Source organism: Telmatherina bonti (assembly GCF_933228915.1).
Source record: "Telmatherina bonti genome assembly, chromosome: 14".
Classification (NCBI taxonomy): domain Eukaryota; kingdom Metazoa; phylum Chordata; class Actinopteri; order Atheriniformes; family Telmatherinidae; genus Telmatherina; species Telmatherina bonti.
In genome coordinates, this window is record NC_136612.1 from 27,203,868 (window position 1) to 27,274,466 (window position 70,599).

Sequence of the window (70,599 nt, forward strand, 5' to 3'; positions counted from 1 at the left end):
ATGGAGAAACTGAAAAGTTAGGAAGAAACATGAGAGATGGACCTATTTATTCTAAATGTCTCTTCAGTTTATGTTCCGTCTCTTAGGCCTGCTACTTTGCAACAAGCTGTTCGTAACAAGCCAAAGGATACTATTTAAAATTGGTTCTTTGCCGGGTTGCCTGTTACCACACTGGTTAATCCTTTTTCATTCTTCAGTGACTCATACAGTAGGTTAGCGTTAAGTGGCATAAAAAAGAAGAAAAAAGAACTCAGAATCAGGTGCAAGAAAGGGACTGAAAATCCGTGAAAAAGAAGGCAATATATATAAAAAGAAAAACTTTAAAAGACATTTCGGGAAACCTGGAGAAGTACAGCAAAAGGCCGCTGACTATTTGTTCTTTTTTTTTTGCAGTGTTGCTTCAAAATCGCCGATTTTCCAGGTAATTCTGGGAGTTTATGCAGAGAAGCCTCTTCCATTGGCTTTGACTGCTTCCCGTCGGGCTGAACACAGGAGGTTTTCCTTTCTTTTTGTCTGTTCATGACTTAAAACACAACAGCACACAATGTTAACCACTTAGAAAAGGGATTTTTGTATGAAACGTCCCCTTTAAGAAAACTTTAAAATATTACAAGTTTGACAGCTTGGAAGCAAAAATGTAAAGAAATGAAGGATCCTTCAAGGCTTTTACTTAATATTGTTCATATGCTGACAAGGTTGGTCAAATGATTGACATGCATGACGTGATAAACAACGAAGGGTGAATGAGGAGGCGATGTATAACCAAGTATAAGCAGAACAAATGTGGACATGATGAGGTAGAAATTGTTCGTGCATGTCTTAACTGTGTCATAAAAGTTCTGATTTCTTCAGAAAATATGTCAATAAAACATCCTCTTATAATTCCAAGTTGCTCTAAAGATCATCGAGTCAAATCGATATGAAAAAACACTATTAAGAAGGGAGTGTGATCTGTCAACTCTAATTAAACACCGTCCAGTGTTCGACGCCTCCCAACACACACATTCTGGCATCATTCCACTGTCCATTAATCAAACTCTGTGCAACAATTGCATGTAAGTTTGTCTCTTCCCTCAGAGAATGGCTGCATATGCATGACTGGAAGTGCAAATTATTAGAATTGGCACCACGGGTAAATGACTTGCTGTAACAAAGCAAATATCAGACTAAGTGTGTAGAACAAACACTTGGGGCAAACTATAACTTCAGAGGGAGCACAGCGCTGGGTTGTTGAGGAATATCTCACAGATTCTTGCAAAGCTTTACGTTTTACTGATTCAATGCTGCTGCTGTTTGCAGAGAAAAGCAACGACATCACAGCCTCAAATGTGTCTGCAGCGGTGAAGCTCACCGACGCCTCAACACTGCCACCTTTTGATAACAGCGACGAGCCTCTTCCAGTTCAGACAAGTCCCTGATCAGAAACACACACACACACACACACACACACACACACACACACACACACACACACAGCGAGCCCTTCAGTAAGCATCACTTCTCAGGCTTCCTGTACATTCTGGCGAGGAAATATCGCTCAGCTGAATCCTTTCTGCTGGAATCTGGTTTTACGGTCCGAACACTGCTGAACACACTACACAGTTCCTTCTGGAGTTGATGAGCGAAGACCCCGTCCCAGTATTTACAAACAAGAGAGCCCTGAGGGAGTAAAATCTTCTCAGCCAGTTCTATCAAAGACAAACACATTGCGATGAGTCGCTCGTGGTCCATGTCTCTGAAGCCACTGGCGTTGGGCGCCATGTCACTCAGGATGACATGAGCCTGGCCGCAGGGGAGCAGCTCCTGCAGCTTGGCGTGCGTGGTGGGGTGGGTGACATCATGACTGCAGAGGAAGCGAGCGCCATCCAGAGGTGGTATGTTCAGGAGATCAATGCCAATAACCGTGCCACGTGCTAACTCTGGATCTAAGATGACAGGAAACAGAGAATCTTGTAAAAATCTCATCATTTCCCTCCTATAGATCAGCTGTATAAACAGCCTAAAACAGCATAAAAGGACACGGAGTGCAAACTATTACGTTAGATTAATGTAAGCTATCAATCTGAGTTGTTCCCTACAGATATAGCGTTTAGAGAATTGCGAAGAATTTGTAGATTTCATCATCTGCAGGCCGTAAGATGTAAAAGATGCAGAGAATCCATGCAGGGAAAAAACCCAATACTGAATGGCCTTCATTTTCAGCCCCTCAGGCTGCACAGTGGGGAAACTATACGATTCAGAGTTAAAAACTAAATGCCATGCAGTTCTGATTTTGCAATAAAGTTTTGTTGTGTTGCCCTAAAATATGATTCACAGCAACACACGCTGCTATGTAGGCGCCATTTCTAAACCATTTCCTGACTGTTTCTTAACAGTATGACTCCATAATTTCAGAATTTAGGTGATAACCTGACCTGTTACCTACTGAAAATATATCACAACAAACAAATACCACTTTCAGAAGGATTAGCACAGCATTTCACTGTCAAAACTACAGAGGTTTAAACTGAAAGACTTACTGTTGTTCACAGAAGATGCAAAACTAGGTAAACATAAGCATTTGTGGATGTGTAATTTTCATATGTAATGACATCCAAGTTATTACAAATAGTAAGGATATTTCTGTTTGGTTGATTTTTTTTATTTTTATAATACCAACTGGTGTTGCATTATATACTATTGGAAATCCCGATTAGTCACCATTACAATGAGGTAGAACTTGTTTCTGTGGAATGAGCAACACAGGTAAACGTGTGGGCAGCACCCCTGCAAATGACTTTAAACCTCCAGAGACCTTGGTAGAGTGTTGACTATCCACACACGCACATAAATACAACAACTTAGCACCTCCACACTTTATACCAGGGGTGGCATCCCGTCATTCAACCTGGAGTTGTTGAAGGTTACCATGTTTGGTTGTGTGCATCACTTTGTTAGTGGAGCTTTCAAACCACCAAACTTTTTGTTGTGTTGTGTTTCAGCTGTTTTAAGGTGGACGTGAACGCCTCTCCCCCCACCTGTCCCTGCGGAGTTGACCCTCTGAACGGCCACCTGGCTCCAGGCTCCAGGTGCAGCTCCGCAGTCCACCACGCTATAACCAGGCTGTAAGAGCTGAAACTTGTCATCCATCTCCAGCAGCTTGAAGGCGCTTCTGCACCGAAAGTTTTGGTCGTGAGAAGCTTTAACATACGGATCTCTGAGCTGCCGCATCACCCAGCGCTGCTCCGTGGGACTTCTCCCCTTCAGCTTCTTCATCAAACTTAGCGAGAAATGGAAACATCTCTTTAAGGAGGGACGCCACATTTGTTCGGGGTCATGTATGGCAAACTGCACATGCGTACATATGCGTTTACCCTCTGTGCAACACCCTTTTAAGTCCCCGTCTTCTGAAACGCAAATAGTGTTTTTACACGCTAATAGTTCCTATCAAGATTTTGCTCATTTTACATTTTACCTGCTTACCTTTTCTTTTTCTTCCTCATTATTATTATTATTATTATTATTATTATTATTATTGTTGTTGTTGTTGTTGTTGTTGTTGTTGTTGTTGTTGTTGTTATTAATAATAATACTAATAATATTAATAATAATAATGATATTTTTTAGGAATAAGAAGAATCTTAAAAGTGTAGAAACAAAAACATTTCCCTTTATTTACATTTTGTACAATTCAAAGGCTGATTTACACAATAACCTCCACCATATAGATACATAAACAGATACAGATTATTCAGATACATTAGCATGTAGATACGGCGTTAGGAATTGATACTACTGAACTGATAACTTTCTCTGTTGGAGAACCTTTGATTTAATAAATAAATAAATAAAGACTAGTTTGTAACAAAAGCTTTGGTAGCGAGACAGGAATATGTACATAATACATTTAGTTTAAGTCTTGCTTTTGCTAGATTAATGTTGCAAACCCCAACTGCTTGGGGTCAATTTATCTCCATTAAAAATATTGTTGGAAAAAACAGTGTACGACTCAATATTGCATCTATTTTTGTAAAATACGAAGCATTATTTAATCTGTTACAAAGATAAAATTTTAATTTAATAACTATCTGCGTTTTAAAGTGACATGTTTTGTTACAGTGAGTTAGGATACCAACGTGTCCACGCTGTTTTCTCCGACAGTTTCTAGTCGAACCTATATTAAGGTAACACGTGCAACACTAGATTTTTAACTGAGGGGTGGAACTCTTCGACCAACTCTGGCGTTAAACATACACATCCATGCTTTTACAAATCAGTGCATCATGTGACCACGACATTACGCTCCACGCGGGAGTATCATTTCAACCCAAAGTGTGTCTGTTTTTCTTCATCAGGTGCTGACATTACTCACTTTTTACTCTTGCGTGCCGACGCTTCGTGTGTTTATCTGAGCATGCATTAATGTTTGCACAGACACGACTCTCAGAACAATTGCAGCTAATGTTACTTACTCTGCTTTATTTACTTTTCTTTTCGTCTGATTTCCTTTCTTTCTTCCTTCTTCTCAGTCAGGTGAAATGTTGAGCTCCAAGCTGCTGACTCTGGTGCTGGTGGTCCAGCCAGGCAGGGTGCTGCTGGGCATGAAGAAGAGGGGATTTGGGGCTGGCAGGTGGAATGGGTTCGGGGGCAAAGTTCATCCTGGGGAAAAAATTGAGGACGCTGCTAGAAGGTCAGTGCAGCTGTTTTGGTTGTTTAAGGTTCTTTGAGAAACTTCAAGATTGGATTTTTTTTTTTCTCGTAAAGAGGAACAGAAGAGACCTCAGCCCTTGTAAATGAATCACATCACTGAATGTTACATTTATTAACAAGGCAGTAATGTGCTGAAATCTAATCCTCTACTAAATCTAACAACCCCTGAGTCAATATGGTAATTATAAGGATGTTTTAGTATTAAAACCATAGACTGTAAAAATATAGGGTCTGTGATTAAAACACATTAAAAGTACAAAGGGGGAGTAATTTTTATGAGCACTGGACAGATATGTTTAACAGGTCATTAGTATGATGACAATGATGACAGATGGACTGTGATCTGATTTCAGAGCTTGATCCTGCAGTTTGAGGGTAGAAACTTCATGCAGAAGTTAGATTTAATGCTGCAGGACAGATTGTTTTTGTTAGGTGCCTCCTAATGACCACTAATTCATCATCCATCTTGCATCCTACTTTTACACTCCCTCTAACTTCTAGCCTCTTGCTCTGTTCCTTTCTCTCCTTCTTTTCCTTGTTTCTTAGTTACCGTATGTTATCTTTCTTTTCTTTTGATAAATCAGCCACGGTGCAGGTCGATATCCAGATGTTTGCATGTGCCACAGTGCCAGAAAGGGAAAACCTGTTGTAAATTTTTGCATTACAATGGATTGTCCTAAAAAAAAAAAAGGGGGGGGGGAGAGAAAAGTGTAAAATGTGGTTTCTTGGCATCGGGACGTTGCTGGGCAACAACAGCTCCAGGATTGTACATAACTGTCACTGCGGCATCACAACAAGTCAGTAACGCATATTGTTAAGCTCAGGAAGTTGCATAGTGCTACTTTACAAGTCGGTATAAACAAAATATTGTCTCTAAGTAAGTTGCACTCCAGTCATCTCTTAGACTGAACCTGAGAAAAGTCAGTAATGAACAGAAATGAAAGAATCTTTTATCTAAGCAACCTTGTTTGATCCAAAAATCTCCAACTTTATCAACTCCAAGTTTTAAGTAACACCAAATTAAATTGAATTTCCCTTTGGGGATTAATAAAGTATTTTTCATTTTTTTCATTTTGTTTCATTAAATGAAAAACTAGTGTGTGGAGTTAAATAACAGGGTGCAGGTTTTGGTTTTCCGTAAGACTATTAAAGAAAGTAATGTATTGTGATCAGTTGTGTGATTAGTCACCAGCAGGAAATTTGTTACAAAGCCAAAGGAAGGAAGCCCTGAAAGCAACCAGGCCCACTCCCAAACATGCCAAGAGACCATCTTTGTGTATAGAATGCAAAAATACTCAAAAACTTAGTGATGTCCCAAGACTCTTGACAAGCAGTCAGATGGAAAATAAAAAGGATGAAGGATGAAGTCCAGTTTAAGCTGATTGTTCAAGCCTTTCACTCAGATTTCACAGTCTTCTTTAGATTATTACAAAAATGTTTTTATGTTAAATCATTTCAGCTTTCCCATCCAAAACAGCATCTAATTCCTGGAACGGATACAACTCTTACCGAGAAGCTTTTATTATCTATATGAAGCGGAGTGGGGAATTGTTTCTGAAATGCACATTATTAAAAAAAATCATAATTTCATGTCTCTTTCTTAGGGAACTTCAAGAAGAAAGTAGCCTCACTGTGGATGCACTGGAGAAGACCGGAAATATCAAATTTGAATTTGTGGGGGAAGCGCAGCTGCTTGATGTCCATATCTTCAGAGCCGACGCGTACAACGGGGAACCAACCGAATCAGACGGTAGGATTTCCCCTAAAGTGGGAAAAAATAGAACCTGCGTTTCAGTTTTAAAATCAAAAGTCTGGCGACATAATAACAGCCACCAGACTTTTGATAGCCTCAACCTCTAGAGGTTGAAAGTGAAGCCTATGTGGAAGTGCCAAAAGTTGCAGTTCACCCCTCATCCACTAGGGGCTCTGAAACGGAGCAAAGTCCCTTAGAGTCCCATGTTAAAAAGGCCAACTTCATAGCAGAAATAAACATATTTACAGCCTGGTACAAAAGAAAGAAATTTCAGGTTTAATAAGTTAGGTTTACCTTCATTGCAACTGTGGGGGGGAGTGAATTGTTTTATAACTCATGTGTATAACCAGTTTCCTTTTGAAATTCAACATAATAAAGGGCGTGTCCTTTTGATTGACAGGTAGCATATATCCCACTGCAAAAAGAGTGGAGCACAGCTGATGCTGTTTTAGCCAGCTAACAGCATGATTTAGCTTTAGCCTGCCGACCACCATTAGCTGGTTAGCTGCTGTTAGCTTCAGATTAGCTCTGTTAGCTTTAAGCTACAGGCAGGCTGAAGTTTGATAGATGTCAATCATCCACCCCCACACTCACAGCCCCCATCTCAGCTATCTCTCTTTGCCCATTTTTTGTATTTTCCGGGAGAGACGGCATGCGTGACACTGTCTAGATGGGAACGGTGAAAACCACCCGATGACCTTCAACTCACCTCTTCAGAAATGTCACAAAGGCTTTCTCAATCTTTTATATATAGTTCATGAGTGAGGATAATAAAAACAACAATACAATAGCTTCATAGCGGTTTCTTTGAAATGGAGAAATGGTACTTGTTTCCAGGATTTTTTTCTTTTAAAGGGATGAAAAACAAGAAGGGAACTGGGGTTTTTTTGTAACAGAATTCTAAATCTGAGATAACTTGTAATGACATAAAAATCCCCATTTTACTTTTACTTCCTTTTAAATGTCACTTCCTTTTGTACATCTGAGGCAGAATGACAAAGTTCATAGCTATAAAGTTTAAATGAGGCCGTCTGAGATGAGAGAAATGTTTTAATTTACAGTGTGCCCACATCATGCTGTTGTTTGTTGTGTTTGAGTTCAAAACAATAATCAGAAAAAACCCCACTGGCTGTGTTGCATGTTTTTAAGGCCTTCACTTAAAATAAGCAATTAAATTCACCTCAGTTTTTCTCAGTTGAACTTTGGGTTATTTATGAACTGCATCCCCATCAACGCTCATGTTGTCCCATATAATCACACTCCCTCCTCTGTGCTGCACCTGTAAGGCTACACATCCACTGTGGCAGCAGAAAATTAACATGAGTTAACACATCATCCTCCATAGGTTAACATTACTGTTCTGTCTGTGCCGTCACAGAGATTCTGATTGTTTCCCTGTAATCAAATCTGAACAACTTGGCTGTCTTTTTTTTTTTTTTTTTTTTTTTTTTAAGAGTCTGTTTCATCCTTTAGGTGGGCGGCTCAGATTGGTGACTCATTCCATACCGACTGATTCTTCTTCATCTTTTCTTCCACTGATTTTCAGTTGGTCACTGATTTTCTCTATCGCTTGTCCAGACTCATAATCAGGGCTTTTCCGGTTCAGCTGATGCTGATTATGCTGAAAAAAAGCCATGTTCAGTTGCCACAATCATGCAGTCAGGCTCAGTTGAAATCACAACTTTTTGAGATTTATCATGTTTTTGTATTGATTCAGAGTGTGTTCTTTTCATCGCCTGTGTTATAAATGGAGTCTTTGCATATTTTAAATTGTGCAATAAATAAAATTCACTACGTGAGAGCTTAGTAAAGGCACAGTGGCTCATCTGAGTGAAGCTGTACAGGGACACCTTCACCTATGATGTATGCAGCATTGACACAAAGCCATAAAAATGCCCACCAACACAGCTGCACAGTTGTTTAAGATTGTTTTACTGACTTGGTGAGCTCTTCACAGATAGGCACCAGGTCATATCAGAGAGTTTTGTTGACGAGGGCCTACTGATGGTGCTCTACACTAAGCTGATAACAAGAGACAGAACTTTCTGTTCAATGGCACCCAGTCTCTGGAACTTTCTTTAGACTAAAGATCAGTGCACTCTGCTTTCTTTTAAAAACCTATTTGAAAACATATCACAGAGGCTGTTAGCCCTTGTGAATCACCTTATTTTTTTATATTGAAAAGTGCTACATAAATAAAGTTTATATACTCAGAATGAACTAAAAAGCTTTCCCCCTCCTTTTCATTTAATCTGGGCTTGTGTCAAATTTTCTGAAATGTTTAAGGCGGCAGCACTGCCTGTTCCAGACAGACATGCAAGCAAAAACAGGGTTTTTATGAAGGAGAGGATTCTTTAGGCTTAAAAAAAAAAGAAATTATCTAAAAGAAGCCAAGGCCTCCAGCAGAATTAATTCACAGTAATGTACATTTCCTGAGAAATAAGCCAAGGTCAGCCAGGCGAAGGCTGGAAACACTCAACACAGAGAACCCAAACTTTACAAGCAGTTAGACGTAAACCATGGAAAGAAGAAAAAGACACTGAAGCTGGTTAGCCGGGATTAGTGAAGGAGAAAGATTAACACTAATGTGGTTCATTATAAGAAACGGATGTGGATTTAACACCTCTTTTCGGAGACAAGAGCCAAATTGCTGGAAATAATCAAACCTAATGAGGGGCTTCATGAGTGGTTGTTCATCACCTGCGCTTCTATTCGGGTTAAGATCATCTGAGATAAAAATGCAGTTCAAGTGTTTTGCATGACTTCCAATTACTGTGTCTCCTTTTGTTTTGTAGAAATGAGACCTCAGTGGTTTGAAATCGACAAAATTCCTTTCAGTCAGATGTGGCCTGACGACGTCCTCTGGTTCCCTCTGATGCTCCAGAAAAAGAAATTTACTGGTTACTTCAAGTTTCAAGGTCACGACGTGATTCTCAGCCACACCCTGGAGGAAGTGCAGGAGCTCTGATGTGCAATTGCCGCTGTTGCTTTGTGGACCAAAAATATAAAAGCAAAAGGGGACTCATCAGCCTTTAAAATGATCACAGTTCATATTCTCATCCTGGTTTATTTTGTGACTGCAAAGCAGAGGGTTCTCTAGACTAAATGGAATTATGTTACCTGTTTGTTCGGTGCGTCCACATTGTTAGAATTAAACCTGTTTTTGTTTTAAGTGTAAAGTCTCTTTTCTTTGCAAGGCACGGCAGGTGAATGAAAGAAGCAAACACATTGAAAGAAATGTCTATTTTATCATTTTTCTTTATTTTTTTCCAATTTAAAACAATCCAGAAAAGACATATTAAGTGGAATATTCACAATATCTACTGTAATGTCAGTGGGATTCATATCAATTAGTCAAATGATTAATACTGTGCACATAGTACAAGAGAAGGGTTTATAAAGAACAAATTTAACTGTTCATGTATGCTGTCAGTTCCAGTGGCACCATTACTTTGAAGTTGGTGAGATGGCTTCTTTAAATTAGCTTAGATTGTCCCTTCAGTTATTTTGATATTTTTTAATAAAAAAATGTCTGCTCAGAGACAAAATGTGCTTAAATGTCTGATAAAGCATTGGAGAAAAAGCAGCTCAACAACAATCAGACTGATTATTTTTCTTGATAAACAACATGGAGTGATTTACTGGCAGCATGATGAGACCTGAAGTCCTCCGTATATACAGCTGTATAGAAATCCTCTGAAGGTTCACAACATATTTGATCATATTTCTATGGTTCATCTTTGGTAGTAAAATGTATCTTGTAGTGTTATTATTGTCATATGTTGTCACTACTACCAGAGATAATCTAAGCATCAAATGCCTTTCATTTGTAGCCTCACACAGTTTGAGGTCAGGCTTTTAAAACAGCTTATATAGTATAAGAGTCCTACAAATATTTTCAGCAAAGTGAAGAAGTTTCACAAAATCAGGCTTGAAAGTTTGAATCTCAATCATTTGGATTTCTCAACACCTATTCAACACCTTTTTTTTTCTCTCTCCCTGATTTGGTGCAGATCAGCTTTATTTCTGGGATGTTGCCTTCAGGAGCTGCTCATTTCAAGTCTTTTTATAACCTCTGTTCGGTTAAGGTCAGGACTAATTTTATCGTTGCCAAAAAATAAAAAAAAACGTTACTCCTACAATTCACTTTGAATCAATTCTATGCGTAAGGCCATTTTCATGTGTCACCTAGATTCTTTTCATATTAAATAGTCTTCACATCTTTTGATTTTTCTGTTAATGCAGGATAATTTTTTCCAATAATAGTAGTGAAAGCCACCCTGGGCATGTTTGATGCAGTCAAACATGCCCAGATCATAAAGCCACCACTGCCATGTTTCACAGATGTTCTTCAAATATATAGTTCGTTTTCTTTCTCGCTGGTCCAAAAACATATTTATTAACCTGCAACAGCTCTTGACTCACGTGATCCTTGAGTTACAGATCAAACCGAGCATACAGACTCCTGAACTTTGACTTCAGTCACTTTTGAAGCCTCTTATTGAATAAGCATTTCAACCACTCCTGGCGAGTTTGCCGATGCTTTTAAATTACCTCCGTTTACGAGCATGCCAACTATAGACTGAAGGACTCAAAATTGTTTGATTGAATTATTCTAAATTAGGTTGTCTTAATAGACTTTTAGGACTTTAGTATAAATCTAATACTGTAGGTTGTATTTATGTAAAAATTCCACACGAGTCAAACTTTCAAGCCAGACTGAATATAAAAAAATAAATGGCACAAAAGTACAAAATTTAAAAGGATACAGCAACATGTTCTTAGAAACTAAAAGTTATTCAGCAAGTTGAAACTTAATGATAGGTAATAAACTCAGACTTTGAGCCCCTCTTAATTTTTTCCCACTATCTTAGTGCGTTAAACCTCTTAGAAGTTATAAACTGGTACATCAGTAGAATGTATGAACACGCTACCACCCTTCATCCCTTGTAAAAAAAAAAAAAAAAAAAAGAAAATCAGAGTTTAAAGGACTTCCCTGCCTGGTGACGGCTGTAAATGATTCTAAAACAGGTGTTACATCCTCATTGGGAACAGTATAAAATGCTCACTGCCCTTCATGAATAATATGGTCGATAAGAACCAAATCACTTTACAAATTCTCTTAGTGAGTGCAATATACATGATGAAATGGATGGAAAATGGTTAGTATTGTACTTATTTGCTTTAGCTCATGGAGCTTTTTTTTATTTCCAGCTTGCAAACATAATCGGTGGCAGTGTTTGTCCTCTTCATCGCATGCATTTCCCTTTCAGATGGGTGGTTTCAAGCCATTTTTGCCACCAAACAGACACCCAAGCTTCGGATGGAGTTCATTCCACACCTCTCCCATCTGGAAAAAGGGAGAAATATTCTTGTCACTTCTGGTTTTACTAAATGCTAAAATACTGTAGCTGTTCACACAAAAGATATTCTTAATTTAATGCTGGAATTTTAGTGGATCTAAAATGCTCCCTGTAACATTTCACTTAATTTCAACATACAAACAGGTATGAAACGTTCACATGCTCGCATCAAGTGGAAGCAGATTTAAATCCCTGATGTAACGATTATTTAGCCACATCAACTATTGAAATGAATCCACTTTGTTGGACTTTAAGACAATTTTAACCAATTTGACTCTCCTCACTATAGTGAGGCAGATCTGTGACAAAAGGACTTCCAGACAAGCGGTTTTACCTCTCTGTGTCCTTGGACCTGTGAGTTAACAAAAGACCCGAGAATGTGGGATGTGATTGGAAGGTAGGCGAAGATGAGCTGTGTCTCCTGATAAAGGCAGAACAGGGAGAAGTAGTTTCGAAGCTCCATGGTCTGAATGGCACTTTCTTGCTATTGACAAAAACAAAAAAAAGACAAAATTAGCATTAAATGCATGGAAATAAATTATCTTATCTTGCTTTGGATAATAATGAAGTGACGAATTATTTAACTTTATCTTTTGCAAGACATCTCAACTGAAGAAGTTGCCAGTTACAGCTTATTCATATATTGACATTTGATAAATTTATAATGCAGGGGTGTCCAGCGCCGGTCTTGAAGGGCCACAATCCTGCAGGGTTTCCATGCATGCCTGTTCCAACACACCTGACTCAAATGAATCAGTCATTGTGCAGAATTTCATTGATCCATTCAGTGTAAGCCAGGTGTATTGGAACCGGGACACATGGAACACCTGCAGAACAGCAGCCCTCAAGGACCAAATGTGGAAAGCCCTGGCATAGAGCATGGACTGTGATAGGAGACAAAAAGTACCCAAATAATGTTTATATAGTTATTATAAAAACTATTATTTTATTTTGATTAAAAATTAAGTTACTGTTTGATCTTGTTCCCCTCTCTGCTAGAGATCAATGCTGCCGTCATTCAGAAATTTTCCAGCCCAGACATAAAAAGATAAAAATTACTTTTATTTTTATTTTGAGAGAGAATTACACAAAACAATGTGACCGCACTGCAAACACCAACAAACCCTGCTGACGAGGAGGAACTGCAGCCTAAAGATGAAAACCACCAGGGTTACAAGAGCAGACAGCAAATTAATTGTTTTTCTTTTAAATGTGACTCTTTGTACCCGTGATTGAAACTGTGTTTTAGTTCCTTCAAAATGAGTTTCTTATTTGTGACATAAAAAGGGATGCTTAAAAGGGAATAAAAATTGAATGTTATGCTTTTTGTAAAAGGTCTACCATGTTTTGAAATTGAAAGTCAACATTAAAGGAACAGATAAGAGTAAAGGCACAAAGACAAAGCAAATACAGTGTAATTAAGCCAGCGGGTGGTGCAGCAGTGTACAGAATAAGAAAATAATATTATATAGTCGCATGGACAAACAGTTTTTTCCAGGAAAGTTGACTGATTTTTTTTTTACGTAAAACTTGTTCCTTTTAACTTAATTTCACAAATGCAAACAAAACTGTTTACATTGTCTTCACATGTCAATTTTTTCTTTTTTTTCTTTTTTTTTTTTTTTTACAAATACAGAATTTGATACTAGTAACATGGTAATAGATTGTGTGCTAGAGGGAAACAGAAGAAAACTTATACAAAAGTAATATGTTTTGATTGATTCTGCAATTTAACTGGTGAGGGTGTCACAATTGGATATAAAAAAAAAAGTATCCATAAAACACCAAATCCTTCCAAGCAAGGGTAGGCCACTGACAGAAAGCACAGACACAGATTCCTCTGTAAAACTACAATTAGTTTCCTCAGTTCCATTTAAAGCATAATCAAAAGGAAGGATGGTCTAACACAGTAATAAGCATGTCTGTTTTCTGCAGTTGCTCCTGGCAACACTTTTAAAAGTTTACATTTAGTTCATAGAGACACTAAAAATACTGCTTACTCATTTGGTTTGTACTTGTACCTAAATAACCTAATAGCAGTTCAAACTATAATAAATTTTATAACTGAAGTTGAGGAAATTGGGTTTTCAGTCGCACCACATATAACTACAGCTAAGAGCATGAGCTTAGTGTGGAAGATCCACATCAAATCATGTCAGTATGTTCCATTTGCATGCCTCCATCAGGATATTATCTCTAAATATGAGTGTTCATAGTGGTATTACAACAATTACCTGAACAATTCGTGATTCCAGCTGCTCCACAGATGCCTGTTCTTTTGACTGCACAGTGGCACTCATCATCTGCCTCTTCATCATACCGTACTTGTGCAAAGCTCTCTGGTGCTCATGAAGCACACCCTTCTCATGCCGCTCACAAAGATCCTACAGAGGGGGGGGGGGGAAGGAATAAAAGGGCTTGTTATCGGCGTGAAAATGCCAGAGCAATGCATTCTACAAAAGCATCACAGCAAAAGAGTGACAGGAAAATTACTTGGGGAGATATTAGGAATTACCACTAATTTATTCATTTATAAAAAGTTATTTATCCATTTATCAGTCACTGAGTTAGACCTAAAAACCTCCTTAACATTTTTTTTTGTAAAAAATGTGGTATTCTTGAGTATAACATTACTTAGGATTGAAGATGTAGAGATGTTTTTCCTCAGTTTGTCACATACTGATGAACCTCTGCCCATCTTTATGCTTCTTTCAGACCCAGTCATGTTACTGACTTGTTGTCAGTTAACCTAATTAGTTGTCAAATACTTGTTTTTGCTCTGTGCCAATTACTTTTCCAGCCTTCTGTTCCTACGTTTTTAAGATGTGTTGGTGCTGTCAAGTTCAAAATGAGCTAATATTATCCATGAAATGGTAAAATGTCTCGATTTTAACATTGCTGATGTTGTTTATGTTCTTTTGGAAATATAGACTTATTGAATTTGAAAATCTTTGCAATCTGGTTTCTATTTGCACCTCACACAGCAAAACAAAACCACCCAAGTCACTTTAGGTTAGAGTTTTTCAAGGTGGAATAGGTTTCAAAACAGGCACAGCCCAAAGCAAAAAGTGAAATTCGCTCACTCTGTATGACTGCAGCAGATCTAGGAAGAGATTCAGCTTTTCCACAACATCATCTTCCTCCCGTCTGCCCTGAGGACATAAACAAAGCAACATTTACCACACAGTGGTGGTTTTGAGCAAAAACAGCAGGGAAAGACTGAGGGCTGTACCTGCTGAGCCGCTTTGTCAGATAACACCGCAAACTCTACGGACAGGCTCTTCAGAGACTGACGCAGGGTCCCCCAGGTGCATTGTGAGGAAGCCAAGGAGGGAAGAGATGTACTATCTGAGCCCAAAGTACTGATGAAAATTACACGGAGAGAATATGAAATTATAACATCTTAGCTGCCAAAGACATTAATTATATAAAGAAAACTTGTGGACACAACAGAAGGATTTAACTTAATACCTTAGAAAATAATGATCTACCTGAGCTCTTTGCCAAACAGAAGTAAATCTGTTGCATTCTCCTTCGAGCGCTCTGCCATTCTCTCAGCTCTGTCCCGCAGCCGCTGGAAGCTGTTGTGGATATTCCTAATTAGGTCTCTGCTTGTCGAGAACTGAGCCTGAATGTCTGCTGGAAGATATTCCTGCAAAGCAGGTTCGACAAAGCTCTTTTGTTATGTTTGGATTTCAAACGGAGCGCATTGCTTTAGAGAAACACCTGCAGCTGTCTTATATGTCACCAACCTTAGCCTGGGTTGCAATTCTGTTGGTCATGAACTCGTCGCCCGTTTTCTTGTAAGTGTCACGCAGCTTGGTCTGAACATCCTGTTCGGGAAGCAGGGTGAGGAGTGTGTGAGTGGGGGAAAAAAAGGACACGGAGCAGCTAAAACAGGATGTGTTTCGCTGTCACTCATCATGGCAGTAATGCTTTTTGTGCTTTATCAGCAGCGCCATGTGCCCAGGAAACATGTTAAAAGTAACAACACACCGAGCCACTGAAGGTGAGGAAGGTCTTGACTAGCTCATCTTCGGAAAAGAAGGGATGGCGAGCCACCAAGTTAATGAATCTGCCAAGAGCCCGTCTCCTCCCCTCAATGAACTCCCGCTCAGAGATTGAAGTCAGGACTGTGGACACATTCGAAAGAAAACAAATCCATGTGGATCCATTTTAAAAAGCACACATTGGGCCTTTAACAGGAGTATTCATGTAAATAAAGTGGAGCCATATACAACAACATAATAAAAAATTAGACCACTCGGATGCACATCACTTAAAGGTGGAGTATGGAAGATTTTCAATATTTTCAAAATAAATTAACTAAAAAAATAACTACAATCATAATTAAAAAGTTTTTTTTAACATGTAGGTTCCAGTCTGTTCATTTTTGATGCGTTATTAAATTACAAGTTTAATAATGACAATGACAAAAGGCACTTTTTTTTTTTTTACTGGTAGGCAAACATTTAAGAAAGGTCCTTGTCATTAATTAAACTTGTAATTTAATAACACATCAAATATGGACAGACTGGAACCTACATGTTTAAAAAACTTTCTAATTATGGTTGTAGTTATTTTATTAGTTAATTTATTTTGAAAATATTGAAAGTCCTACATACTCCACCTTTAAGTGTCAAATGATTTGAAGTTGCGTCATTATTCTCCAGCTTTACAAAGAGTCCTCAGGTATTGCAAAAAACAGGAAGCAGGTGTCCAAATAATCAATTTCTTTCGCTCAGATGACATCAAGACAAACTTGTTTCCCTCTCATGAGATCCAGTACATGTGAGATTTAGCATACCCAGGGGCAGCACAGTACATTTTTAGTCCTGGCACCGAAGCACAGAGGAGGGAGTGTGATGTTATGGGGCTGCACGAACAAAAGATGGTTAAAAATCCCTACATGAATGCTTGTATGCTTAGAAGTTTTTAAGTGCCTTTTGAAAAATTCCACACCTAGTTAAAAACTAAAGTAAGTTTTGTCAAATCGAGAGATTTTTTTGATGAGGATTCATCAGGGAGAGTGACCTGACATAATTATCCCTCCAAAGCTACAAATGAGTCTTTGTGAAGTGAAACAGGCTCATTTCATGCATCACGGGTCTCTGTGTCTCTGTCAGGCAGCGGCTCTCATGAACTGCAGAGACTGTTTGAAGCAACAGAACACACAGGAAGAACAGCTGAGCATTTCCCCCATCAAGGCTCATTCTTTATAAACCAGAAAGCGCTTACCGAAGCGCCCACATATTCAAATGTTTTACAGCCTTTTATGCGGTGCACAGGGCTAAAGAAAAAGTGACAATTAATCTTATCACGAGGAAGCAGGGAAGCGAAGAAATGCAAAGGAACTTACCTCCCTTTAACATCCTTTTAGGTGGCAACGCAGGAACCACTCTGTAGGCAAACCTCTGGAGCAAAACCTCATGGAAGACGTCGAAATCGCTGTAACGTCGGTAAACTGATATTTTATAGCGCTAAAAGGCAAAAAACAAAGTTAGAAAATGCTCAGATGATACTAAATCATCAGAGCAAATGGTTAACTGAGTATTGTTATAGGCTGTATTTCAATTACTGTACCCTAACAGGGTTAAACGTGCACGTTAATGACAGAAATGCCATTAAAATGATTCCGTTTTGAGATCCTTGCCTGGCTGGTGACCTGGTACTCCACATGTTTGAGGAACAGGCCCTTCTTCTCGGGTATGAGCTCCACCTGCACCGTGTCTCTATCTAGAAGTTTATCCAGCGTCTCCGACATTGTCAGCGCGTTCTCCTGAGCCGGCTGCATCCTCAAGGCACTCAGCTCCCTCGGCTCCCCCAGCTGAGGTTTTGGTAACTCTGTTGAGCACACAACCAGAACTAACATTTGTTTTTCGTGATTAAATCAATGCACCAAGAGTTGCTGTGAATTTTGCAACTGTGAGGAATGCTGAGTTTAAAACCACTTTTCTGTTTCATTCCATTTGTCTTTAAATAGAACAGCATTCATGTGATCTGTCGTTGTTTTTCTTCCAGGACATTCCAAGACTGTGGTGAATTGAATATAAAGTAGTGCGACAAATGCAGAAAACTTGTTCTGGTGCAGACCAGGAAGTGGCATGCAGCAAGCTGCCATACTGGCTACACCTGAAATAACAAAGAGGCTTTAAATAATCCCAGAAGGTGGATGGGTCCGACTTCAGCTAGCATAATGGTTACCTCTGTGAAAACCAAAAAGCTTCACCCTGTCAACTTCTCAAAGTGGGATAAGTGCATAAAAAAGGCTATGCTTAAACACAGCTTCCGTCCATCTGTTGCAAACTGCTGTAAAAGTGCACTAAAGGTGGCAAACCGTCCTAGAGAACATCCATGTGAGCCAATAAAAAGAGTGACATTTGCCCTGAGAGTATGAAACATCTTAACAGGACTAGAGGAATCGCTGAGGTTGCCTTTGGACACCAGATTTACCAAGCTACTCATTAAGCAAAGAATTTACTCCCCTGCTGTCACTGCAACGCTGTCACCTACCCTGTATGCAGTTCTCCAAGAGTTTGGGACTCGGTTGCTTTCCTTGCTGGGCAAGCGCAATCAAAGCAAGGGCTTTGTAGAGGGACAGCTTGCTCAGGAATCCATCCATGGAGTCAACATGCTCAGCAATCTGAGAGGGACAAAGACAATATGACCCGAAGGCCGCCATTTTTTCAGTCTGAGATCCAACTTCAATTGTGGTTTGCATTCCTCTGTGCACAAAAAAAAAGTACACAGTAGACACAAAGGAGATGATATGCAAAGAGGTCAGGAAAAGGGAAATTCTGGTGCAACATCAGCAGGCTCTGAAATAAACTGTGAACATTTTACCTTCACAGTTATTTCATACGCATCTCTCGGCATTAGGAGGAGGGGGGAGCAAAGTGGTTTCTGTTCCTCTCTGCTGATAAGCCATCATACTTATAAATGATTAAATAATATAAGTAATGTATAACACAAGGTACATCTTATTAGAGTAAAACTACTGTTTAAGCAGTATTGTGCTTAAGAATTTACCATAATTAATTAATGACTGATTAAATACCTCAAATCATTTTACAACGTGTCTATATTTCTGTGGGTTTGTGGCTATACAAGATGATTCCTCTCATGTTCATCATAGAGATGTTTCATGCCAACTATAGCTGTGTAACAGCTTTTGATGATTCATCTATACATGAACCCCTCACCTGGTTCAGAGTCGCCTTGGAGAGAGCAGATCTTTGGAGCAGCCGCTGAAAAACTTCCACCTGGACTCTCTCATTTGTTCTACAACTGATAGCCTCGTACACTTCCCTGTAATAGGCAGGAACTGAACCTAAAAGAGGAACAATACCTAGCATCATATGCATAAATATATTAAATATTTTATCAGCAGGGTGCCTAGTAAGGGTTTGATTGACATCACATGTTGTACCAGCTGAGTCATGGGACTTCATATCATCCCTGACTTGCTCTGGATCTTTTGGCGTATTTATAATGTGATAAATTCAAAACACATTTTTAAAAATTAGGTGGAGTATATTGCTTTTTTTTTTCAGTAAAAATGACTAGAAGTGAGCAACGCAAGAAGATAATAAATGTCAGATAATATCAGACTTAAAGGACTTGGAAGGCAAAACTAAAAGGCTTTCTCGTGGAAAGAAAACAAGTCCACAAGACTTTGAGCGATCTGGTCTTTAAAACACTAGCAGTCATTGTTTACAGGAGAGGCAAAAGATAAAAATCAAATGAAACAATCGTGATGGCTTCTTAAAAAAAGAGAAACCTCAGTCAGATCACCATGTTCCCAAAACTTTTCAATAGTGAGTTCACATCGTGATCTCAGCGAGCAGAAAATTCCACGTGTCCACGTAGTTTATAAAAAAAAATAATAATAATAAAAATTAAATAATCACTTCGCACAAAAACAGTAAATTTGGCGACAGTGTCCTAAAACGATTAAAGAAGTTTTCGCACTGTACCTTCATTGATCTCTCCTGCCATGGCTCGGACTGTCATGTGAGCACAAGAGCACCTCCATGTGATTTCCTGCTGGGAAGAAAAAACAAGTAATTTGCTTCTTAAAGTTGTAGACAGCGCTGGTTGAAGTCCAAACCCCGGGAAGAAAGCAGCTGTCACTTACGTTCACGCGCAGCTGAAGAGTTTTCTCCGGTAACTGCGCTGATCCGGACGGAAAGGTTTTGACGATGTGAATAAACCCTGGTGGATACTTAGCAGCACTCTTTTATAGCATGACGCTACGTTTAAATAAATATTCTGGGGAATATTGTCTAACTCGTGGATGTTCATATCCTGGTTTCACTCATCAAACTTATTTTAGTCCATTTTCTGTTCCTCATTCTTTATATTTAAAAAGTGTTAAAATGCTGCCTCCAAGTGCACCATGTACATTTCAGTTCATCTTTTTTTTTTTTTTTTTTTGCCTTATAATACATTCTTCCAACACCGATATTTCAAATGTTGCTGAATTATTGCCTGACTTATTAGTTTTATTGCTTCAGAATTAATTTGCATAACATGTTAACTATGTCATAGACTTTTATTTCATGTGAAATGTCGTAAATGCCCATTTTCGTAAACTTCTCACTCTCGTACCTGCAGTCCACCAACACACTTCTGAAATTGCACATTAGCTTTATACAATTCCACCACTTGGTGGCGCTATTGGGTTATTTTCATGCTAATACGGATAATTTGGGCTATGTTTGGGCCGGGGCTGGCTAAACTGCCAGCTGGGTGACTGTCGTGAACAGTCGCGGTGTGGGCTCCAGTCTTCTCCTTTCCAAGCCCTAACTGGATGGAGGACTCAGCCGGGGTGGAGGATTTGAGCTGTTGTAGAAGAAGACCGGAAGAGAGGAAGTGAGAAACTAGCACATGAACAAGCCAGGATGTAACAAGGCGCAGACCAGAATGTCAAGTGGAACAAAAGAGACTTCTTCTTCTCTACACGCCTAAGAGCCCGACTCTCAGCGGACATAATTAACCACCAGCTAACCCGGCTAACGCTAGCTCATCTACATTGTGGGTGAAACTAGCTTTGAAGTGCAGACTGTTTTTTAAAGTACATGTTAAATGGGCCACTAGGCTCTGGAGTTTACAGCTTATATTTAAGCAGGATCTGCGCTAACAACACGGCATTAGCATCAGTTAACTCGTCCGGTTAACAAGGTAACTAGCTCCTTTAATTAAGGGTAACGATGTACTAGCAAAATGTATGTTATCAAGTTAGCAGGCTTTCGTTTTCTTTTGCTTTTGATGGCAATTTCAGAATTTAACTATATAGTTTCGTCAGCTTTTAAATGTAGTATTGCTCACTGTTTGTTTTTAATCTTTACAATTTATTTCATAACCGAAACTGGCTCTTAAAGTTAGGTGCGTACTAGTTTCTCTAAAGCTGGCTAGCTGCTTATGCTATATCTTCACTGTTTGTTGTGTTTGTCTTGACATGTCAGATACAGACATGCTGTATGAAGTGGATTTCCATTTCTGTTTACAGTTGGAGCATCCTTGTTTGGGTAGATCTCACTGACTTCTACTCAGCATGGCTGCAGTGGTAAACTACTCTCCACCATGGTGGGTGAACTTGCTACACAGACTGCCCCACTTCAACTTGAAGTTCGAGCAAACAAGCAGTGATTTCCAACCTGAAGACTGGACATATCAACAGGTAATTTTGAACTGAAGACACTGAGATTAACTAATTATGTCAACCTGAATTTATCATGGCATCTAATGGTTGCTACTGATTTTAGTTATGACTTACATGAGCAGCATCATGAACAGGTTATTCTGTGACACAGCTGCAACTTGGAATTAAAGATCATTGCCTTTATTGGTAACAGATGACCTGTCTGCACCTGTTTCTTCTCATTACCTTTTGATCCATGTCACCATCTGCGTATAGCTGTTCTATCCGTGTCTTGACCTTTTTCCAGACTCTTTGCCAGCTGGCACTGTGTGGTGTAAGATCCGAGCTACCTAAAACTAACCCAAGCAGCCATTTCCGTTGTTATTATTTTCCTTCAGATGCAGTCCTGTCTAGTATTTGTTACACCACATAAAGAGCATCAGTACTCTATTTGCCAAAAAAAAAATGGTTTTACTGAAATAACTCTTCAGATTAAAGCTTTTCAACTGGTGGCAAAGGTCAACCTGGGAGTCTGCACAGCCTGTTAAGCAGCTAACACTTGGGGGAGGGGAGATCAGCATGGCATTTGTTCACACGGTCGGTCCCTAATAAATAGCGTCTTACAAGTTCAGGTCAGCTGACGTACCATTTTCTTGTTGAAATGGCTGTTTTGGCATGTTTGGATTACCTGCTTCATTTAATTTGACTGGTGTGCAGATTATTATTCCAGTAGAGTGATCTTTATTTTTTTTTTAAATGCATTACAATTATCTAGTGTGTCAAAACAGCCTGAAAAGTTCATTGTCTGGGTCACATTTGTTTACATCGTCTTCTTTGTTTTTGGTTTTACTGCATCAAAGTCAGAAATTGGTTCTTATGATTGAAATTCTGTGGAAACAACCAGTTCAAGTGCTATTAGATTTCCTTGCAAGCGAGGGTGTTTGCAATTATTTTGCCTTTAACATTATCCACAAATTCTCCGTATGGTTTTAGTTTGTTTTTTTGTAAGACCTAAGAGGCTCTGAGTAGGTGCAACATAGGGGCAATAGAACAAACCATGCTTATATAAGATGTTGGCACTTTTTTAAGAGTTTTAGTCAGAAGATTAAAAAAAAAAAAAGCTTTGTATCTGGAGGAGGGCTTTACAATAAATGGAGAAGTGAGCCATGGTTCCTTAGAAGCAGGAAGTCCAAAACTGCGTCAGTGGTTTCTGGTAGCATGCTGGTTCTTGTATGGGTGTGCACATTTGGAAATGATATTCAATTTAATGTGTGAAAATGCATCTCGTGGATCCAGAGATGTGGGTGTCTACACTCTTAAAAAAAAGTGTTAGAATATTGGAGTTTTAAGTCAAGTTCTGATAAATTGGATAACTCAAGGTTATGTAGCTCTTTTTAGTAGAGTGAAAGATGTCTTACCGAATAAGAAGTTTTAATATTGTGTATTATTTTTAAACATACTTTTAATCCATCTTTTATAGCCTGCTACCTGTCTCTTGACACAGATTTATCTAAAGATGCACAAAAGGTTCATCATTGTGCCATCTTCTAAACCATAATCATTAACCTATTTTGATGACAGGCTACTAATTATTGTTAATGCAGCACTCCCTGCAGGCTTAAGTTGAGGTCTAGACTAGTCCAGATGGTCGGGCTGTTAGTGGTGCTTACGGTGAGGCTACATCTTGATGATGCAACCTTCAGTAACTGGCATGTTAAAGTATGTCAGTGATGCATCCAAGTTACAATGCATCAGGAGTCTTTTTTTTTGCTCCTGGCTGAAATATGCAGAGCAGCACGCAAGAGCCAAGTCATCCAACTGTGTTTGATCAGCCAGTCTGTCAGTACTGTGTCACAGTGGACACAGGAATAGCATCACTGCTGTTTGAAGGCTCTTATTTAAGGCATTCCTATTGAGCTTTAATGCTGAAATGAACTGGCCATCAGACTGTATCGTTCACTGTGAGAAACCTGAAGAAATGGAGCACCGAATTTTTACTAAATAAAAGTGGATAGGAAGCTGCCTCAGCCATGAATCCTCAGGAGTATACAGTGAGCACAGAGGCCTTCTGTGTGACCTACATACTGTACGAAGTATTGCTGTTGGCTGAGTGGTTTAACTAATCGCTGTACATCACTCCACTGAGAGCTTTGAAGTGTAATGACAGCAGTTGTTGAATAATGGGTGTTTTATATCGAACAAATGAGTTTTTAATCTCATTTATTGCTCTGTGTTAGGAAGAAGTCACTTTAATTTGTTTGTTTTAAGGGGTCAGTACAAAATGAGATGTGTGTTTTGTAATTAGACAAGATGCTTTGTGCTTCATCAAAAAATCTATTAAGCACCTTCATATATTATTTTCATATGCAAGGAAAAGTTGGATCACATGAGTACAGCTACTCTCAGCTCTATGCAAGTTCCAAAGTAAGATAATTGGTTGTAACACAACATGCATATGAAGCCTCAGTATATTTGGAGTGGAATATTTGACGTTACCCACAATGTCTCTCTGTTGGATGTTCTAAAAGCCCAGCATCACTGTTATCATTGGAAAGGGAACAATTAACAGCTATTAAGTTTCCATAACTTTCTTCCTCTCTCCATCAGTCCATCCTGCTGATAGGAGGTGTGGCGCTTGCCTGTCTGGCTCTTGACCTTCTGTTCCTGCTCTTCTACTCCATTTGGCTTTGCTGCCGGCGAAACAAAGAAGAAGACGAGCAGCCCAATGCCGACTGCTGCTGCACCGCCTGGTGTGTCATCATCGCAACGCTTGTGTGCAGGTGAGTCTCAAACCTTTGACTGCAGTTGAGGGATTCAGGCCATGATTTCACGTTATCAAGCATAGTTAGGTCTAGATGTTTTGTTTTTTCATGTAGTGCTTGGCCATCGTACTTTAAAATCTGAAGTGTTTTGTTTGTTTTTCTTTTTCGGAAGTCAAAGTGAAGACAGACTTATCTTAGAGATGAGATAGAAAATACAACCATTATCTGGATTTGTCATAAAATTACATCATTCATGGTGTTAAACACACAAACACAGATATGATAAATGTTGTAGGCATACATTTTAAAAAAAAAAAAGTCCCTAGTGTTTGGGTTTTGCAGGTTTGTGTCTTTCTCCTCAGTATTTTCTCAATTTTTGCCATGCCTCAAGTTGTCCTACAACCAAAACACAAGACTGCATCAATATGCTTCCTGTATTGACAAGCACAGGCATATTTAAGCTATGGAGCCAGTTAGCAAAGGCCGCATCAATTTACTGGTTGTTGTTTTTTTTCCTGGTATCACAACAGACACACGTTTCATCCAGTTGTCTTCTAAATGGTATAAAGTAAAAGTATAGTACCTAAAAATGTCCCATCATTGCACACTGATGTAGCAGATTTTACAGAAATTTCTGTCTTGGATATACATTAGTACTGCATATTTACCTGTCAACACGCCACAATGCAGATTGACATCCGTTTTCTATTTGACGTTATTTTTACTTATTAAAGTTGGTGTGAGAATTTACCATCTGGTCATGTTTTCTGTCCTTGAACATGGCACTTGTTTCCTGTTTTTCTCCTCTCACTGATGGGCCGCTGGAGAGTCATTGCAGTCGATTCAGAGTTGCACAAAGAGCTCAGGGACCTGATGAGTACAAGTACTGCATTACAAACACTGTATCCGTGTGTGTGTTTGAAGCCACACACTAACGGTTTCGCAGCAGCAGTAAAAAAGCAAGTTTAAGAGATCAGACTTTGCTGAGGTTTTTTTGTTTATTTTGATTTCATCTAAGGCTGCAATGATTTGTCGACAATGAAAATTCATCGATGCGAAATTTCATTGTCGAACGCGTGGCGTTATAAATGCCCGTAACGGCTTAGCTAATAAAACACTTTGCCAGGCAACTTAACGCCATTTACCAACCACAGCTTTTCCGACAGTATAAGAACTTTAAACACCAAGCAAACGACGAAAAGCACCACAGGAAGTGCTGGGGGCAGTATTTTCATTTTGTGCAGCGTCATTGTTTAAACAACGAAGAACAAACTGATGGTGGCCCAACTTATTTCCAATGTTTGGGGATATTTCACGCTAAAAAAAAATGTCAAACAGGTGAAGTGTGTCGTTTGCCACACAGAGTTGGCATACCACTACACCACGACAGTCATGCATGAGCATCTGAAAAGAAAGCACCCCGGCGTCATGGTTTCCAGCCTTCCAGATGGCAAAGTTAGCCAGTAGTGATGTGCTGTTGTTACCTCTGCCTAAGAGGTTATATTTTTGCCGGTGTTTATCTGTTTGTCTGTGTTCAAGATAACTCAAAAAGTTATGGATAGATATTCATGAAATTTTCAGAAGTTGGAAATGTGAAAAAGAAATAAGTGATTTGGTGGTGATCTGGATCACTGTTTGGATTTAGGAATTCTGGCCTTTGTTTACCTTACAAAACAGGCTTTTTCAAGATGTAAATAATCATTTCACTGCAATTCTACAAAAATTGAGATGTTGAAATATTGATTAATTTTGTTTCCCTTTTGAGGCAAATTCTGTACAGCTTGGATATGACACTATAGCTAAGTTTGAATGTTTCAAAATAAATTAGTAGTAAGCTGTTACGCTTAAATTTAATATTCTACTGGTTCAGGAGTCGCTCTTTTAACTTACTAAAGGACATTTTGTTGTGACTCACTGGGAATCAGAGTGATATTCATATGATGAGAGTGGGGTGAAACAACCTGGAGCCTGTAAAAAGAGCTGTGTCAACTGGAAACACAGATGCTGGGTGTGGCAGAACAGAACTAATTGAAAAAATTATTTACAGATTATTCAAATATTTAAATAATCATTAGCTGCAGCCCTACTTTTATCCTTTGTTCAGTGAGGTGCCCAGCATCACTGCACAAAGTACTGGTTAATGGGATTATCACAATATTATATTGTTTATTTTTTGTCTTCTCAATTATTATGCAGGTATTGAGAAAAGGTGAAAAGTTTGTATAAGTTCATGTCACAGCAGGGGTTTTCTTTTGTTTCTGCTGTGAATTTGGGTCTGTTCCCACTTTTTTCACACTGCAGAGTGTGAGAGGAAAAGATTAGCTGCTCTCCAGGAAGAGGGAAAACTCACTTATCTACTGAGGAGTGTCAGAAGAACATGGCCAGAACTCGCCCAAAGTGTTTCGCTTAACATCATTCCACTTAATGAAATGCAACTTGTGGAACGAGTGGCATAGGTTGGAGGATACCAGAAATACTCAGAGCTGAGATGCAGTATGAGAGATCAGTACTCTGATAGAAGGGCAGTTTATTTTATGTCACTAATATATACAGTAAATACAAAGCAATGTTATTTTGGAGAGACTAAATTGTACTCCTCGGTGATAAGTTGGTATGAATTGTAAACAAATATTTGTAAATATATATGCATGTGTGTGTGTATATATATATATATATAATTTTTTTTTTTTTCCTCAAATAATTTGTTGCCCATGCATTTGCCAGAGCTGTTTATCTGCAACTCCAGACCTGTCAGAGCAAATGAAGGCAGATCTTCTTCCTCAGTACAGCCTTTGTCAGCCGTAGTGCGGGGTTTGGGGGCATAGCTAGCCCATTCCTCTGTGTTGCCATGGTTCTGTATGGAGTCTTTCTGCTGCAGCTGAAAGGAGCCTGTTGACTGGGGTCTGAAGCGACAGGGTTAAAACAGAGTTCACACACCCCTCTCCCTGCCTGGCTGTCCCCTTCACTCGGTCTCTTCTCTGTCTTTTTTAGCTAATCCCTCCTCCTCACCAGCCTGTCTCCCCTCCCTTCCTTTTGTCTCCCCCACAGCGCTGGCATAGCTGTCGGTTTCTATGGAAACGGCGAGACTTGTGATGGAGTGAATCGGCTGACGTATTCCCTCCGCCATGCTAACCGCACAATCACTGGAGTGCAGAAACTGGTAAGACCAGGAGGGCAAATCATACCGAAATGTTTAATAATTCATGGCCCTTCTGCCGTGTGGCTCCCTGCCCTCATTAGAGCTCTGTTTGTAGATCTCCCTTTTTTCTTCTCTGAGCTTCATCATGACCTTGTCTGTCCCTGTTTTGGCTCAAGGTAAACGACAGCACGTCGTCACTGAACCAGACAGTAGATGACAATCTGCAACAGCTTGAGGCCCAGTACGCGGGGCATGCGGACTACCTGTCAATCATCCAAAAGCTGCAGGGCCAGCTGGATGAGCTGGTCAGACAGATGGTGGAGATTCCCTTCTGGGACAACACCGACATCTCCCTGGAAGATTTGGCTATTAAGATTGAGTTTTTTGACTGGTACAGGTAAGACTGTAACACTGGTCATGGCAATGATGCACAGTGTTTTTAAAAAAAAAAAAAAAAAAAAGTATGAGCTTTTTAAAATTGAACTTAACATGCACACACATGTTAGGTTATTAATTTGCAGCCTTGTGAATACTTGGCTGACTCTTCATCTTTGTGTTCATATAATGTTTAGTCTTAGGGACACTGTTGACTGAGTCTGCTGTGTTCCACACAGTTGTGGAGTCAAAAGTATAAACAGCACATGAGAGAAGGAAAGTAATAAAAAGTTCAGAATATTTTTTTTTTTATAATGTCAAACTTGAGTTTCTTATTTTATCAGAATAAATAGGTTTTTTGGGTTTTTTTTTTATGTCTCATCCAGCATTTAAGCAAGCAGAATGATGGTCTGGATGCTGTGTTCTGCTGAGCATATTTACTTTGCCAAGGGGAGCTTTACTGGTATAATGATCCCCTTTATTTTCTGAATTTTTATTTTATTTTTCTATTTATTTTGCATAATTGATTGCAATGCAGAGTTTGGACTGCTGGACTGGACCAGAGCAGATAGAAGAAAGACTGAAAGGGAAAGAGAAAGAAGAGAAAACACCTCATAGAGAAAGAGAGATAAAGAGAAAGAAAAACATACATGCTCATATAGTATAAACCGTCTTATGTGAGTCCCTCTAGGCCACATTGTGACTGACTGAAAAATGATTATGTAGACCATCCAGTGGAGTGTAAATAGATTTTTTTTTTAGCTTCTTAGAAAAGAAAAAACTCAAACTGAGAGTTTATAATGTGAAATACTTATCATTGTAGATCTCTTTATAAGAATGAAAAGAACTGACAGATTATTTGTTGTACTGCTCTGGGGGATTTCTTCTGAATGTCATCTGTCTTCACAGGTGGCTGGGCTACATAGTCCTGCTACTGTTCGATGTCCTCATCTGCCTACTGGTGCTGTTAGGCCTCATTCGCAACTCCAAGGGAACTCTTATAGGGTGAGTCTCATCGCGAGTTGATGGCAAAACCAGATGGAAAAGCCTCTCTGCTCAAAAATCAGTAAAGCTTAATGGTGCTTAATGTACCAAAAGGCCCCAGCTGATCAGGACTGTTTCATCATGGCAGTTTTGTTTGTATAAATTCACACTCCATGGATTTTCAGCCCAGTTACACCTTGTTTTACTTGAAGATCAGGTCAGGTGTATACTAATCTGTTTTTAAACCGCTCAATAGTTGTCTGCTACTTGAACAACCAGGATGCAGTCCAGTGTCATCAACATCTTAACCTTGTTTTCATTAAGTCTCTCTTATACTGACTATATTATAGTGCGGTTTTAAACATTAATGTTACTGCTGTTTAAGGGTACTTTTGAGCCCCTTTTCCTCTCTACAGGGTTTGCTTGTTTGGTGTAGTAGCGCTTATCGTCAGCTGGGTCTCCTTGGGGATGGAGTTGGCTGTCTCTGCTGTAAGTGTCTGCAACACAGCATACTCCTCTTTTTCACGTAGAGCTTCCTTCTTCATTGCATGGAATCTCAATAATGTTTTTTTTTTTCTTTTTTCATGCAGACAAATACTACCAATTTAATGATTAACTGTGAAGATATTAAAATATCTTTTTGTGATTTGAAACTACAATAATTTATGATTATAAAACCTAATTGTCACATCTAATACAGGTTAGGCTGCATTCAAGAGCTTCATTTGATTTTCTTGTCTCCGCCTTGTCACAAGAAGTCCTCAGGACAAATGAGTCGAGCCTAATCATGAGGCACACTATTGAAGAGAGGGAAGATGGCACATTTGGTTACTAAATACTGAACACAGCGTCTTGAATCTAGTTTTTTTTTTTTTTCATATTATTTGTATCACTTCATTTGAACAAACATTAAGTAGACTTTCCAGAAAAAGGCTGATGAATGCTAACCTCCACTCATACAAATAAAAGAAGAGAAATAAATAAATAAGATAAAAGGATTTCCTCGTCTGCAGATGAATTCATGATATCTTCACTGTGACTTTTCTTATATCTTTCTCTGCGTGTGCGTGTGTGTGTATGAGTGGTTGCACTTAGCAGAGATTGAGACCGAGTTCCACATTTGTGAGACTCCTTTAATGGCACATCAAATGCTTGGTTATATGAGTGGGAATGTCACACCAGATGGGCTTTCTTTCCATTAACAATCTTTATTTTCTTGTTTTGTTATGTGTTTTTTGTTTTGTTTTGTTTTGGTTTTTTGTTTTTTTTAGAGCTCCAGTGACCTTTGTGTTGCCCCCGACACATATGTTACCCAAGTGGTGAATCGGTATGGCGTCATCAATCAAGGTATGATTCCTGCAGATACGTTTCATTCATTTGTATAAAGGAAAAAAACAGCCTGCTCATCCAGAATATAAATATAAACTATTTCAAATTAAACTGGACATGAATTTCTCTGATCTCGCCCCCACTCGTGGTCTCAATGGTGTGATTGTTGTGCCGCAGTGAGACGACTTGCCAAAGGGTTTGTCTTGTTTCTGTGCATGGCCCATAAAAAGCCTGTAAAATTACTGCCACATCTGCAGCAAGGTCAGGGGCGGGGGGGCAATGGGCTCCCTTTCTAAGCAGTACAGAAGCCTCGAACGCATCTCATTTTAGTAATTGCCCAATCTGTCCAATGATAGGATGTATGTAAGAAGGCAAAGAACAAAAGTGCCTTGGGTTTGTGCCCGTGTGAAGCAGTGTGTGTGAAGGAGAGAAGATCAGAGAACATTGTATATTTTCTGCAACCATCTTCAGTCCTTGGAGAAAAAAATGTTGATTGAAAGTAGGAACTGGTCTCTGGATGCTTCCTATTTAATGTCTTCTTTAGTGTTTTTACGCCCTCTTCTCTAGAATATGGTTACATCTGTAGATTAGACAGCAAAAATGAGGACATCTGTACATGCTGAGCTGTACAGTTATTCTGAACAATGAGCACTGACTTACTGAATCCGCTGATGTGTATCATGATTCATCCTTAATGCTGTTTTTTTTTTTGTTTTTTTTTTTTTTAAATCACCCCTGAGGCTGATGCTGCTCATGCAGTGTGGGTGATTTTCAGGTCTGCTTCCTTCTTGAAACATATGAACTCTCAAGAGAACAAAAATCTTTTTCGTTGTTCTTTTGGCAACTTTGCAACAGACTACAAGACATTATCTTTCCCCGCTTTTCCTTCCTTCAGCCTTTTAAAAGTCAGCTTTTGTGTTTATTTTCACTTTTCTAACTGTTGCCTTCCTGAAATGGCACCAGACAAACCTTTAGCCAACACAAGTGTGTTATTACAACACGGGATTTATTGCTTCCTCTCCCAGATCGCCGTTGTATTTACTTGAACATGTATCATTTTAACAACCCTCTTGTAGTTTTCATTCCTCTGCTTTCTCTTTTCTACACATTCACGCCAGATATGCAGCTGCTTAGCTTGGTAATTTGTGCTATTGCAGCCAAACTCATTTCTCAATGTTGAATATTGGTTTCAATAAGCGACTGCTACCCTGACCAGGATGAGCTGTAGGATATTTCCACATAACACAATTCACAACACTTTTAAACCTCGCAGCTGTCGACACTTAAAGCGACTGATCCGTTCACAAGAGGTTTTGGAAGAAATTAGTCTCCTTCGTGATCATTCCTCATTCAGTCAACATCTGTTTGCTACAATGTCTGGAAAAAACAAAAGTGCTTTCAGAGAAATGTGTCCAGAGCTCCAGCAGCTGAAACGGTGTCCAGCCTGGTGAGATGATCTCTGTCCAATTAGTCTGATCATTTATCAGAACAACAACATGCTTCTTGCTCATCAGTCCCAGGTTTCTTTGCTAAATATTGACCTCGAGCAGTTTTACTTTTTACCACATGGGATGTGGCAAAGGAATGTGTTTTTATTTGATAAAAGCACAAGCGATACAAACATTGTGTCCTGGCCCTTTGATGCGGCACCAGTAGCTCCTTCCACAGACATCAGGAAATCTGCTCTTCCTGATATCAGTGTTTGTGGGTGTATTTGTGGGAACTAGACCGAAAGCAGCTTGCATGATATGTTCTCTTCTGAGCCGGAAACCCTCTTCTCATGCTCATCTGTGCGAGGGGAATAAAAAGCTCCTGACTCAGCAGTGAGTTTGGACGTCACTAACAGCATGTGTCAGGTCGGCGGTGGTGTTCTCACAGCTTGTATTTTTGCACATTGCTGTATTTTTGAGACATTCAGTCATGCATAAAGTATTTCTCCTCGAGTCCTCCTCGCTGGTATGAGTTCAAGCAAACTGAAGTGGGCGGCAACGGCGAAAGTCCGAAGCCTTAACTCAATCTTAATGGTGTATTATGAGCTGCATACAGGTTTAGTTTGTAATGTAACAGTAAGCTCGGAGGTGATGTAACTGAGCTTTGTGGTGTTTTCCAGGAGCCTATGTGAAGTAAGGGTTAGAGCTAAGCCTCTCATTGGCTGTAATGTGTTGGTTTTTATGTTTAAAGATGCTTTAATGCATTAAGAGAATTCATTTGGGCTGTTACCACATGTGTGTACTCAGTACTTTTGGCGCATCTCGCATCTGAACTCAGGATTACTTGAGACACATTTTTAGTATCTTGTAAAACATTTTACTGCAGTAACATAAGAACTGTTATCTAATAATGTGTAAAATATGCAATTCTTTCTCCAGAAACCTAAGAGAAGTGTTACCTAAATTTCATTCTGCTTCACAGGAATTGATTTTACCTTTTGTTCTTCTTGAGCTTTCAGCCTCAGTCTCACCAATCACTAGGCACAGCTGACAGCTGGTTTCAGACATTTTTCTGAACTTCGTTAGTTTTTGAACATGCACGTTATTATTTTGGTCCATTAACACAGTGATCTGCCAGATCTTTGGCTCCTTTCAGGTTCAGAAGAAAAAAATGAAACTTTTCCTGATTTTGATTTTTTTTTTCCTGTGAATGCTTCTAAGTTATTTTCTAAGTGAATAGTTGATCATTTTACCCTCTCTTGAGGTTATGATAAAACAAGCATTTTGACCTTCAGGGACTGTAACATGTCATACACAGACACTGAGTCAGATTACTTCTTTTTAAAGAGATGCAAACCTAAACTTTCTTAACCCATTTCTTTCAATTCCTCTTGTCTGACCCTCAGATACCCTGCAGTACTACCTTAGTTGCAGTTTGGAGCAGACTAACCCCTTTCAGCAGGTTGGTTGCAAAATAACTACTTCTGTTCTTGGATATATTTTGGTTTTTATTTTCTGTATACATTTTTAAAATTCTTTTAATAAATTTATTCAAACAAGTTGATAGTAATTGATAAGAATGTGAGTATTGTGAGTCCTTCCCACTGCCTCCAAGAAATATTTTTTTCCTATGGCATATTACAATACTTTCCATTCAGAGCAGGAAAACTGATGCAGAGCAGCTTTTCCTGTGTGTCCGTGCTGATAGCATGAGCCTATTGCAGTCTCATGTGTTAGACATGAGATGTATAAAGGTGGAACGCCACTTTTAACTGTGAGGCTGCTTTTTCTTCTAATGGACTATGGCTGTGTTTCAAACCACATTAATAAATTAAAACTTTTGAGTGCTGTTGAAGTCAAGGAATCTATTGTTGGTTAAAATGTAAAAGGAAAAAAAGAGAAAAGGGGGGGAAAAAAAAAAAAAAAAAAAAAAAATATATATATATATATATATATATATATATATATATATATATATATATATATATATATATATATACATACATATAATATTCACAAGTCATCCATATGAAACAGTCATCGTAGGCCTCTTGTAAGGTATGGAGATACTTTGAATGTACTGGTTTGCCACAGTATTATTGCTTGCTTTTTGTTTAGATGCTTTCCGGGAGCCACAAAGCCTTGGTGGAGATGCAGGACGACGTGTCTGAGTTGCTGCGATCCGCCACCAGAGAATATGAACAAACCAAGGTGTGTGTCAATCGCTTGGGAGAAAAGCAGCATGACATTGTAGCTGGAACGGTTTGTGATGACAGAACATCCCATTAAAAGAGACCTGACTGACGTGCAAAGAAGTGACCTGCACCTGTGCACATAAAGATCTGCTGACAGCCCACCTGGGACCAGCATTATGTCCATTTAGTGGCATTAGGCTTTCTCTGGCTCTCGTCCATACAACACTGCGGTATTGTCCGGTGCTGGTCCTTACACTGTGTTGACAGGAGCATAAATGAGAGCTGACACTGGGAACACTGAGGGGCATATTTCTCTTCACATACCCACACAGAGAAATTTGCTGAGGTTGTTGGAACTTTTTTTTTAAATCAGGCAATCTCATGTATATTTAGCCAGAGCTGAAATGTTGACTATGTGAAAAACGGAGACCATTAAAGTTATCATACATTAAAATCTGCTTTTCAGCTCAGTGCGCTGCTGCATATTTATAGAAGACTCATCCCTGATCAATGTGCCTGGAATGGATAATGAGTGAATAAATGACACTTTTGTGTTGGTTCATTTATGTAGCTGTGTTCACAGCGCTTCACCTTCTAATAGTCAGGAGCAGAAAAATGTCACCTACCGTAGTTTAATTTGTACTAACTGTATATAATTAAGTGTGTCTGTATGTGTGTTCATCTAAATCCAAGCACATAAAAGAAGCAGTAACATTTCCAAGTTTTTCAGCAGAACTCCTTCAGTGTTGTCCTTTCCTTTACTTATTTCCAGGGAAATCTGGAAGAGATCCAGGGTATTCTAAACACCACAGAGATCAGCCTTCATCAGCTCACTGCTCTGGTAGACTGCCGCAGCCTGCACATGGTGAGCAAGAAGACGACCTACGAACTGAGACACTGTTACTGCACTGTTGCTTATTATGGGATTTTCTTTTTTTTTTTTTTTTTTTTTTTTAAAGGACATGGCGCCTGATTTGTTGTGACATTCTATAAGTGCAGCTAAGCTGTATAAAACGGCCCTTCTTTTATGCTTGTAGAGCTCACACACCTGTCACTGTAGATAACATTTCCCTTCCTTTTGTGTGCGCACTTGTCCATCCAGCTGATTCGGGCACTTAGGAAGCTGGCAGAATAAAAAGTACTTGGCAGTGGCTTTGCTTTGAAGGATTGTTACCCGGTCAAGTCCAAATTCCAAGTGCACATGTCTGAGTTGCACTTCTCTGTTGCTTCCTGCTCTGCTTGCCTTTTCAAACATCTACTTCATTATCACAGCACATTTTCTTCCCATACATTAGTATCTCCAGAGGAATAGAAGATATTTTGAGGCAATGCAGCGCCTGTACAATGCAGATTCTCAATCATAATAATGATGATGTGCTTCTGAGTCAAAATGATGAGTAGTCATTTCATTTTTACCTGGAATAAAATAGAAATCCCAGTGAACACTACTTTTATTTTGTGCTTTCTTTCATCTGTTTGCATGTAGACTGATCTGTTTGTACCTCCTTCATCTCCGTTTTGCAGGACTATGTCCAGGCCATGACAGGGCTGTGCTATGACGGCCTGGAAGGCCTCATCTACCTCGTTCTCTTCTCCTTCGTCACAGCTCTCATGTTCAGCTCTATTGTGTGCAGTGTGCCGCACACGTGGCGAGGCAAGCGGTAAGACATTCATAACTCCCTGCAGTACGCAGCCTTCATCTCACAATTGCATATGAGGTCAGTTCAAAAGCTTTCAAGCCAGATTTATACTCAGGGACAGTATATACGGTGAGAAATAATTCAAGAGAGAAGCCATTAATTGTTAATGCTTTTACAATATGTTTTCAAGCTTACATGTTTTTGTATTCGGCACTGGAATAAAACGACACCAAAAAGTGCTTGTTTACCACTTGGACAAGCCCAGAGGGCTCAAACTGCTTCCTCAAACAGATTACTTCTTGTTTCTGTTCTAATTGTCCCACGTTGCGCCTGAAAAGGTGTGTTTTTCTGCTGCCGAAGAGTGAAAACAATCAGATTTCTTTGTGTTTTTAACAGCAGACAAGGTCTGCAGAATGGTTGATAAGAAAGTGATTTCCCAGGAACAGCTGTCAGCTGAGCAACTCCACATAATTAACCAATCCCTGTTTGTCACTGGGGAGCCGGCATGTTCATCAGTTTGATCAGCTGGAGATTCTCATCACAAAGCGAGTGCTTCCACTGGTCCCTTATAAGCTAGTCCAATATTACTGTCGAAATGCTGCTTTCAAGCTAATTATTTATCTGGAATTACAGCTCCAAATGGGAAACAGTCAAGATTCATACTTCATATAAAAGTTTATTATTACTTTAATAGCTGGAGTACTTTCTAAATTGTGAAATGCTCTTGTTAAGATTCTGTGATCTTCTGGACTGGGAATACTGGCAATCAGCCCGTTGACTCCATGTACACTAGAGGGAGACAGGCTCCATGATGTCAGTGTTATGACTGTTTTGGCAGACCCTGCTGGGTGAATTATTGTCATCTAGCATGCACTGCTGAGCTTCATTGTTTGAAAAGAAGCAATCACTTTTTGTCTGGCGAGGAAATGTTTCACTGTGAAAATGTTTTTTACTGATGACGCAATCAGAGCGAATTTTTTTGTAAATTAACCAATAACACGAGCATGCTCAGCTCTGTGAGGGTCAGAGGAAAAGTCATTCTGATTTTCTCCAAAACTCATATGGCTCCCTGTCTCTGAGGCAGTGATGAAATGGAAAAAAATGTGACCGTGTGGGAATTTTTTTTATGTTCCTTTGTCATCAGTGAGATGGGAGCGAGGTTCCCTCTAGTGGTGGTTTTATGGCATTGTGCGGTATTTTCAGGAGCGATGACGACAGTGAAATCGAGTCTCTGAGTCACGGGGGAAGACAAAACCATGACAACCTGTACCGGGTCCACATGCCCAGCCTGTACAGTTGTGGCAGCAGCTACGGCAGCGAGACCTCCATCCCGGCCACGGCCCACACCGTCAGCAACGCACCTGTCACCGAGTACATGTAAGACACCAGTTGTACAACTTTTTCGTTTAACACTTATGTGAAAAGCAGAAGTTTTAGATATTTATTTTTACAAGAGCTTCTGCTAAATGAAGTGGATATTGGATTCCCCGTGTTTTCAGTGGTAAGTTTATCTCCCCCCAGAGACAAGCTTAGCTCTGCATAAGAAAGTCATGTTGTGTGCAGCAGATGCAGCTGTTGCTTTCCAGCTGTGATGCCTGTGAAACCCAAAACTCCCTGGAGTTCAAGGCAGGGAAGCTGGGGGAAGGGAAGTCTTGGTAACTGGAGAGTTTCATGCATGCTAACTGTTATTTTATGTCTGCAAAGGTGACTGTAAATGTGAGGAGGTGTTGGTGTTTCATCTGTCTGTGTTTTTACTCGACAGGGCTCAGAACTCCAACTTCCAGAACTCTCGCTGTGAAAACACGCCTCTGATAGGACGAGAGTCTCCTCCTCCCTCGGTAAGTGTAGCATGTCCTGTTTATAAAAAAATAAATAAAAACTAGAAACTTTTAGTCTTTCCTAAAATAATTTCTTCCCAATGGGGAGGAAACTGGTTGCACAATTGGAGCATCATTATTTTATCGTAGTCGTTAAGTTGGATTTAAATTGGAAAACATGAAAATAGGCTGAAAACAGAACTACACCTGTCTCCACTGTAGCATAACAGGTGTGCCTCCACTGACAGATTTGTGTAGATCTCCATCAAAAATACTTTCTTTTATTCAAAATTTAGCTTTGTTTCTTAAATTAAAAAACTAATTTTCCAACTCCAGCTTGATAAAATTCTTGTGGCAGCTAAAACTTTGTCTTGTGGAAAAGTGGTGATTAACATGAAACATCTGCCGTGTCTGTTTGGCCAATCAGATCTTTTAGAAACGGAAGTCACCAATTTTGGTTTCTTCAAAGGTTCTCAGTTAGATCAAGAAGTTTCTGGTATAAAAGTCCCCTAAAAACATATAAAGCTGCTATTTAGTTACAAAAGGGGGTTTGTCATCTTGTGACTCTCTGAAATGTCAGTATGATCATTTCTTCATACATTGATAAAATTTTAACATGCCATCAACACAGTGAAAACCTGACTCAGGTAATATAACAAATATTTGCATAAATAATTATTGATCAATGAATCTTCTTCCTATACATCACAGCAGTCCTAGAAAGAGCTGTTAAAATAATCTATTTAAACATGGATTTATTGGGTTATTAAAATGTAATTCTTCCAGGATTGATTCACAGAAAACTCACAAATTAGTTTTTTTAAATTGTATCTTTTTTCTTTCTTGATGAATTTCCTTTTGATGTGACAGAGATGCTACTCTAGCCTGATTTGCCTGTGGTTGGCGAGATCTTTGCATAAATACACCGCTTTTAGTGACTTTGTTTCCTAACACCAGATGATTAAACATTCTGAATGCAGGGTGGCCAAACTATCAGAAACCTCATAAACATGGACAATAAGTGGTTTTTGGTGGGTTATGTTCACAGTTGTGACACTGCACTTTATTTCCCAAAATCAGCTTTTCTCACAGGAATACTTTCTGAATTTTTTTCATTTGACATTAGATTATATTCACCCGTCAAACATATAGCAGCTTATTACCTCTCAAATAGGCAGCTAACGCGAAGGCAGTGGGCTCTGCTATGTTAAACAAATACTGTCATTTTTTTTTTCAAAACATTCAGTAAGTCGCATCACCACGGAGCACTACCAGATTCATTTAAGAGCACCGTACGTAGGTGCTCTTAAATGAATCTGATAATGGACTGATAAATGTAGACAATGAACTGTCAAATATTTAATGTATTTGAGAAGTGCATCATATCAGAATATTAAATTATCTCATTACCGCCAGAGATCAGATTTAGCGTTTTTCTAAAATATTTATCAGAGCATGTCTTTAATATTTAAGATAAATTATTGTTGCATAAATGTCTGTAAATGAATATATTGAAGCGAATCAGATCAAGTCAGGCTGCTGTGAATCTATGTAAGACGTTAGTGGTGATGTCCAGCCTTAGTCATGGTTGAGGTGCCAGACTGAATCTCTTGCAGTTTCTTTGTTTGGGTTTTCACTTTTTACAGAAGGAGACGATAAAAAACCGCATTGGTTTGAACGAGAACATGAACGGCTACTGTTGCTATGACTGACGTTTACAAACAAACATGTATGTGGTGCAGTTTGTCTGTATGAACTGAATCAGATGAACATGTGAGGGCTGAAGCATCCATTCGGTGCTCAGGGTTCCATTTCTTTCCTAGTAAAAGCTTATTGAACAACAATGTTGGTGTTTGTGTCAGGAGCCAGCTTCAGTTTTCCCATCCTGACCCATCCAGCCTGAACCTCCACTAGAGATCCTGCTCTCCTTGGTGTCTGTGTGTCTGCTTGGACCTCGACACTGCTTTGTGCATCTTCTCTATACTCTCTTTTTGTCGTTCTTTTTGTTTCTGCAAATCCATACAGTTGTATTTGACTGCCGCGGACAGTAACAGCGGTCACTGCTGGCAGTTAAAGCCCTCGGAGAGTTCGAGATCGTTTTGGTAACCTCATCTGCTATGCTAACAGGTACAAAACATGCCCGCCTCTTCCACCTGCTGGCCTGACCCTCCTCTGTACCACATTCCAAACTCCTGGCTCTAGTGACCCTTTATTTAGTTCCTACTGGGGCTGACAGAGCCTCCCCTCCTCCACACCTTTCCCATCCCCTTCTTTGTCCTGGATCCTGCTAAATGTCCCACCTAGTGTCTCACCTGATGTTTGTTTCCTGTGGACCTGGGCTGCATGTTTGCCTCCCCCCCTCCCCTCCTTATACCACGGATGTATTGGGAGGAACATGTGCAGCTGTAACACTGAGCTCAGGCTCATTGTGACACTAAAGCATCAAATTATGAAGCTGATCACGTGGATCCGCTTCTTCCTGATTCTTGGGTTTGAGAATGAACTCATCATGGGAGTTGCAAGTAAAATATTACACAGTTACCTTAAAGTCTATAAAGCAGATTTTTCTTTCTGGTACTACTGTCTGTAGATATGGTGGTGTACACAAAACTATTACAAAGTACTCCCACCTTTTTTAGATGATGCAGATTTTTGTCAAACATGACAGGCGATGGTGTTATGAGCCCACAGAATGACCCTGAAGGATGATAACAGCCGGAAACAAACTGCAACCAAGAGAACTGAGTGTTTCCAGCGGAGTGAAATGCAGCCCTGTTGTGCTTGTGTCACCTGTATTCCCCAAATGCATGAATGCATCCTAAATGCAAATGAATGTCTGGCCCCGGCGGCGTGCACAAGGAAGGGACATCAATGAAGCTGCAGCAGCTTTGCATTCATACCGCTCCTTGTACTCTAATGTCTTTGTCTCCTTTAGCCGTTTCTGTGATGTTTCTGTGTTTGGATCATTGAATATCCCTGTAGATTCCAGCACTCTGGAGTAACTCGTCTGAAATGTAATCTGTGTAGGATTTTCTCTGATCTCCTTGAATGAATTGCGCTCTGTAGTGCTTTGTTGTCCGTGTCCAACTCGCAGATTTTTACGCTTCTCTGTTGCTTTTGATGTTTAATTTAGCAGAACGGATTTATTCTTCGTTCAACAAAGCACTGCAGGTCTGCTTTTTTCTTCTTTCTTTTTTTTTTTTTTTGTTTGTTCCAACAACCTGCACCTTCCAGATAATGAAAAAATCCTACATGGAATTTATTGTGAAGCATTTTCTACGTGTTTTTTTTTATTAATTCTTATTTGCTGTGTCTTCTGTTTGCAGTTTGAGATGAGGAGCGTAATGATGACATGCTTTCCTTTGGTTCTCTTCACAGTACACCTCCAGCATGCGAGCGAAGTACCTGGCCAACAGCCGAGCAAATCCCAACACCCCTCCTGAACATTAGATGCAGCTCAACTCATCTAGTCTGCAGCACTGACGTCTCTGAACTCTCCTTCGGTGCATCAATCCTTTCATTCTGTCGCCTGCTTTTACAGTCTTGCTTTATTTGAGCTAAATTTGCTTTTCGGTTGGTTGAAGCAGAAACATTGGACATCTCATGATTCAGGAGTGGAGACGCTACTACTCCAGTTTCCTTTGTTTACTACACCACAAACCATCCCTGGTGCTGAGGCTGAACTGATGAGGCGGAGCCTGGACCTTTCCCCTTCTTTCCTGTTTTTATTCACCATGAGCAGTACTGTCATGTTGAAGAAGTGCTTATAGAATAACACTGGCTGTTTTGTAAAGTACTGTACCATACTCTGTCTTTACAGAGGAGGAATACTCCATTTTCTTCTCTCCTTGAGCATAAATATATTCTGACACAACACACCCAGCATGGATCAAACGGGGTTTTAGTATAGATTGATGTTAAGATGAAAGCTGCGATTTTTCAGGACTCCTTATCCTTTGTGGAGCTTAAGAAGCAGATTAATCATGACTTTACTGTATATGGCGCATACACAACACTTTTGTCTTAAATCTGATGTCTGGGACCAGTTTTATTTTAGTTTTGCACATAAGGTTGTTTTTTCTCTGATTCTTCCTGGGACACTAGTATTTCCTTTTTTATGAGCCCCACTTCCACAGCAGTGATCTTCTTTTGTGAAGCTGTGAACCTGACGGATGGTTGGATTTAGGCAAAGATGAGCAATTTAATGAACCTGTGGTGAGGTTATATTTTATATGACTGGAACTTTCTTGTTTTTTTTTTTGTTTTGTTTTTTTTAACTACAGGTGATGGTTTATCAGGATTGTGTGATCTGTACACACACACACACACACACATATTTTACAGTAATTTGCAGTACCCCGTCTTCATCTAACTGCTCCTAACACTTCCTCTGTCCTGTAATGCTTCATATGCTTTAACAGAGAACAAACTTGCCATTTTACTCTGCCTGGCAGTGACGATCCCAACAGGAGTTTTAATCCATATTTACATTTAAATAAACATTTCTTAGACAACCTCCAAAAGAAACGTTCTGCATTGGCAATGCAGTGTCTCCCAAATGTGTTTTAGCATTTATGTAGACATAGGAGGCGAGTGGATGCTGTGAAGGGATTGTGACAACTCTGCTCTTTGTATAAAAAGAAGAAACTCTCTTAACTTTTTCTGTGGAAGCATGACGAACCTTCATACGTGGAGTGAGATGTTTGTACCTCCGCCGCCTCAGCTTGCTTCTCTTTGATGTGCTCTGTGACCAGTACAAGAGGCGACGTGGAGACTGTGCCAACAAAGTTAAGCACAACTCTTTTACTATCTGTATCTTTTTAAATGTCTTTACTTGAGTGGACAGCACCTCAGCGGCTGTGGCTTTTTCATTTATGCTTTCTTGAACATTACTACACCGATGCAGTCTCTGTTTTTTCAGGTAGAAGGTATTTTATCTTTGTGATGCAATGACGATGTACAGATTATAATTACATGTGGAATTAAATGCAATTAAAACTTCAGAAATTGACATTTTTCATTTGTCAAACGCTTATCACAATTTTAAGCTTCAGTTCGATTGGTTTTGCTTAGATTTTTTTTTCTTGTAAGGTAGAATGGGCACATGCAATGTGCTGCTAAATTAATGTGAAATTTAAATAGATTAAAAGGTTTTCCTGTTTTCTTTTTGTTGGAAAAGAAATCACTGTAGATGTGATCTTTTTTTATACATGATTTTGTAATGTGTACATGTAAACGCTGTGGTGACATTGAGTTGAATGCTGTTTTGAAATAAAAGGAAACTTTAACCCAAGTGCAGCATCTTTCATGTATTTCAACAAAGCTTAGCAAGCAACAAACACTAGGTAGCAGCAGAGCTGCACTCTTGTTTTCCCCTTTTACAACGGAGGTGATGCTCATTGTTTAATGTATGCAGCATTTTCCTTCATCCAGACCACAGCATCCAATCAAGTCAGCTGGGCTGGGTTTGATCTCTTGAAGATGTTTTACTCTCATCCAGATGAGCTGCTTCAGTTTTGCTGGACCAGGTGGGAAATTTCACTTGTGTATTTTATGAGACTACTTAAAGGGACTTTTGCTCATAGATTCACATGAGGCAAGGTGTGAATAGGTGTCCTATCTCCTGCATTTATTCCTTGGGATAAATGCAGGAGAAGTGATGTCTTGGTGGTGGCCCTCCAGTATATGAAAGATTCTTTACTCTGATATAGATGGCTTCTTTTGTCCTTCCTCAAACCACATATTTCTATCCAAGAGAAGATGTTTTATGTTGGCTGTGTTGTAATCAGGTTTCTTTTTAAAAGCAAACTAAAATAGCTTTCAAGGCAAAGTTACTGACAGAAATCCATCTGATTTTCCAAACATAATCGTCCACCAGTTCATTTTCTGTTTCTACTTATTCCAATGCAGGATTGAGGACTTGTAGGTGAGAGGCAGGGTCTGTTCTGGACTGGTCCGCAGTCTATCGCAGGATCACACAATGACATGAAGAGTCATTTCAGGTTCAGGATATTGTTTAACTTTTCTGACTTATATACATCACAAACAAAACGTCATTTTCAGTCACTACATGCAGCTGTTTTCAGAGCAAAGACAGTTTAAAAACTGGAAACTGGACTGAACTTCATCTGGTGGGCACAAAATGATCTCTGAATGACTCATAATACTGCTCTGTAATTGCAGGATGCTTTAACAGCTGCTACATCTAATAAAAAAAGATGATAATGGTGGAAAATTGTGTAAGACGAAGTACTTTGAGAAGTGAAGATGAAATCCACATAAATTGTGCGGTTAACCAGAGATACAAAACATTTAAGGAAAAAATGTATCTTTGTCCTGGTCCAGTTTTACTTTTTCTAATTTAAAAAAAAAAAAGCAGTATTTTCTTAAGTTTACTCACAAGGTTATCAAGTTAATAATATACGTCACCTCCTTCTGCAGAACGGTGCATGTTGGTATTTCTTTCTGCAGGGAAAACTGATGGAGTTGATGCTGATGAAAAAGGCAGCTTTGTGTGACGGTGACCTCACTGAGTCGACAGCAGGCGGGAGGTCAGTGTCAAAGCCAGGCCACCAGTCTGGCTTTCTCAACTTCCTTCATGCCGCCAGCCAGCTGCTGTCCCTCTCCAAAACAGAAACTTCTCATGTGGAAGTATGAGGGGAGGGGGGTGCAAACTAATTAATGAGAGAACAGACACAGAGATGAACTTCTGCAAAGCAGCAGCCCTTTGTTTAGCATCATCTTTGCAACCAACAATGCATCAGTTTTTAATTATTAAATTTAAAAAAATGAATATTAAAAAAGGAGTAGTTTTATGTAGCCAAATGCTTTTTATGAGTCATATTTTTTCCATGTATGAAGGATCATAAGATGACTGTTGCAGTTACGTCATCTCATGAACTCCTGCTGTGTTTTGACTGTGTGGACTGAATTCGACAAAGAAGGAAACAAACAAAGCATGACGGAGCCGAGAGGGTTTTACTGCCTGCTCAACAGAGAGCTAAAGATGCTAATGTAATTCACACGGTCCCACTGTCGAGGAAATTGAATTACCCTGCTTGTTGCTGGACTGGAGGAATGCATTACTAATGCTTTGAGGTGAGGAGCTGAATGGAGAAGGGGAGGATGGAGGGGAAAGGAGTGCCTGAACCCTCTAACCCCCCCCCCAAAACTGACACTTCCTGACTGATTGGGCTCTTTGCCAAGTGGTCAGACCAAGGCTCTCCTTCTTCTCAGTCTTCTCGGTGCCAAGCAGCTGCAGGACGGCAGGGAAGACACACGAGAGAGATAAAATCTCCCGAGGCAGTGCAGCAGTCCCGTTTAGAAATGCAGTTTCATCATCCTCCATCCTCCAACTCTCCAAACTGAGACGTTTCTGGTTCCTACAAACACATTTGCGAAGTCAAACAAAACCTGGAAATTCTGTGTCAGTTTAAACCACTAAACTTCTGTTTTTTATACATTTTTTTTTAATCAAAAATGTTTTTATTGTTTTTCTCAAAACTAAATTTTCCATAAATATTTAAAGTCCTTGTCTCTCAAACTGCGCGTTGTTTCCATTTGGGTCAAATCTGACACAAATTTCTGCTCATAATGTTCACATTTTCCTCTCATTCCTTAGTTTCTTGTCAACACAGTGGAGATTAGGCAGCAAACAAACACAGGACATGAGCACCTCCTTTTTTCTGCTTCACAGGGGAGTCAAGGAAACAGGGCGTCTGGTTTGTCTCTCATGTAGCAAAGCTCAGAGGGAGGCAACGGCATCCTGGGAGTCAGAGCCCACGTTAATCACACCTCAGCTCCTCCTTTGTGCACATCGCCCCGGCTGAACAGAGGGAGCACGTAGGAGCCGTCTGCTGTCTTCACCTTTTCACTTCTGCTCACTGAGACGCTTCGTGAATTTCTGAAAGCATCTTTCTCCTTTCCTTCCTGTTCTTTTAAAGTCATCTTCTGTGTAAAAAATTTGTTATGAGTCACTGGTTTAACATGACACCAGAATGAATCACAGATGAGGTTTGATCGCATTACGTCATCTAACTGGGAATACAAGATTTCCTGATTGATAAGCGTGCAACAAATTCCCCAAAACAATTTACATATCATAGTTGGGCCTTTTGAATTAGGACAAAAACATATCGCATCATCTCTCAGGGGAAATCAGGAGACTAACTTCTATTTGGAGAAAAAAATACTTTAGTTGCTCAACAGTTCAGAATCTCTACTGTTATGTTTTTTTTTTTTTATAATAATGCTCCAATTGTTTTGAGTGTATGATACGTCTGACTTTCACCACAAAGCATTCCTGTTTTCACGTGCACAGCTTTCTGTTTGCCTTTGTAAAGTACTGAAATAAAAAGTCCTTTCCTGGAAGCTTCTGCTTCAGGATGCAAGCTTAAAGCAGCACTTCTTAACTAATGAAGGTGTCTTGCACCCTGTCTCTCCTCTGAGCTCTCTTCAGTGAGTAAAAGTCAGTCTGATGCTGACTCAGTCACGTTTTTTTTTTTTCTCACTTCATTTAATAATATCTTCCTGGGTTTCTGTGCTGAATCAGCCATTGTCCAAAACAGACAGGGATTAATACAATGCAGTGCTTTAAAGCAAAAACAACAGTCATGTGACGCTCCAAGCTGGAACACAAAGCAGTGAGTTGCAGTTCTTGCAGATCAATGACAGCATCAGGAATATGCACAATGAATGTAGTAACATGACTCATGTATTGCTGCTTTCAGCTGATCAGTCTCTCTGTCAGATCAAAGCTTTTCAGGTTAACTAATTAGTCAGTCCAGAGCAAAGTGTTACACCTCAAGTCCACATTAAACAAACTGAGACTTAGATAAGACTGCTGAGTTTCTGGATCTGGTCCATGTTTCTTTTTATGAGGTTTTCTTTTCATTTATGATGCACTGATGATATGGATTGTAGGTCAGTCCATCTACAAAACTCATTCTGAGTCGTTTCATTTTACTATGAAAAACCCAAAAGTAGTCTTTACAAAGGGGTTAAATTGTCCTCTAGTTAAACCCATAAAGATCAAACCCATGAAAAAATGATCAGATATGGCCAATTTTTTTAATATGAGATCTTGATTTGTCCCTTTAACAAAATTTAAAATGAAAAATTACCTACATTTTTTAGGAATAGTTACAATTTATTACCATGTCAAAATTCCTTCAGTGTAATCTTCTGCTTTCTGGTGTCTATTAAGGGGTAGAAGATCAAAAAAAAATCTGAGTGTGTTCAACAGAATTTTGAGCAAAGTTTTTACCATGAATTGTCATAATGGGTTAATTAAACATGTATATTTTTAAAATTCTCTTTTTAATGAAGATCCTATCATGCGACTGAATTATCTAATTAGTTGAAAAATAGTTCATTGTTTTTTGGGGGGTGGTTTTAAAGATATATAAATGTTTCCATGTGTACATGAGATGAAAAAAAATTAAATAATTTAGTAATCCACAATTCCCCTCCTGAGCTCTGGCTGGATGAAACCAGTACATAATGGCAGAATGAGAAGGTTTTTGCTGTTTAAAACTTTGCTTATATACGATGGTTAACAACAGGGTCATTTTTAGAATGACATTAATATCATAGTAATAATATATACATGATCATATGATTTTTTATTAGAAATAAAAACAAATTTGGTTGCTGATTTGTTTGGACAAATGCTCAAAAATGTGGCTGGAAAAAAAAAAGAACGGAAAAAAAGATGTGCTGTCCTATACTCTGTAGTTTCAAATGAAATGTAAAAGAAAGAGTTAAAAAAAAACACTTCTGCACTACGTTTCAGCTGAGTGAAAAAAAAAAGAATCTTTCAGTCTAGCTGATCCTTCTCCACATTCCTCTCGTCTTCCACTCAAAAAGCTGCTCACAGAGTTCAAGTCTCTCCACTGCGTGGATATATGATACCTGGATTATGGTAAACTCCCACTTGGTTGGCGGTTGTAGCACATGCTGAGTGGGATTAAGGTCTGTGCCAGTTGTTGTGAGATCTGGCCAGCCGGGCTTGTCCCACCACTTCTAATCCTGCAGACAATGCAGGCTGTTAATTGGAGACTGACTGATATAGCAAAGGCAAGTCATGAAGACAATGTGTGAATGGCCAGCGTCTGTAATCCCCTGCAACCCTGAGGAATGTCCCTCTCTGGCATCCATCCGTACTTCACCAAACCTCTTCCATCACCTCCGCCTACATGGGGTTTTCCATTAAACTGACAGTTAGAGCTGCTGTTTTGCTGTGAGTCAAACAAACGCAAGGTGTGCGACTATAAAGAGTTGTGAAATTTCACATTTTCCGCTCAGAGCACTGACAGGAGGTGTAAAAAGGCACACAGAGGTGTTTGTGTTAGTTTTCTTTTAAAACAGACTGCTCTGCAAGGTGTTAACAAACTTATTAAAACCTTCTTCCTGTCATCACAACGTACAACAGCATGGAAATAATGTATTATGTCTCTTCTGCATCTTTTCTTAGACTTTCTCGTAATCATTTTGCATTTGCATTGCTTTTTTTTTTTTTTTTTTTTTTACTTAAGGTGTTGTTTTTGTGCATCTTGTGTCACACTGTGTGAGATTCCTCTTGAGCACATTCAGTAATCCAGCTGCAATTCACCTCAAATAAAAGAACCAAAAAATGTGGTTCCTGTTTGACATTTTGTTTTAGATTTCCATGTTGACATGTGGCTTTACTTTGCCTTTCTATTGTGTCTCTGGCTTGTTTTTCACTTCTTTCCTTCTGGTTGTTGGTTAGTTTTTTCCAGCTGCTGTTTAGATTTGGTCTCACATAAGGGGGTCTAACGGGAACAGACGTGCTCTGTTCCTGGTAGACCTGTTTATCAATCGCAGTGGAAACAATCCAACTTCTTATCAACTACTGAATCTGTCTTAAGTGTAAACAAAGGGTTTTACAGTGTTTTTTATTGACACACTATAAGCAGCTGAGTTGCCATGTCTACTTTTCACCCTGCTATATAAATAAACTATCTGTATCCCGTTTTTCTGATTAAAGCACTATTACACTACATGTAAATTTTTCTATACATATTATGGAACTTGATCGTGTGTAGACAATTGCTCTTGATCTGATGTGCTTTTTGTAACAGGTGACAGTCCTTTGGAGCATTCTGCGACTGAATATAAAGTGTGTCTATTGTTGGTTTGGTCTGATCTTATGATTGCTTTACATACTGCATGTTCACCTATCATCTTAAAGTACATTAGGGGATATCTAAATTAAACCAGAGACCTCTTAATCTGCGGTCAAATGCTTGACCATGAGTTATAGCCCCATACTGGTTTTGAATTTAATCCTGAAATAAATACAAATACATCGTTTGTCTAGGTATTGGCCGAATGTTTCCTCGAAGTTCTCCGAGAGTAGAACTGCATCGTGTATTGTGCATAAACAGAACCATGAGACAATGTCTCTGCAATGTTTCTCAGTAAACTTGTATTTGAAAGTCTTTTTGTAAACACTGATAACATAGAAGTTTCTTGTATTTGGAGAACCAAACTGCAGTGTTGCCTTAAGACAGTTGTGTCCATGTCCGTTCCTTGAGATCTACCATCTTGCACTTTTTATATGCAGCCTTTCTCCAACACACTTGTATCAAACAAATAGCTTGTGGATGAGGGAACTGACCCATTTGATTCAGGTGTGTTTGACGTGGGTTGCATCTAAAAGTTGCAGGATAGTCAGAGGTGTATAATCCAGGCACCATAAAGTAAAAGTCCTGTTTCAGCTGTTTCAACCAGTCACTAAACCAGCTGAATTTAATTAGATCAGCTCCACTACCAGGTAGATGAGCCTGAAAACGTCTGTTCTATATGCACAGGTAGATCCAAAAACATGGCAGGAATTCTACTTTGTTGCACCTGGATTATACGCCTCTTGAGGACTGAACCTTGACACCCCTGCCTCAAGATTTCCTACAGGTTGGTTGAGATGTAAAGAGAAGAGGAATGTTAATTCAACCAAATGTTGAATTAACATTAACAAAAAGATGTTGTTCAAAGGCATGGAAGACATTAGGAGGAGGATATCGGTGGAATAAAAACATGCAACTAAAAAACGAAATTCTATTTATTTCAGAAAAACTTGTGAGCCAAAAAAAAAACAGCCGAAACAGTCAGACGACCAAAGTAAAGAGCAAGACTCATGGAAAGTTTTGCAGCGTGCAAAACATTTTAACCACTTTCTGCCCAGACTGTTGGTTCATGACCAGTGGCAGAGAAACTTGTGTCTCATTGGAGTTTTCTTTAGAAAAGATGCAAATCTCTGTAAGTGCGAGCCAAACTGAGACAGACGCAAGTCATGCAGGCTCCATGTGTTTTGTAAACAGAAGTAATAGATAATTGGAAATACTGGATTCTTTATCAAACTGGAAATCAGCCACAACAGCCCCCCAGTAATGCTTCATCACAGTTCACTGATAGGCAGGTAGTGGACCAGCGGTAGACGTGAGCTGTTAGACATCTGTGTTCTTGGAAACTCTCACCCGTCAACGCACCATATACATGTACATGGAAAACAGCCAAATCTGCAAAACTAGGAGCATTCTGGTTGTCATTACATGTATGTGCTTTCCATTCACAGGTTTCCCAGTTAAGTTGATGAACCACTAAATGAAACCATCTTCAAGCTGTCACATGTTGAAAAAAATGTGACGATTTTCTGCCTCGAAAACAAGTCGAAACCCTTTTTGTGTGTGTTGTTTGACTATAAAGTAACAGTTTGCAACTGGTGCAATGGTAACAAACACAAAATACCAGCTCATTTTTCACAGTTATTAATTCAAATTGGATTATAAACTGAGCATAATGTCAACAAGCTGCAGCTGCACAGTTTGTCCAAACTGCTTCCTCTGTGGGACAAATCCCTGGGCTCTGTCCAGGCCGTCTCCCTGCATGAGTGGGGGGAACTTGGCCTCAGCTCCATGTGTAAATTGAAATGCTAATAGTGTACGCTTATAAGCTCAGTCTGTATTATTGGGCAGTTGCTGGTATGGGAACAGGCTTCGTTGCAAAAGCAAACATTAAGGGAAGAGTAAGGGACTGTGGAAAACCACGGAAGGACAATAATGATATAAACTACTGCTGTTCATGCAGCTACTCAGAGATGTTGTGTGTTTGATGGATTAATGATCCAGAGCCAATACAAATAAGCTTGACGAAATGGATCAGATTTTACTCCTCCTGTGTACACAAAGCTGCACATTCACTTTTGTTTCTGATTGATTTTTAATTATTTAACAGTTGAATTTAAAAGAAAAAAGTGACACCCACTTTAAGCTTCGAAAAATCTGAGTTTATAAAGATTAAAGACGGATTGGACAAAGACACTGATGATTTTGTTGTTTACATAAAAACCTTTATCTTTGGAAGGATAAGAAGAAGCTGCTGATCTGATTACTGTTTGCAAATACACAGCCTGCCAGATTTATAATACAAGCGTTTCAAGCTTAAGCCACATGCCCTCTTTTCCCATGGGTGCCTCGCCAGGGAATGGATCCCTCTCTCCTTCCTGTCAGGAAACAAATCATCGACCCAATGCCCCTAAAAAACTGCTTTAAAACTACTGATCAATCAAACTGCCCCATTTATTCTGTCTGATAAAATGCATGATTGGAAGTTCCTGGTCAGATTTATGGGAAACATTTTGAGTCAACGAGAAAAAAAACCAGGATGAAATAGACTGATGCTCTGTTTAAACATGAGCTTTAGAGACATGAAAGACTGCAGTTTTTCCCAGTATACATCTCTGGAGGACAAAGCTGTGATTATGGTTTGTGGTGAGGATGTTTGCTGCGAGTAATTTGTCTCCTATGCGAAGCTTTGATGATGGATTCTTAGTTTTGTGTCTGCTACAGTTCTGCCAACTCGTGCTACTTCTGATGAAACTCATTTTTCCTCCATATTCTGTATTTTACTGCATTCTTCTTCTCTAAAAGGTTCTTTCTCTCTTTACATTTGAGGTACTCTGGAAGTATCCATCACAATAGTGGAAAAGTCTGGGCACTCAAGAGTCAAAATATCTGTTAGTGGAAATGCCAAACACAAGATCACCTCACTTCTGAAAAGCATTGAAAATGACCCATTTCTGTAATGTTTTTAAAAGGATCACTGTGGTGTTTTCTTCTAAAAGAAATGCTCAGTGCTTACCATTCTTTATGGTTCCATTTTTTTTTAGAGTAGGGGTCTCAATCTTCAGTCCTTGAAGGCCACTGTCCCACAGGATTTAAATGTGTCCCTCAAAGCCAACGTGCTGCACACTAATCCATTCAGTTGAATGAGGCATATTGAAGCAGGCAACGCTGAAGGACGGTGGCCCTCAAGGACTGGCGAGACGATATCTCTGGTGTGAACGGTTCTGGTTGCCTGCTAAGCTTTTCGGTTTGTTTTTTGGGTTTTTCTCACTTGTTCGTCTTGCAAAAAGCTTGTAGTTCTGATATTTGATCAATCTTGCAGACTTGCCCCTTATGAAGCCTGTTCACACTTTTTAAGGTTGTCAAAGCTGACAGATTGTTAAGATCCTAGCAAAACCTTGAACTTCTTGCTCCATATAATTTCTTCCTTCTCTGTCTCAGTGTTTGCAAATTTATTTCTATGCAGCCAGATTTGGTACTTGACTGAAGCTGGTGTCTCTAAAATCATCAAATGCATGATATTTCTGAACATCACAATAAAAACATTACCAATGGTGTTAAGTTTCTCAGTGGTTATGCATTTTTATTCAAAGTTTTAGGCCCCACCGTGGGTCCCATGGTAGTTAATACCAGGATCAGCACATAATCCCTGAGAAGGCAGTATTGGGAATGAACTGTTCGAACCCTCCAGATACTGGAGAATATACAGCTCAGTCATTAAGCACAGTTCAAAGCAATACAAAAAAAAAAAAAAAACACGGCCAGGTCATTAAAAGTGTCAGCCACAACAGGAAAATTACATTCTAAGCATATACAATCACTACATATTAAACAAAAGATGCAGTACACAATACTGCGATCAAGATGTTTAGCGTAACCCAACATGGGTGAGAGACGACACAGAGGGAACGAACACCTCCATGTGGAAACACCGATGCTGCTCTCAACTCCCAGGCTCAACAGCAGCCAGCAGGTATTACCAGTAAATATGGAACCATCACAGAAGCTCAGCAGTCTTTTGTGCAAACTATTATAGACTGTGGCTCTATGGGTGTTACTATTTAGTGTGTCTGTGTGTGTGTGTTTGGGTTGTTCCCCCCCCCCCGTTTTGGGTTTACTTTATTAAATGACATTCTGGCGAAAAGCTGGTTATTTTCCACTGTTGTGTCTTGAAAGGTGAGAGGCAGACATCGGCTCATTTGTAACACAGCTGTGCAACTTTAAAAAAAAAACATGACTTTTCAAAGCAATTCAAAGCTGATTGAACCCCCCCCCCAAGCAAGATCTCTTCTACTCATCACTTTTCCCTGATTGTAACTAATGCAAGGAGTCTTATTAAATACATAGAAATGAATAGAAAATGAGACTTTGAGGGGTTATTGTTTTTCATTAGTTGGGACGTAAATCTGAAGTATGTCATTAAAGGACGTAAACTAGGTTTGTTTACTGTAAAATATTAGAAAGGGAAAAGTGCTTTGTCCTGATATACTTCAGATTAGGCCCCAAAAAAAGGATGCATTTGGAAATCTGCCAACTGCCAGCTCATTTAGTGGAAAATATAACACTGTTCAGTTAAAAGCACATCTTCATATTACAATATTTATCCGGAGTCATCTGAGTTAAAACTAAACAAATGCCTGGCATAGGAAATTATATGGAATACAAGCCTCAAAGCCAAACATAAAACATGAGTGGCTTTGTGTATTTAAAAAGCAAAACAAAGTTAATGTAAAGCTGGCAAAAGGCCTGAATATATGACGATACATTCTATGAGAATTGCAGATACATTTACAAGCAACGTATACACCACAAAGCTCGACTGATTGCCTGCAAAGCTTTACAGTGAAAGCAGTTTCCTTCTGAAAGCCTTTGTCCTCCACCCGAACATTTCAGGATGAGGTTCTGGCTCCGGACAGGAAGGAAAAGTCCCGAGGCGGGCCGCACAGCAGCCCAGTAAAACCGTTAGACCGTGCACCGCTGCAGCGAGAACACAGCAGCTACACGGTCTGATACCAAACACTGGTCCCTGTTAGCCTTTCAGATACCGAGGCGCGACAGGGACGAGGATGAGAAAGGAGTGGTTGCCTCAGAGGACAACCTGGGGGGGACACCACGGAGTGTCTGGATACAGGAGACAGTGCACAGACTTGAACCTGGTGGAGAGAGACATACACAAGAGTTAGATTGAAGGAAAGTCTTTATATCGGCAGCGCGAGCTGAAGCAGAAGAATCTCTCACCTTGATGGATCCTCCTCAATTGGAAAAGCCCCTTTCAAACTGATGGTATTGCTCTTGTTTTCAAACATCCCATAACTGAGAGTGATCTGGAAGAAATAAAAGCAAAAAAAAAAACAAATAAAAACCAAAGAAAGAAAGCAGAGAACCACTTTCATGCCGAGTTATGACCTGCATGAAGAAAACAAAGAAGATGCTCCGTAAGACTCACCTGTTTGTGAATCTCAGATCGCGAGACCTGTTGCAGGTTTTCCAGGTGGGAGTGGAACAAGTTGCTGCGGGTAAGAGGGACCCCCAGAACCGACTCGATGATGTAGCCAATGGTGCAGTCGTCAGGGAGACGGATCTTCTCCGCTGTGTTCATGAAGTGACCGCCACTGAGATGGTGAACATAGAGATATCTAGTCAGCGTTGCTGAGGTGGAAATCCAAAAAAAAAAAAAAAAAACTCTTACCTTGCCCATGGGCTCATCTTCAGCGCCAGACCCCGACTCACGCAGAAGCCTGCTCCTCCAGTGGCAAACCAGAAGTTGACTGGTTTCTAAACAAAAAAATAATACAAAATGAGGTTTATATTCAGCATTACCAGACACTTTTTTTTTTTTTAGAATTAGTATCAGAAGATGCTTGAAAGTACCATCTTGTTGTCGCCCAGCCTCTCTGTGGCCTCTATGGGCCGGTCCAGACTGGGTTTGCCGATGTACATGTCCTGGGTGTGGGGATACTGGGACAGGTGCTTCACCAGAGTCCGAACATTCACATAGTTGTCATCGTCTACATGACAGAACCATCTATGAAGCAGGAGAAAAAAAAAAAGAATGATAAGAGTCACACACTCAGATGAATGACGAGTAGATTTGCATTTAAAAAGTGAAGCTTACTTCTTTCCAGACTCGATGAATTTGTCGTATTCCACCGCCATCTTGCAGGACAGAGCTTGTCGGCTATGAGCTGCCGAGCAGTTGGTGTTAATTGCATGACTCCCTGTGACCACAATGAAAGAGAGTTTAGAGGATGAGAAGCATCATCAAGGGAAGCTCTGTGTGTTTTAATACCAGTGGCAAAGAACCCAAAGGGTCTTTTTTTTTAAATTTATTTATGACATTTAGAATATGATTTGGTTTGTCATGACTGGCTCCTTTTTAATCAAACAAAGCACATGTCTGTTCTCAGCATGAAAGTTTCCTGGTATATCTTACCAATTTTCTTCTTTAGCTCCTCATCTTCTCCATCTGTAAAGATGTATGTCTGTGGAAAAAGAAAAAGCGGAAATCACAGATAAGAGGACTCAGTCTGCAAAGCCACGACATCAAAACAACTTTGCCCGATCATGTGAAGTGGTCACACGCTCAAGCGCAACACAAAGTGGCTCTTCCTCGCATCCAGCTGCTGTGATTAGCATCAATCAACGCGTCTTTTATGCAGTGGAAAGCACACTGAGTTAAACAGCCCCCCCTTGCTCTAATAAAGCCCTTTTGTCCTGCATTTTACTCTCTCCATGGCAACTATGCAGCCACCCCAAAGCATCCCAGACAAACAACAAAGGAGGAGGCAGACTGTCCGCCTCCCACGCACACACACACACCCCATTCATGTACCACGTCCCCTGGCTGAGCCCCTCGCCCTGCAGGGACCTGCTGCCAAGCCTCAACGTATTTACTCTGCTAAAACAGTGGCATAAAAATGTTACAGTCGTGACGAGCCACCCTCTCAACCTTTCTTTGTCCCCACAGCTGTGTGACTGACAGACTCATAAAATCATGGGAGTTAAACCACGAGACTGCAGACGCTCGCTGAATGCAGCAATTAGTCATAAAAGAAGTGAACAAAGAAGCACACCTTGCAGGAACACACTTTAAAAGGAGCAGGAAGGGATTACGCCTCTCTCTGGGATAGTCACACCGAGCAGGTGCAAGACTCTCAGTGGCGGTGATGAAAAGGCGGCAGGCCGCGGGCTTTGGAACCGCCAGGAGTCTGTTTACTCTTCGCCTCAGGTGAGGCAGCACCTGCCGCACATCACGCCTCTTTATCTGCACCGCGTGTCTCTGCACGCAGGGTCGCGGTGCCTCACCACAGAGCACTTTGTCTCAACTGCAAGTCTGAGACGGGACACGTCTGACTCCTCAAGTTTACTTTTGCAGCACAAGGTTCAGGCTGCTCCAAGAGTTTGCGGTGCAAATTTCAAGCAGATGTTTCTCCGTGTGCTTGTATTTGTTTGAGGAAGGGTGGCGGTTTCACTGGCGAGGGGATCAGAGGCTGGCGCTGTTTGCTTTAAAGCTCGGAGAATAGACGGCCTAATCACTGAGGCAGCTGCCAGAGCTGCCAGGGTACTGACAGAACAGAGGGAGGGATAGGGGGAGGGGGGAGGAATCTCACTGCTGATTAGTAAATAGAAAACCGTGTGTGGCCATTCAGCTTTTTTTTTTTTTCTGTTTTTTTTTTCTTTTTTTTTGCCCCCTATCCTGCCTCCCTCCTCCTCCTCTTCTTACCCCCCCTTCTGAGCCACATACACAGCCAGAGACTCTTGAATAGAACAATGCTGTGAGTTTTCATGCTGGGTAAAGCCTCCACTGGGTAAATTCTGAGCATGTTTGCAGGCATTTGCATACAGCTGCAGGAGTTAACTAAAGAAAAAAAAAGCTCGCAGGGAAAGTTTTTTTTTTTTTTTCTTTTGCAGCCATTGTTGCTTAATTGAAACTTTAAAGAATATTTACTGTTATGGAATACTAATATGAAGCCTGAAAAGAAATAAGAAAAACAAAATGATGTTTGTGTGTGAAGTAGAAGTAAGAGAGCATGAGGTGAGGAGAGGAGGAGGAAGGTGAGAGCAAAGAGTTGAGGGGGGCCTGCACTGCTGACCACAGGAAGGACTGGCACGGCCCTGTCTGAGCTGAACGTGGTGCCTGGCTGGCTGTCTCCAGCTCCACAGGAAGGAAGGGCACCGTGCACCCTTCTTTCCATCAGCCACCTCCACCCTGACTCCTTCCCCCTTCTGTCCCAGACATTCAACCCTTTTCAGCACTTTTTGTCAGGACAAATGATTCCGAAAACAACTCAAGAGTATCGCCAGCGCAGCAACAGATGAGGCTTGTAAGCCGACCACTTGTCCTTCACTGCTTCACACTAAAGCAGCTTCATTAACTCTACTACACTGCCAAGTGTTTCTTCTTTTTTTTTTTCTTTTCCTAAAGACTAAAAGCACTTATTGTCAAGAGTGTTGGCTAATTATCAAACTCTTAAGGGAGGAATGCATGGCACACTATCATGAGGATGTCACTGTCAGCTGTTTGGGCAACAGAAATACATTTCTGCTTTTAATCAGGCAAAACGTTTTATTTCAGATTTAATACTTAAACTCATGATCTTGTAGCCAATGGATCCGCCATTTATTAGCGAAAGAGGACAGCTATTTACATAAAGAGGTTTAAAAAAGAAGCTTTTCATGATTTGAATAAGCTCAAAGACTAAGAAGGTCTGTCACAGAGATAATCTGCATTGGCTCACATGAACAGCAGCTGCAGTTGCATAGATCTAAAGAAATCCCAGTTTCAGTACAAAAAGCACAGACAAATGAAAGAGGCTACTCACTACTTTATGCTTTTAGAGAACTAGCATTCTGGTTTCTTCCCTAAACTGCAACAAAAATGACCAAAACTCCACAGATGTTCGTCAGCTGAGCGTGAGAATCATAACTGAGCTCAGAGGACGGCCGTATGTACATGGTGGGAACTCCACGCATCATATGGCTGTAAAAGCCGTCCTTTGTTCCATCTCCTCTGACCACCTGGCACCCTTCCTCCTGAAACTCCCTCTTGCATTGTGGTGCTCAGCCTGTCCTTTTTGTCCTCGCAGCCACATGCCAGCTGTCTGTCCATCAGCCCTGCTGTTGTCCCCGTTCGATAGGTTAACTAACATCATCCACTACATTAGCTGCACGCCAATTACTATACAAAAGGTGGTGTTCTAAGGTGTGGTTTGGTCATTAGTGTGATCTGTGCAGGCAATTTTGACTAATCATTGCTTCTGGGACCCATTATCATCACGATCGCTGACACTAACATGTCTCCAGAGAAGAACATCCCTTCAAACTTGATGTTAAAAAAGAGTGGGAAGCAGTGTGTGACAGCAGCAAGGCTAATTACAAAGACTTCTGCAAAATCAGATGTGACACCTCTGGGTGTGGGGTGGAAAAAAAAAATCACTTTGACTACATTTCTCCACACTTCACCCTCGTCTTTGTGCACCTTCTAATAGAGCTTCGTTTCTCAAGGACACATTTTCATACCCAGCATGCATCTCCTCGGTATAAACTTTCCTATAGATGCACCCTTTTGTCCCTGGCATCCCCTCAGCAAAGCCCCCGTTCTCCCATCTTTCCAGTAAGCCTGACCCAGACTCAGTTCCCATGGAGAGAGGGGAGACAGGGGGCTGGGAAAGCTTTTCTTCCCCCTTCAGAAAGACGCTTTGTTAGTCCTGGAAGGGGGACAGTGCTGGAGTCGGTGCTGTGAAGCATCCATTGCACCAGGGGCATTCAGAGGGACACCCAAAAAGTAAGGATAATAGGGAGCGGGGAGACAGGGGGGGGTGAAAGAGGGAGAATAAGGAGTCCTGAAACTGCTCCCTCCGTTCTCAGGGGCATCACTCAGAGGGGAATAAAAAGTGACAAAGCAGAGGAAATTCAGCACGGTTTACAGGGGTTGTGGGGCTGTTTCAGTGTGTCATGAGGTGACAAAGGGAACAGTCCAACACTGTAAACAACCATCACCTGCATGTCCACAAAGCCCAGCCATTACCAGTCCTCAAACTGGAGATAATCTCCCAAAAAAAAAAACTCTAACAGTAAGCTTTTAGTGCTGAACTTTTCAAAAAGTAAATTCAATGCATCCATAAAAGTGTGTGAAAGATTTATTGTGCACTTCTCCTTTTACCTGTTGCACGTTTCTGGAGATCCACGTCTCGAGGAGCAGGTTGAGCCTGGACTGGTGGAACTTCTTGGTGGTCTTCACAGCGATGAAGACGTCATTGGCGCTGATGTCCTCAGCTGGAGGAGGCTCAGCGGAGGTGGCAGAGGAGCGGGCGGGCTTCTCCACCTCCCTGCGTCCTCGGGTCAGTTTGGTGAAGTACGCAGAGAATCCTTTCTTATCCTGCGCGCTCCCGAGCTGCGACGCTGCGTCTTGGAGGAGAGAGCGCGCACCGGAGTCCTCCCCAGAGGTCTGATCCGTCACCTGGACCCGGTGATGCTGCACGACGACCCCCAGCAGCAGCAGGCAGAGACACACCGTGCAGGCTACAGAGATCCCTGTCTTCTTTCCATTATTTGACGGCATGATTGAACATTTAAAAAAAACCAAATATAAAGCAGCGAAACGACGTTCTGACTCAAAGTCCATATGGTGACGTTTCTCAGGGTAAAACAGTGTCCTAAACTTACAATCCTTCGGCGTACATGGCAGAAATGATGCTGTTAGTAACGTGGGACTATATATAAGCTTCCACGCTAGCCACGCCCCGTGGGAAGTCCGCGAATGAAGCACGGGGCGTGGTTTCAGCTGTGCGCGTGCAGCTCTGTTTGGCTTTGACAGATTGAAAAGGTGAAAATTTGACACCCCTGCACAATAAATAAATAAAAAAGAAATTAAAAATGGTCACCGGAGGAGATCTGCATTGCATTTGAACATTTCTGTGACTCATCAAGTAAAAAAAGTAAATCCCACCTTTCCCTGTTGGTGTTGTCTCCAAGTGTTTGAACTTGTCCAAGTGGAAGCCGGGTGCTCAGCAGACAAACAGACCTCATTGTTCTTCTCTGACCTTGTGAGGACTCTTTAACAGTTGGCTATTCTTGAACACTTGTTATTCAAATTCTGGCTCTCAGTAGTGAGTGCCGTCTGGCGCAGGAGCAGCAACCAAACGACATGAGCTCCATTCAGAGCAACATGCAGCTGCTGAGGCCTGGGTTACCCTGACTCCCAGCAACCCACCAGACTCCAGAAACACTCTCATCAATCTCAGATTTTTGAGGATGCCCTCAAGCGTGTCGAAATTATTGCAACTGCAAGCAAGACCCAAATAAGAATTTAGAGGACTTCGAGAAGCATAAAGAGAATGAAGTCTCCATCGGGTAAAATGTGAAATCAGCTCTAAAAATGTGTCCTATCAAAGAAACTCATTTTCCACTGCAGGTGTTTCATTCTTCTCTGTTCCTGGACGTGCAGAACATAAGTTAGCACCCTGCTCTGTTGCTCCTGACAAGGCCTTTTGTCTACTTTTTAAAAGTAAGCGTAGAAAGGCGTCTAAAAGCATGGCAGAGGGGGTGGTCTCTGTGACCTCCAGTCCAGCCACCTCTTTTTACTGAGTTTGCAGGGCTTTCGTCCTAGCATGGAAACCGTTTGTGCCCCTTTGGATTTGAGACGACAGTATGAGTTTGTTTAAGACGGGAAGTGAGAGAGCAGCTCCAGACTCCCCCTCTGTTCAGTTTTCTCCTCTTTCTTCTCCCCTTTAACGTTACCTCAGATTGCTACCTCCTCTTTGACCCTGCTGCCAAATACCACTGAGATTAAACCCAGTCCCTTCAGGCAAGCCCACTTCCTCACCCAAGTGCCCACAAACCCACAAATAAGCACCACAATGTGCTTGATTTCCCCCCCTGACTATATCAGCATGTCGGGGGTTCAGAAGTGGGATGGTAAAATTAAAGGGCTGTTGTTCTGAGTTCCTGTTTTAACAAGGATGATCTCATCTGAATCACACAAAGCAGGTAAGACTGATGGTAAAAACCAGGACCAGAGAACCACAAGCGGTTCATTAAGCATCTTTACAGCACTGCCATCTCTTTTTCTTCACTGATTTCCACCAAACCTCAAAGCACAAAGCTCCATCGGTGATGATGCGATATTCTGTGTAAAGATCCAACATCCTAACAAAAGCAGAGAAGCATGGAAGACATTAGCTGCAATCCACATCTTTCTTTCTGCTTCATACTGTTTCTATTTCTCCTACATTCCAGTGTTTAAACATTCCTGATTGTCTCTATGTTTGAAGCTTTGCTTTTTATGAGCAAATAATTTAATAAAGTTTAACATTACAAACCACAATGCTTTTCTTTACTTTATGTTCTTTCATCTCTACGACATTAAACTGAGAAAATATGCTTTAAAAGTACATCTTTCCACACAAAGTTGCACTGTTTAACATACATAAGAGCTGCCAATCAGTCGGTGTTGATAAATGTTAAATAACATATAATAAATGTTGAATAGTGAAGATTCAGTAGACAAACTTGTCATTAATACTAAATAATGTAAACCACAATGAAGATTAATCTTGAACACCTCTGTGTGAACAAAGGCTGAGTTCAACTGGAGAGGGACTCAGTGACAAGCCTCTGAGGACCAATGACGAGAGCTGAGCGGTGGGATCAGTCTTCGCTTGTGTTTATTTTCCCACCATAGACACACTATCTCTGCTGGGATTACAGGTCGCACCAGACGTGAGAGCCAGGGGACCGGGCGTCCTCCTTAGAACTCAGCTACAGTTTCCCTCCTCCTGCAACATTAGAGGGAAGTCTCCAAGGGGCCACGGCTGAGAACGCTTCAGCCAGGGCTCAAGAGACGAGTGAACACGGTCTGCTTTTATTGATCAGCAGAGTTCCCATCAGTTTGAAAGGAGCTCCTTCATCCACACATAATGAAGCAGGGAGATCTGCTTTTTAATTAGAAATGATTCATACTAATCAATGACAAAAGCCAACAGTTTCAGCATTTAATGGAACTTATTTTAATCAGAAATTATTAATTAAAAGAAAATGAAAAAACAGTTTGTGTAACTTTTTTTTTTTTAATTTAGATGTTTTTCTTTTCAAATATGAGGATTTTTATTTTCCTTTTTTGAAGTAAAGGATTTCTAAAAAAAAAAAAAAAAAAAAACAAAGAAAGAAAAAAATGATATATTGCACTGGTCTGTTGTTGAACAACCCTTGGTTACACACCTGAAAAGTGGGTTCATTCTTGTATTAAGATTACATTTGAAGATATAACTCATCTTTGTTTCACAACAGCATGAACTATTTGACACTGTACAAAACCACTATTTGTTCCTGGAAATGAGATATTCACTGGAGACCCTTCAGGTTTATATTTCCACTAAGAGGATAAAAAATAACTCAAGGGACCTCTAAAAGCTGTTGACAACTGAGTTATTTCCATATCATGATGTCAGATTTAAGAGATGGGATGTGATAAGTTGTATAAAAGCCTGTGTAATGTGCGAAAGGGAGGCCCAACACCCTTTGAATTCACTGGAGACTCAACCAGAAAGTTTGTTTGCCATCACGTCAAAGTAGTAAAGTGTAGATTTTTTTTGGAACATACATCAGAAGCATATTTTTTGGACGCATAAACAAGCCTACTGCTGTGAGCTTGGGGAGACCTTTTTTCTTGCAGAGGAGGAACTCTGCAGATTCAAGGAAAACAGGAAACTCACGGTCGGTGCCTGATGTCCTGTTGCAAAGCTCTCGCCACTGCTGTCGCTCCCATCTTCATAACCAGGCGAAGACAAGACATTTGCATAACAGTTCAGACCTGCTCATCACCCCCTGCTCCTGCCCTACTTCCACTCTGTCAGCCTAATGCTTCCCAGCACTCCGTCTTTGTGCCGGCTCTTGTTGTTCTGGGAACATCAAATGATCAACAAATTGGGAGCCCAGCCTTGTCTGGTCCTCTGCCTCACAGAAATACATCTAGTGGAATAGCCTGAGTTAGGAATGATGAGGAACACTGGGCATGGTTTCATTTTTGTTGTCTCACCAGTGTAATACAGGGAGGTGAGGGGGGTGGGGGCGGGGGTGGGGGGGGTGTGCTGTGGAACATGTGGAAGTTCAGGGACATGCTCTGTGTGTGCATTATGGTGGCTGAATGGGACTGTGGGATCTGATACCGTCGAAATGACAAAGCAGCCTGAATATGTCAGACTCTCACGGGACGACAAGCAGAGCGGAGGGAGACTTTGGTGGGAAACTGATGAGGTTTCACTCCAACAGTGTGCTGTGGGTGTTGCACACAGTGTGTCATCTCTCTTTTTTTCTGGATGGAAAAGTTGCAGAGTGGATGGATGGATGCAGAGTTGCGGCTTCTGTGAGAACCAAGAACAGCGTCTCGAACTCTGCAGGCCTCGGTCAGGCCGTCTTTACAGTACGAAAAGAAAAAAGAGATGAGGGCTGCAGAGTGGTGGGGTGGTTAGAACTGCTGCCTCTCACCCAGCAAGAGGGTCACTGGTTTGAGCCTCTTCTGGGAGGGATAGGTTCAAGTAGGGGCCTCCCTACTTGTGTGTTTGATGTTCTTCCCATTTATGTGTGTTACTCCTTCAGGTACTCCAGATTCTTCCCACAGTCCAAAAAAATGAATTTGTCACTCTAAATTCTCCTTAGGAGTGGGGATGAGGGATTATTTGTCTCTGTGATGGACTGCCTTCCTCTTGCCTGCTAATTGCTGAAGAGCCTCCAGATTCCTTGCGACCCTCATTCAGAATAAGCAACACAGAAAACAAATGAATGGAGTTTTATATTGCCTATTATTTTACTTTTTTTCCTTAATGTTTTTTATCGGTTTTTTTTTTTTTCTTGCCTTTTCTAGCGCCATATTTTCTGTTATTTAGTTTTTAATCAAATCAGTAGATAAAATACAACACAGAAAAACCTGAAGAATAGTTTTCTTAGATGAGACATACATGAAGTGGAGATATTTGGTCGTTGTTCACATCATAATTTATGAAAAACCTTCACAGCCCTTGACAAGCATGGTGGTGGAGGGCTGATGATATGGGATTGTTTTGCAGTCAACCATGAACTGTCATATTCCAGAGTAAAATGTGAGGTCTTCTGTTTGATAAAGTAGCCAGCACACAGCTAGATCTTGACCTACATTGGGTCATGTAGGACAATGTTTCTAAACACACCAGCAAATCTACAACAAAGTGGGTAAAAAGAAAGGAATCAAGGTGATGGAGGAGCCCAGTCAAAGTTCAGACCTCAAACTGAGTGAAAAGTTGTAGCAAGACCATTAGAGATCATGATGACCAACATTCTTCCACAACTATGTGAGAAACTTATTTACACTGTTTAGCATCCTTTGCCAGCTCTGATAACCAGACATGTGTTTTCTTCTCTTTACGAGCCTCAGAGATTTGTGGTATCTACCACTCAGACTCCCGAAAGTAGAAGTCATCATATCTCTGGATTCCTCCTGAGATTAGTCACTTCTGATACTGCGATGCCCCACACAGAGGCACGACGGCCAATCAATCATCTCGACAAAATTCTACATCTGTTGCTGTTTAGGTCTTAAATGAATGTTTGCTCTGCATCCAGAAGTCTATTAGCAACTAATTACCCTCCTTTCAATCTCCCACTCTACAAGATTTCAATGTTGTGCTTGTTGTTTTTGTGAGTCATGCGGGTCCCAGCTCATGTTTTTATAATGCAGAGCGGCTAAGTTCAGTCAGGGCTTAATGGGAACTCTGCAGGGAGCTTGGTGATATACAGCAACAGGAGAGGCCTCGCAAATTAAGGAGCCATGACAATGAAAAGCAGATGTGACTGTGGGGTAGCTAAATTACTTCATTGCCATGTGAAAATAGTGAGAGACACACACAAGGAATGATGCCTAATTGTTGAACACACCAGCAATTTGTTGAAACTCCTGATGCTCCTGACTGTAGTGGATTTATTAGATTTTTTTTTTTTTTAATGTCAAGTAAAATGAACGCATTTAATATAGGACAAAATTAGATGTGTCAATGTACAAATAGAGGCACAATATTGATACACAATATAACTTGTTTTCAAGTAATTACAGGTTTATCGCGTTTTTTTAATGGGATAATTCATTAAAAGTAAACGTTTCACAAATTTACTTGTATTTTTTGTACCAATGTTTTACCAATGTTTTTGTTACAATGTTTTTCTTTTACCAATTTGGCTGAATTGACCCATCATATTACGCTGTATTTGGCCCTTAAACTACAGTGTTCTTGGATATGAACATATTCACTAGCTAACCAAAGAAAGTGGTGTATGGTTGTAATTTTTAACCAGATCAGTTTAACCAGAACAACTATTTGTAACCATACTTCAATGTTTTCAGTGAGGCTGGTTGGTCAAACATGACAACAATGAGTTGCCAGCCATAAAGACTGGAAACACCCAAAAAAATTATATACGAACAGCAACACCGCGGAGAATCTGACTTCAAATGACAGGTAGAAAGAAGAAATTTATAAATTTATGATAAAAACAAAATTTTGATCTCATCCTTTAAAGCTGGGGTAGGTAGCGTTGGGAAGCTAGCAAAATTTAAAAGGTGCACCCTGTCTTGGCTCCTCCCTCTCTGGTTTTGGTCCTTGCGTTATCCAAGGCTTTTTCCTTTGTAGGTCTTTCCACCAAGGATTTTCTCTTTCTCGGCTGTTTAGCGGTAGGAGGCAAAAAAAAAAAACAAAACAAGCCAGGTCAGGAAAATCCTTCCTGCATTTTCTCAGTCATGTTTGCCTTCAGAGTTTCTTCTTCACTACTTTTTATTTTCATCCTAACACAATATTTATTCAGTGTGTGGCTATCAGGTATGCACTGTTGAGAGGGGGAGGAGGGGAGCCGGGAGAAGAAGCTTACAAAATATAAGAAATGAGCAACTTCAATTCGGTCCGAACATTTGGATATTTCAGAGTTTTTACAGATGTACAGTAAACTGAGGAGTCTAACTTTATTTCTTATTGCTCATGATAAAAAAAAATATACAGCCTACTATCAGGACGAGGAACCACTTCACCCAGAGTTTAAAAAAAAAAAAAAAAGACTCTGAGCTAGATTACCTACTCCAGCTCTAAGCTATCTTGTCTTATTGCAAATCCAGTGGCTGTAATTTGTCACTGATCTCCTATGATTTCCCAAGCTCTGTAAGCTCCATGATCTGATAATTACTATTAATATTGTAGATTTGATGTTAAATGACAGAAGGAGGATTCAAAAGCAGGGAATGCAGCTTAAGAAGGCTGAGCATTGAGGTTCCCACATGGCATATACTGAATATGCCACCTGTCAGAAAATCCCGGCTCACCATTGACTCCACAAACACATTTATAACCCCCCGCCCTCCCACTGGCTTTCCACTCTGGTCAGTCGAGGGAGTCTGCTCTGTTTGCAACTGGGATTAATTCCTGGCACCAGTTGTGGTTCAGCTTCAGATAGGGAACAAGAGCATCTTGCCCCTCACAGGCCAGCGGTTTATAGCCTATCATCACTCCAACTGAGCTGATCCTCTCATATTAAATGGATTAACTAAGGCCTTGTTCTACTGTCAAGAGCTCATGAAAAGCACAGGGATTGGACATGTTGCCATTATTTCTCAAAGTAAATACAAATTAAATTGTAATCGTCGATGTTTTAACTTGTACACCCTCCAGCTCAGAAATCAGCTCATGATGAATACCTTTCTATAAGTGTGGGATGCATATTTCTTAGTTCACCTCGTACAGTATCAGCCATGGTTGCCTCTTGTAGTATCCGTGGGAAACTGTAATGCTGGGATTAATTCATTAATTTCAAGGCTTTTGATTTCCCATGGGAAACTTCCACAGCGGCAGCAGGTTAGTTTAGGGCCTTCATCATTCATGGCATGGCCCCGGGATAGAATAGATCACATCACCTGAAGGCGACGTGGTTCTACCTGAACATCAACACCCGCTTTTTCTTTTTGCACAGCAAGGACTTATCGAGTGATTCAAAGTATTTTAAACCTCTAAACTATTGCACTTCAAAGGCAGATTCTTATATCAGTGAGATGTATGGCGTAGGCTCTTCCTTGCCTGTGATCTCATATCAGCCTCTGTCAGAGGCAGCTGATCATTCACCCTCACAAGCTTCCATAAAGGCGCCAAGCTCATCATACAGTTAAACAAGAGGCTGCCTGTGGCTGAGCTCTCCCTCCACTACAGATGTTCAGGGATCAGGGTGGGCACAAACAGCCTTGACCCTAGATCAGCTTTGATTCCCTGTTAAGCTACTTTTTTCAGCCCAGCAGCCTTGATAATGATCTTCATCTACGTAACGTAGAAACCAGACTTTTCCTGTGAGAGCTTTTATATATATACATATATTTATTTATATGTATATATACATATATATATATATATATATATATATATATATATACATATATATATATATATATATATATATATATATATATATATATATATATATATATATATATATATATATATATATATATATATATGTATATATATATATATATATACATATATATATATATATATATATATATATATATATATATATATATATATATATATATATATATATATATATATATATATATATATATATATATATATATATACATAATTCAGTATACCAGACTTTTCCTGTGAGAGCTTTCCTCCCTAGGCTGAAGTAATAATTTAAGCACTTTTTTTACTGTTAGAAATAAATATAGTTTTGGGAACGGTACCTTTGTTTTCCTCATATAGCACGTCAATAAATACAACTTTGTTTTCAGAAAACACTCGATGGAAAACACCTTGGATCTAATTAGACAACAGGTTAGTATAATGACTGGTTTTATGTGAGGCCTCTTAGGGAGGCCCATTTTTTTTTTAAGAAAACTTGAGGGGTCATTATTCTGTGAAAGGCTGTGTGGGCAAAATATTTTAAGGATGCTTTTTTTTCCCCAAAGATTTAAAAGAACAGCTGATTTGATTTACTATAGAACAAAATGTTTTTATATTCTGCATGTAAATGCCACAAGAGGGACCATCTGTCTCGCAATGCGCATCTGTGAATGTATAGGGGTGCGTTAGTGCACGTGACAAGAGTAACTTGCACATCTGTGATGGTCTTATTAATACTGAACTTTATAGAAAGGCTTTGGAGCAGCACATGCCGTCCAGATAAAGTCTTTTGGGAAGTCCTGTCTGCACACGTCACAAAAAGTTTATTAGGCAGTGAAAATTTTTGCTGCCAAACTGGCCTGCTGGTAGTCCAGACATGATGCCAGTGGAAAACATCTGACATGTTATGAAAGTTTTATGAATATAAAAAACATTTTCATATTAAGAGAACGTTCAGGCATTTGATATGTGGTGAATTAAAATTATTATTCTGTTGTTTTGACATGAAGGCTGTAAATCAGCAAAGATTAAACAACATTTCAACCAAAAATGGAAATCTAACATGTGATTTTATAGGATTTAAATATAGAAACAGAAACACATGGTGCTCTTCCGCTAAGCGTGTTACTATTGATTAAATATGTCAGTTTAATATTGGTTTGCCTTTAACAACCCTGTAATGGCATTAGAGCTGAGTTTGGCATGCAGCAACACAAGTGGGTGTCTTTATATGTTTGGATGTGTTTTATTTGGGGGAGGAGTGGTGGATTTGGCAGTTAAATCTTACATTTGTCCCTCCAGGTTTCTGTCAGTGCTGGTCATGCGATCCACAGTGAGCCGCCCCCATCTCAGCTGGATTGAGCCGGACACAGTATCATTGAAGTCTGTGTAGCCCATTCACCGAGGCAGGGCCGGCCCCGCTTTGAGGCCAAACTTACTCACTGGCTCTTTCCCACAACCTCCAGGCACCTTGGAGGAAGTCATCCATGCAGAACTGTGCTCCTTAATCAAAGGCTGAATGCAGAAGTTGTCCCGGAGGTTGGCTGCTGCAAGTGCGGCATTAGCAAAGCACATGCTCTCCTTTCACAGGGGAAACAATGCCGCCCATTGTGTCAGGCCACAAGTGTCTATTCTGATTTATAAAGCGTCTCACAAGAAGATAGACAATGATGAGGGGCTTACGGAAAAAACACCAGAGATACATTCATAACAGCATGCCACCAGAAAATGAGCAAGTCCTGTTAGCGTTTTCATGCGCTACAACTTTTGATGTAACATCAACGAACAACTGAGCCAAAGATATTATCAGCTCTAGGACATATATTCTTCACTACTGCTTTGACAGGCTAAACTTATCTGTGTTTTAACTGATGTAACAGGATGTGGTGGGCCTCTTACTGATGCCAAAATAAGAACGTACTCTGATGAATGGATGAGACCACCACATCCTTTTACCCATGAGATGAGCCATCAGTCTTCAGAAGTCAGGCAGACTTGATAAACATCATAAAAGCACATTCATTTTTATTAATTTGTGTATTTTCTTTTTAATCTAAAGACAGTGTGTGAAGAAATCAATGAAAATAAAAAGGGAGATGTCTGTACCTCCACCCCACCTCTTCTGGCGTCTTCACTGCTTTATAAATAGCAGTGACCCATCTTTAAATAGAACATTGTTTTGTCTATTGTCTTTCCATCTCTGTGCTGTCCTGATCAGTGATGCCGAAGCTCTACAGTAAACATCCTCTGACCCTGCATGTTCCATTAATAAACCCCGTGTTTTTAATCCTTAGTTACAATGTTTCAAGGATATAATGAAAAAAGTTTCCATTACTTATTGCCTGAATACATTGAAAAAAGTAATAGATATAAACTTAATGTGTCTGCAATGAACTGGCGACCTGTCCAGGTTGTATCCTGCCTCTCGCCTGCTAAGTACTGGTTTCGGCTCCATCTTTCCCATGACCCTGAATTCAACTAAGCGGTTTGGAAAATGAATAAATGAATGAATTTAATGTGTATTTAGCAGCACGTGTTAGTAGGTCAGTAGGGACTTTTACATTTTTATTGGGGGATGTGGTTTCAGTAACACAGCTTTGACAACTCACTTTACATTATAGCTTTTCAGCTAAAAGCAGCAGACCAACAACTGAAGGATTTCCTGGTGAACATTTAGTCAACAAATTGTGAAATATGTGCTTTAAGATAGTGAAAACTACAAACTGAGTTATAAAAATGATGTGCTTTTGCTTGTCCTGCGATGGACTGGCGAGTTGTCCAGGATGTACCCTGCCTTTCACCTGAAGATTGCTTCCCTGCGACCCTTCAGTGGACTAAACGGTCAAGAAAATGGATGGATGGACACTATTGCTTCTTTTAATGTATTAAAATAACTCAAAATAAAATACTGAAAGAAATCCCAAATTGCCTTGCAAAAATTATACTACACAGTTTAGTGAATAGTTCTCTTACCCTCTTGTAAGTGTAGACTGGGACGATGACTATGTTAATAATCAAGATCTTTTACACAAAAACATATAGATTTTGGAAGGTATTTGACTGTCTTTGCAGCAGTTTAAGTTCTAACCCCTAAGCACCATTTTTCATGCTATAGCAATCCATACAATGTCTCTGAAGCTCCAAGTCAGCTGTTGGTGATTACATTAACTATTTCATGTCAAATGTATTTAAATTATTTTGCATTATTAAGGTGGTGAAATAACAATTGTCTCTCTCTTTGACAAAAAAAATGTCAACATGGTTAACGTTGTTTGTGTAATTTACGGAGGTGTATAAAATAGAAGTAGAATGTAGAAGTCCTGTCCGACAACTCTTTCCAACCAGTCATTAAAGCAGGTGAATTTAGTTATCTCAGCTCCACTGCAGGTAGATGAGCCTGTTAGTGAAAACACCTGTTCTGAATGCGTTGAGCCAAAAAATATGGCAGGACTTGTACTTTATGTTTACTTCTATTTACTTAGACTTCTACTTTAATACTAATACAGTAGTTGTGTTTTAGCTGGATTTCAGGTCAGACACCAGTAAATGGTGGAAATCGCTCAGTGGGAAAGTAAAAAGTGTCAGCAGAAAAAAAGTTATTTTCTTTAGGGAACGGTTTAGTACTACACCACTGATCCTAACATTTCACAAGAAGATGTATTACTTCATATTACTTTTCATAATGACCTGGAAATTGTCTAAAATATTATTTCATTTGTATAAATGCTTTTCTTTTGAACATAAAGCTGATCAAGATTAAAATAGTTATTTAGGGCCACTTTTTGGTTCGTTTGTTTGTTTACTTTGTTGTTTTTTCTTGAAAATAGGTGACATAAAAAGGAATAATCACCTGCTGCAGAGGCAGTAAATGAAATTTGCCCAGACATGTTCACACTGCTAACATGATTAGGCTCAGCATCAGACTGGTT

At 40.0% G+C, this 70,599-nt stretch overlaps 5 protein-coding genes across 7 annotated transcripts; 2 read left to right on the forward strand and 3 right to left on the reverse strand.

The window, feature by feature from the left end:
• Positions 1–1,089: 1,089 nt before the first annotated feature.
• mrm2 (mitochondrial rRNA methyltransferase 2) lies at positions 1,090–3,303 on the reverse strand (the record flags this gene model as incomplete). Its single annotated transcript, XM_079253379.1, has 2 exons — positions 1,090–1,925; positions 3,018–3,303. 2 exons carry the CDS (start codon positions 3,301–3,303, stop codon positions 1,495–1,497), a joined length of 717 nt encoding a protein of 238 aa, XP_079109505.1. The 3' UTR covers positions 1,090–1,494.
• An 896-nt stretch (positions 3,304–4,199) lies between these two features.
• nudt1 (nudix (nucleoside diphosphate linked moiety X)-type motif 1) lies at positions 4,200–9,517 on the forward strand. The gene is made up of 4 exons (XM_079252197.1): positions 4,200–4,334; positions 4,509–4,669; positions 6,294–6,439; positions 9,238–9,517. Exons 2-4 carry the CDS (start codon positions 4,518–4,520, stop codon positions 9,408–9,410), a joined length of 471 nt encoding a protein of 156 aa, XP_079108323.1. The 5' UTR covers positions 4,200–4,334; positions 4,509–4,517; the 3' UTR covers positions 9,411–9,517.
• Positions 9,518–11,577: 2,060 nt separating this feature from the next.
• snx8a (sorting nexin 8a) lies at positions 11,578–19,840 on the reverse strand. The gene is made up of 13 exons (XM_079252444.1): positions 19,782–19,840; positions 19,008–19,135; positions 18,319–18,448; positions 17,459–17,649; positions 17,165–17,285; positions 15,802–15,938; positions 15,558–15,638; positions 15,297–15,457; positions 15,038–15,167; positions 14,889–14,957; positions 14,040–14,189; positions 12,140–12,289; positions 11,578–11,792 (listed from the first exon to the last, which is right to left on the reverse strand). Exons 1-13 carry the CDS (start codon positions 19,816–19,818, stop codon positions 11,712–11,714), a joined length of 1,566 nt encoding a protein of 521 aa, XP_079108570.1. The 5' UTR covers positions 19,819–19,840; the 3' UTR covers positions 11,578–11,711.
• A 746-nt stretch (positions 19,841–20,586) lies between these two features.
• ttyh3a (tweety family member 3a) lies at positions 20,587–42,404 on the forward strand. Of its 3 annotated transcripts, none has more exons than XM_079252819.1 (15): positions 20,587–20,988; positions 21,317–21,487; positions 24,056–24,228; positions 27,259–27,370; positions 27,526–27,746; positions 28,634–28,729; positions 29,125–29,197; positions 29,980–30,055; positions 32,874–32,929; positions 33,586–33,678; positions 34,435–34,527; positions 35,187–35,323; positions 36,506–36,679; positions 37,065–37,140; positions 40,498–42,404. In XM_079252819.1, the coding sequence occupies exons 2-15, from the start codon at positions 21,362–21,364 to the stop codon at positions 40,567–40,569; spliced, it is 1,578 nt and encodes a 525-aa protein (XP_079108945.1). In that variant the 5' UTR covers positions 20,587–20,988; positions 21,317–21,361; the 3' UTR covers positions 40,570–42,404. The 3 variants fall into 3 exon arrangements, with proteins under 3 accessions (XP_079108945.1, XP_079108946.1, XP_079108947.1); XM_079252820.1 differs by having other exon boundaries at positions 20,587–20,841; XM_079252821.1 differs by having other exon boundaries at positions 20,604–20,679.
• A 9,497-nt stretch (positions 42,405–51,901) lies between these two features.
• lfng (LFNG O-fucosylpeptide 3-beta-N-acetylglucosaminyltransferase) lies at positions 51,902–58,933 on the reverse strand. The gene is made up of 8 exons (XM_079252878.1): positions 58,426–58,933; positions 54,697–54,745; positions 54,379–54,481; positions 54,135–54,288; positions 53,953–54,038; positions 53,710–53,875; positions 53,502–53,587; positions 51,902–53,416 (listed from the first exon to the last, which is right to left on the reverse strand). Exons 1-8 carry the CDS (start codon positions 58,885–58,887, stop codon positions 53,350–53,352), a joined length of 1,173 nt encoding a protein of 390 aa, XP_079109004.1. The 5' UTR covers positions 58,888–58,933; the 3' UTR covers positions 51,902–53,349.
• Positions 58,934–70,599: the final 11,666 nt, after the last annotated feature.

Excerpts from the sequence above, each read along its gene's own strand:
- nudt1 (XM_079252197.1), top strand. The coding sequence starts at position 4,518 with ATGTTGAGCTCCAAGCTGCTGACTCTGGTGCTGGTGGTCCAGCCAGGC. Across the intron at positions 4,670-6,293 it reads ATTGAGGACGCTGCTAGAAG|GGAACTTCAAGAAGAAAGTA; the intron begins GTCAGTGCAGCT and ends TCTCTTTCTTAG. Across the intron at positions 6,440-9,237 it reads GGAACCAACCGAATCAGACG|AAATGAGACCTCAGTGGTTT; the intron begins GTAGGATTTCCC and ends TTTGTTTTGTAG.
- snx8a (XM_079252444.1), bottom strand. The coding sequence starts at position 19,818 with ATGACAGTCCGAGCCATGGCAGGAGAGATCAATGAAG. Across the intron at positions 19,136-19,781 it reads GGCAGGAGAGATCAATGAAG|GTTCAGTTCCTGCCTATTAC; the intron begins GTACAGTGCGAA and ends TTCCTCTTTTAG. Across the intron at positions 14,190-14,888 it reads ATCTGCTGCAGTCATACAGA|GATCTTTGTGAGCGGCATGA; the intron begins GTGAGCGAATTT and ends CCCCCTCTGTAG.
- ttyh3a (XM_079252819.1), top strand. The coding sequence starts at position 21,362 with ATGGCTGCAGTGGTAAACTACTCTCCACCATGGTGGGTGAACTTGCTA. Across the intron at positions 30,056-32,873 it reads GTATGGCGTCATCAATCAAG|ATACCCTGCAGTACTACCTT; the intron begins GTATGATTCCTG and ends TCTGACCCTCAG. Across the intron at positions 34,528-35,186 it reads ACTGCCGCAGCCTGCACATG|GACTATGTCCAGGCCATGAC; the intron begins GTGAGCAAGAAG and ends TCCGTTTTGCAG.
- lfng (XM_079252878.1), bottom strand. The coding sequence starts at position 58,887 with ATGGACTTTGAGTCAGAACGTCGTTTCGCTGCTTTATATTTGGTTTTT. Across the intron at positions 54,746-58,425 it reads TCTCCAGAAACGTGCAACAG|ACATACATCTTTACAGATGG; the intron begins GTAAAAGGAGAA and ends CTTTTTCCACAG. Across the intron at positions 54,482-54,696 it reads GGAGCTAAAGAAGAAAATTG|GGAGTCATGCAATTAACACC; the intron begins GTAAGATATACC and ends TTGTGGTCACAG.